General features: G+C 39.2%; 2 protein-coding genes across 19 annotated transcripts; both read right to left on the bottom strand.

Annotated features, from left to right (window-relative positions):
* Positions 1–12095: 12095 nt before the first annotated feature.
* On the bottom strand, positions 12096–56902 carry tnk2b (tyrosine kinase, non-receptor, 2b). Of its 17 annotated transcripts, none has more exons than XM_067475800.1 (20): positions 56669–56902; positions 50735–50975; positions 41926–42165; positions 29804–29981; positions 28115–28185; positions 26168–26431; positions 25924–26076; positions 24621–24784; positions 23139–23258; positions 22641–22767; positions 22342–22488; positions 21941–22035; positions 21115–21309; positions 20933–21024; positions 20400–20522; positions 19686–20116; positions 18318–19532; positions 17288–17383; positions 15986–16116; positions 12096–15741 (listed from the first exon to the last, which is right to left on the bottom strand). In XM_067475800.1, exons 3-20 carry the CDS (start codon positions 42004–42006, stop codon positions 15735–15737), a joined length of 3690 nt encoding a protein of 1229 aa, XP_067331901.1. In that variant the 5' UTR covers positions 42007–42165; positions 50735–50975; positions 56669–56902; the 3' UTR covers positions 12096–15734. The 17 variants fall into 17 exon arrangements, with proteins under 17 accessions (XP_067331901.1, XP_067331896.1, XP_067331903.1 ...); XM_067475795.1 differs by having other exon boundaries at positions 26165–26431; positions 56669–56901; XM_067475802.1 differs by having other exon boundaries at positions 20478–20522; positions 26165–26431; positions 56669–56901.
* A 1864-nt stretch (positions 56903–58766) lies between these two features.
* On the bottom strand, positions 58767–71220 carry tfr1a (transferrin receptor 1a). 2 transcript variants are annotated; one of them, XM_067475815.1, is made up of 19 exons: positions 71060–71151; positions 67299–67348; positions 66125–66222; positions 65678–65909; positions 65397–65580; positions 65072–65297; positions 64855–64977; positions 64381–64464; positions 63938–64077; positions 63687–63838; positions 63482–63601; positions 63199–63284; positions 63032–63095; positions 62620–62687; positions 62417–62484; positions 62172–62262; positions 61836–62057; positions 61595–61750; positions 58767–61196 (listed from the first exon to the last, which is right to left on the bottom strand). In XM_067475815.1, exons 3-19 carry the CDS (start codon positions 66146–66148, stop codon positions 60954–60956), a joined length of 2283 nt encoding a protein of 760 aa, XP_067331916.1. In that variant the 5' UTR covers positions 66149–66222; positions 67299–67348; positions 71060–71151; the 3' UTR covers positions 58767–60953. The 2 variants fall into 2 exon arrangements, with proteins under 2 accessions (XP_067331916.1, XP_067331915.1); XM_067475814.1 differs by lacking the exon at positions 66125–66222 and having other exon boundaries at positions 71060–71220.
* Between the last annotated feature and the right edge of the window lie 869 nt (positions 71221–72089).

Raw genomic sequence — 72089 nt, 5'->3', positions numbered from 1 at the left:
AATATTGAAAACATGAAAAGGATTGAGACTAAGATGGAAACTAGAGTTTTTATTAAATAAATATAGACTGAACTAACAAAATACTAATGACCAAAAATTGACTACAATTGATGTATATTTGAATCAAAAGAATAAAACTAAACTTTAACAAAATCAGATCCCAAAATCCAAAATATTTTCTGCTTTTCTTTTTGCATAATAATGCTTTTTTTCCCCTTGTTTGTACTGTAAAGTAGTTTGGGGTGTTCGTTTAGTTATAGTACTAGTAAGAAAGAGAAAAGGTGTTTTTTCCCCATGAAGTTAGAGTTAATTTGTTAACACTAATTAGCTATAACTCAAATCTGCTCACAACTTTATTTCCTAGTAAAAGCTGCTTTTGTTTACTTATGTGTGAAATCAAAAACGTATTGTTTAAAAAAAGCATCCAAAATTCTGAAGTGTTATGTACAATTATTCTTACTTAAAACTGCATCAATCTAGAGCGGAAACCTGGAAAAAAATTACAATTTTCAGCAAAGAAGAGCAAATAAACACCCACATGTTTCTGTCTAGAAGTCATGTCACATTTACATGCGTATTGTTACCTTAACTGAATGATTGGGTCAGATGTAATGTGCTGCATCATCATAGCTTATCAAGATACTCAGTTGTGCTCACGTTGCCTTTACCTGAGACAGACCATTTTTCTTAAAGCATTGTGAAGTCAGTGTAAAAAAGAAGAGCTAAGAGCAAAACAGGAGGCTTGGGCTGTACTTTTATTTCCTGGGGATCCAGTCTCAGCTGAAAATCGTCAGACTTTGTTCTATGGAGGAAATAATAATAATCCAAAAAACTTTTTTAGTCAGTTGGGGCCTGAATACACAAAGCCCCCTCTCTGTGAGAAAATATGTTATGCTGTGACAGATTATGGAAGGTGTCACCACCATAGTCAACCAGAATGATTCAGACAATAAGCAACATTAGTGCCTTGGTGCTCTCGGGCGATGTGACAAGTACATTCATTGACTATTTTGTCATGTAGGCAAAACTGTAGAAGTTGAGGGCCTTGTCTGCGTCGCCTTTCAAAGGGAGATTGCCAAGCACTTATGATGTCTTTATTTTCACTGAGATCAGCTTCTGGCCTCTAGCTATTTTAGGTTCAAGTGGATAGAAGCTTGTGGACCTGAGAGACCAGAGAGGTGATTTGTCTTGTGTTTGAGGCCTACAGCAGTCCTGTTGTCCTGTCGAAGGTGTTTCTTTCTTGATTTCTTCTTCCCCAGTGATGGTGAGGGTCAAGTGATGGCAGCTGTCAGTGGAAGACTACAGCATGGAATTCTCACTGCGCATTAAATGAGTTTTTTCTTGGTGGAAAGAAATCACAGAGTGTCTGTGCAGGAATGTGTAGCCTCCCTAGTTTGCAGTCTACAAGCTTTTCAATTTCCTCTGGGATCCACATTGGTTTGGCTTGATTGTAATTCCAACAGCACAATCTGAATAATTGCCTGGTCAGAACTGCTTCAGGCAAAATGTACCCTTAATATAGCAAAATACTGAAAAAGAAGATTGAACATTTTGTCCTCACGGGTCGGAAAGGTAACCAGTTTTAGCAGGAATCAGCGAGAATAAAGATTGCAGAGCTGGTATGTCTGGTGTCCAGTTCTGCAATGTGTCCCTCTGATAAGCATCCCATTTCATCATTTTTTTGCCTGGGGGTGAGGTGTAGATGCCAGCTGAAATTATAAGCAGAGAAATTGTCTGGGAGAGGAGACCAGTTTGCAAACTAATGAGTAGTTATTCCCTAATGAAATGTATACAATTGTTTATTGTATACAAATTTTGTCAAGAATTTATTCGTTGTAATGCAGTTTATACTGCCAGATAAAGATTCAGATTCAGATATTACAACAAACAAATGTTTGGAAGATAGACTCTAATTATTGGACATGTGTAAAACTATATCAAGGATAATCAACGAACCGTGTTGATGCGTATTTGAATTTACTCCCCCAAAAAGTATTTGTCTTACATTGTAATTAATTTCGAAGAAAAGTGCAACAGATTTAGAAATGCTAAAAATTGTTGTTGTTTTTTTTACAAAATATTGCCATTTTACTATAAATATGTATGTTCATATAGAATAATAATCATTGTGTTACACACACTATGCCTGTGTTTGTTTGTTTGTGCGTTCAACAACATAGTGGTTTAATAAGGATAACACACTGTTGGTGCATGGAGAGGGGGTGTTGGTTAGATGGCATGGGTGATGAGTGATGAGAGAAAAAAGTGAATCTATGATACTTTAAAGATGAAATAGGCACAGGGAACAAGGGATGAGGGCAGTTGTTCACAACATTTATTACTTGGTACGCACACCTAGACACATGCTTTCAGTTTTCAAACTAATCAACCTGCTCACTTGTCTCCACTGGCAGACAGTGTTGGCAGGAAACACTGGAATACAAATAATGTTTAAATGTTTTAACATCAGTGATCCAGCTTCATTTATAATTCAGGTGTCTGAGCGCTATTCTTTTGTTTTCATATTTCTATGTTACTAATACAGCAGCAGATGCATCAGTCATGCAAAACATAACTGCTTAACTTATTAAGACTCATAAATATTTAAAGACCGTGATTGTATTGTTGTTTAAACATAAGTGCGGTTTGTCATTGTCACTTTTTATTGGTGCTCAATTAATTATAATTAATAATATAATTACTAGCAACTTTAAATATGTACAGTATGAAATCACTTGTTCCATTTCCAAACTCCAGTAATAATATTGTTTATGAAGTGTAAAACATATTTTTTCCCATAAGATCATTTGATACTGTAGCTTTTGCAAACGAGATGTTGATTAATCTTAGTTTTCTGCTTGTTCCTTTACTACTTGGAGATGATTTCTTTCATTGAAGAAATGCACATCTGCATGCAAGTGCATGCTTTTTGAAATAAATAATAGTTGATGCTGCGAATGGTTTCCCATTATTTCAGTGTCAGTGGCACTGAGATTTAGTAATAGTAGATCCATCAATGATTTGACCAGTTGTTTGAGTTTATAGCGATGTTAATTATACAATTTTACTAAGATTAAAATATAAAATATAAGGACTTTAAAGATCATTCACTATGATTTCAGAGGTCAATCAATTACCCCAGTGGACTGTTTCCTGGCTTTAGGCAAATGAACTGGGGTCACACACCTCAGACCAGGTGAACACTGACAGAGCACTATCCATAAGCTCTTTGCTTTAGGTGCATCATCCTAGATGGAGACAGCCCCCCCAGCTCTGCTATTTAGACTTTGTGTTAATGCTTCAGTCATCTCTTACTCGTGGCTTCTTGTACATGTAGAGTATGTTACTTTACCCACCTGAGGCTTTATTGGAATGCTAACGTCTTATATTGTACTTTTCTGTCACATGCTCAGTGTTGCCTTATTATACATTATATGTACATTATATGTACATTATCTTTCACTCCTTCTGCTTATTTCTTCCTAAAATGTTGCAAGGTTCACTTGTTTCTCCCTACTCTGTCATTTCTAAGTAAGTTTTGCTCAAAGTTGGCAAAGAAGGCAATTTACACACACTGTATGTTTATAACCACATACAATCTGGAAGTGCTCCATAGTCTAACAGGGCTTTTAAGCAAAATAATTATAATATTTGCACTGATGGATTACTTTTGATACCCTGTTCCTTACATGAGTATTGATGTTAATAGCTTTTTACCAACGAGTACGTCACAGCTCACAAGTCATGACAGGCAGCCTTTAATGAACCATCGGTTTATCATCAGCTGAACAGGTTGAAAACCTGGAAAAGATGACAGAAATGTGTCAGGCAGACACAAGAAAAAATAATAGCAGTGTTTGCAATTTCCTGGTTTTCTCCATTAACTAAAATGTCATCTGATCTTCACCAAACTCACAAACATTAACAAAACATAATATTTGTAATGTGAAAAAACACAGTTATGGTAAATGGTCTGCACTTATACAGCAATTTTCTACATGTTGGGACTCAAAGTGCTTTACACTGCTTTTCATTCACCCATTCCCACTCACAATCACACACCGATGGGGGAGCTGCTATGCAGCTGGCCAACACTCAACGGGAGCAACTAAGTTGCGGTTCAGTGTTTTGCCCAAGGACAATTCGACACGTGACTGGAGGAGCTGGGGATCGAACCAACAACTGTGGCACTGTACAATGTTCACAAAAAACATTTTAGGAATTCTTTCTGCTTCAGCTCGGGCTCTGTTCCTTCTTCATTGGGCTGAGGCCTGGGTTCTGACTTGACCACTCCTAAAGATCAGCTTTGTGTCTCTGAAGCTATTCAGTTTTATATTTACTCCCATGTTTCTATCATTTTTCTGCTGCATCACCCAACTTCTTTCGAGCTTCAGCTTGCAGTCACCCTGATATTATCTTGTAGGATACATTTTATAAACTTGGGAATTCATTTCACCCTCCCCAGTGGCAAAGCCATCCAGGTCCAGATGGTCTTTACTTCATTTAGCTTTGTGTTGTGACTTTGAAGTGATCTTCTAAGGAAAGTGATCTCTGTAACCCCTTTCAGCTATATGCTGATCAACAACTCTTGATCATATGTGTTTTTTTGTAAGGCATAACTCAGATCAGCTAATGCTGCTTGGGAATAGGACAGTGACACAGTTGGTGGGTTTTTTGTTTAAGTCAAGGTGTTGCTGTTATTTTTTCCATTATCACTTATACATTTTATGGATGTGTTCATTGAAGTCATGATATTTATGACTTTGGTAAAGATCACATTTCATGACCAATTTATGCATAAAACCAGGACATTGCAAACAGTGCTATAAGTTTTTCCTGTATTATGATGATGGATGATTATTATTGTATATTCTTGGAAAGACGCTGCTACTTTATCTTGAGTCCTACCTCACAGGGCAAATGTTCAAAGGTGGATACCACACGGATTGCTGTTTGATCACTCTCTCTTCTCAATATACACCACCTGCTGTGGTCCAGTAATACACATTGTTGCTATGCTAACTGTCAATGATATTTCAAACTGGATGATGAGCCCCAACTTCAGCTCAGCCAATCTTCCACCAGTCCTTGTATTCAGCTCAGCATTAGTTTGAAGCAATGAATCTGGGCATTGTGATTGATGACAAACCAACTTCCAAGGTTGCATTTATCATGCATAATCTCACTTAACTCCACGCAACAGCTTTTGAGTAAGTAAGACTTTTCCATTGTGACTTGAAATGTACCTCATTTGTACATCACTTTGTGTGCCAAATTACTACACTTAAAATACTTGTACCACATTTACTGAAGGTCCGCCTAAGACCAGCTTCTCAGCCATTACCCCTCTTCACTGCCTGTTTTTCATCTCCTTCTATGCCCATGTTCCAATTTCCTCTCTGCTCTTAAAATTCCACCAGTCCCTCATGACCTCCTCCTTTTACAGTTCCCTAGTTTTCAAAAAAGAAATAATGCTAATATATTTTTCTACAGTCCTTCACCCCCCTTTCACCCACACACCCCATTATCACTCCTCTTGCCTACTGTATCTACCCTCTTCCTCTTCTCACCTGTTCTACCTTCACACGAACCTTTGTACTGACAGAAATGACATAGTGGCAAGTAGGGTACTAAAGTGCATTATATTAAGAAGTGGTTCTAATGTTTTGGCCACCCTATTTAAAATAAATACTCCAACACAACTCCACAACCCACTATGACCTCAATAATAAACACATAATAGATTTATCATCCTTTTGACAGTTTCAACCTAAAAACTGAGAAATTATAACACTGTAAAAGTAGAATTCATAGCAGAGCTGCTATACTGGATTGTACTAGATTCTACAGGTGTACCTAATGTTGTACGTAGGTGATCAGTATAGACTGTAAAAACACAATGTGGTACAAATTCAGAAAAGTGTGACCAAACAGGTGATCAGCTTGTGTGTGTGTGTGTGTGTGTGTATATATATATATATATATATATACATACACACACACACACACACACACACACACACACACACACACACACACACACACACACACACACACACACACACACACACACACACACACACACACACACACACACACACACACAGAGAGTATCTAAACTTGTTAAGACACAGCCCACTTTTAAATGTTTGTGGAACAAATACACGTAAACTTATATTTAAGGTCTTTCGGCAACATCCTGTGGTGTCAATACCAAAAAGCTGAGCCTTATCTAACATCCATATTTCATGAATCAAGCAGAAGTGAAAATTAATTTAAACAACAGAGTTTTATTACATTAAATTAATTATTTAATGAAACTTGATTTTTTAAATTTAAGGTATTTAAAATTTTATTGTGTAAAATGTGCTTGATTTAGATTTTTTTTTATCAAATATTATTTTATCCTACTCCCACTTTTTACAGCATAGGGATTGAAATGAAGGAGAAAGGTGTTCTTGACTTCTCAAATCAGGCCTTGAGCATTCAGAAATGGGTTTCTGATGTCCCAAAAGTGGCACCACTATTTTCATTAAAAAATTAGTTGTCTCTAGATTAAATATGCTCCTGTGCCTCCTTTGTCTGTGAAAAATGCTTGATATAATTTGTAATTGCATATAATGGTGCCTAGTGGGAGGAAATCTGGCAGTCGAAATGTGACTGAACATGAAAAAGGTAGAACCAACACAAACACCCTAGCCCCCTTATACTTATGAAATACTGTAAAAGGACATGAAGCCCTCTTGTTTGATTTGCTGTAACACACAGCACTTTGCAGTGCAGATGCTATATAACCATAACATCACACTTCTACTTGCCCCCATTTCAAACATGCACCTGTTCTATAAAATATGTCTTGGTAGGCATGTATATTGGCACGTCTCAGAAATTCAATTACATCCATGAGTGGAAGTCTTGTACATAATATACCAGTATCAGTCAGGCAATCATTTATAAGCTCAATAACAGCCAAGCTCTCCAAAGATGAGCTCTGTGAGTTCACATTCGCACAACATCTCATTGTGCATATATGATTTCATCATGAAATGTTTTGAGGACCTATAGGAGATTAGATTCAGGTAATATTATAGGATGTAAGGGGAAGTTTTGGATACAACACATGAAATAGTTTAGAAAGTGGACACATCAAACATCAGTTCATTAGTAGCTAGAGGTTAAATCATTCTATAATAACCTACAACACAGAGGAACATTGAACATTGTATAGACAAAATGCTTTCTAATTTGTTAAATTCTCTTTCATACTCCTCCTAATTTAACAAAAAGGGAAGGGGATGTGAAAGGCAGCCGAAGCGTTTTTTCTGCTCTATAGCACTTTGTATTTACTTAGCCTCACTCATCATCTTGATTGAAAACCCTTCACTCAGAAATGTGTCACATTACACAGGAAACATATAAAACTGGAAGGAGACGACATTACAGATTATTTTGCTGTGCAGTGCACATTCATTACATTTGGCTGTCTTGCAGTTTAAACGGTTCCATGGTCAGATTTTCTACGTGGCTGCTGCCTAAATGAATGTAATAAACAGGAGTGAGTTTGTTTTAATATTATTGGAATAAAGTATATGTGTTATTGATAAACCATTATCTGATTGTAATGTTGTGGCTGATTGAAATGCAGACTGCTGGGATATAAAACAGAACTCTGCATCACATAACTCTTCTGTTCCCACTCTTGTTCTCCTTTCATTATAGCACCCGAAACAGTAAAGTCATATTTCTGGTTCTCTGTCAGGACGTAAGATACAGCCATATTTTTTGAATAAACTGTATTAGAATTTTCCATGCAGAAATCTGACTGTAGGTTCTGTGTAGACATTCAGATAGCCCACTCTGTGTCACATGACACATCGTGTTGTTGGTTACCAGAACATCTATAGCAAAAGTTTTACTATGGACGTACACTTCATTATTCTGCGAGAAAGTCCTGTGCCCCATCCAACCACCCTAACCTGCTCCTTACAAATGTTTGTGGGTTGAATTACTAGATGACATTGTTATATCTTAAATAGTGAAGCGTACAACAACTATATTGAAAATGTTAATTATTTTTTTTTACTTTTACTACATAGTTGTAGACGTTGTAGACAGCAAAATATTAGTTAAAAGCAATTTAACCCTGAAGATCCTTTTGTGCCATGTAGTTTTTTCCAAGCCATTTTGGCTGTGTTTAATGAATATAGCTCAGATTTGTTAGGGGATATTCATTTTTTAAAACGTTAAAAATTTTCGTGTCAGTTCCTAAATTTTGCCTAAATTGGCTAATCTAAACAAAAACAGACACATATTTCATCCCAACAACAAAAAATGTCCCATTGAAAACCATTTTTAAAAATCTCATTTTTGATCCCACATTTATTTTAACATAAACTAATGGATTCCTCTATGTTAACATTTCATTCTGGACCATTTTGGACCGTTTATTTTAATTTTTTATATTTGTCCACCAGACGGCGCCATTATTTCCTATTCAAAGCATAGAGAAAAAACGATTTTCTGCAAAGGTGCATGCTAATGAAATAATTCATGTGTGTTACAACTGATGTTGCATTGATGTGTTTGTGTGTCCAAATTCATGTTTTCTCTCAGAAAGGCATATTTGGTTTGATTAAAAAAAAGTGGATTTATGCAAACATAATTACTTATGTTTAAATCCCCAAAAAATATATATTTAGGGCTGAAGTAGTTTTAAAAGATTGAGTGATTTTAAGTGGAAAAAATATTAATATCATATTTTTACAGCAGTTTTTGAGAAGGTGACATTTTTTGTAATTGGAATCAAATGTAAAGTGTAAAGGACTTCTTAAGGGTAAAGGAAGCATTATTGTAGCACACTCAGCACTTTCTCCTCAATCCATTCACCAATCCCTTCCGAGCTTTAAATCTTTTGTTCCATTCTTTCTACTTTACAACTTCTCAAATTTCTCTCCTGTGGCTCCTCATTTCTCCTGTCACCCTGTCAATGCTCTGTCTTTCCCTGCTCCTCAGCCGATCCATCTCACACCAAGGGTTTATGCCTGTGCTATGGATATGCAGCCCTGATGTTTCAAGTCAGCAACAGAGAAGATAGTGAGGAAGAGAAAAAGACAAAAATATTTCCTTCCTAAAAAAATGGGGGGGAAAAGCCAAGAGAAATATTGGGATGATGTCTTGTAAATTTAAATGTACACAAACACACACTGAGTAACCTATGATGCCAAAGAGAAAAGATGTTTTTAGACATATTTGCAGATGTATTAAAAGTAAACACGGAGGTGGCTCTTTGTGGTCAAGTGTTCTCTTTGCTTTAATGTGTCTAGAATGTGAGTGGAATCCACCTGTGGCCATTTGAATTGCTTGGACATGGTTTAGAATGGTATAGACCTGTGTATGTAAGAGCCCACAATAAAGACTGCATGCCGGGACAAAAACCAAACCATGCAGACCATGGAGCTCTGTTTAGCCCTCTGCAATAAATTGTGGCAAGGCATAGATCAAATAAAGCATCATAAACCAATTCAAAAGCTCTGGGTGTTCCCAGGAGCACAGTGGTTTCACTAAATGTGAAATGGAAGAATTTTGACACCACTAGGACTCATCCTAAATATGGCCATTCAGCCAAACCCAGTAACCGGCATCTCAATCTGAGAGATGGCCATGAATCCAATGGTCGCTTTAACAAGGCTTTATTTGTCCTCTGCAGAAATAGGAAACATCTGTAGCACTGTGTTAATCAGGCCTCTAAGGTCGAGTGGATAGAGAGAAGCTGCTTTGTGTAAGGTGTAACGCCTTTTACACATGCTTGGAGTTTGTCTGACAGCATTTAAAGGACTCTGAGATCCTCTGGTCTAATGACCAAACAGCTAAACAATGACTTTAAGGCTGCAGCCTAGACGACGCTGCAGTGGTTTCAGGATAAGCCTCTGACTTTTAGTGATCCAGCCAAAGCCTTAAAGACCTAAATCCCACAGAATTCAGGTTCGACTGACAGAGCTTGAGAAAATCTGTCTGAGAGAATAGACTAAATTTTAAAAATCCAGATGTGAGATGTTGGAATACACAAGGGGCTTCTTAAAATAGAAATATAAAATACATTTGTCACAGGGAAATATCAATTTTAGTTTTAATAGGCATCATTTGTAGGCATTTATTTACTTAATTGAATGAGCCAATGAATGTAGTCTGGTGAACGGAAATGTTTAAGAAAAGTGTAGGGATGTGTACCTTTAAGCCACTATGTATATGGTGGAGGATTTCTTTTGCTCACAGCAGACGTGCTTTATTCTGCTCCTCTGCACTTTCTTGGTACTGTAACTCTCTACCTGCTTTTGTTTAGTCTTTTTGGCCCCTTTATTTACCCTCTTCTTTTTGGTGAAAACTACAATTATTTCTCTAGGGATTGCTGGGAGCCCACTGGTGCCCAAAACAACTAGAACAACATTAATAATTTTCTCAGAAGCTGAATGATGATACTATGCAATACAAGATGAATAGAGGGCCCACTGGGTCTCTCATTAGTAGGCAGAAGTTCCCTGGGCCCAGTAATAAAGCAGGATGTGTGTAAATAAAACAAAGTGAATGATGAGGCAGGGAACAAATTACATGTTCAGGTGACAGAGGGTTCAGCTGTTCCTCGGGCTTTGCCATCTGGTGGCCTTTCTCTGCTCAGCCACATTGTTCAGTCTTTTTCTGTAACCATTTTGTATTTGTATTTTATTGACCTGCAAATGTTTTTCATTATTAGCATTCCAGTCATGTCTTTATTATACTACTGAGTCACAGACGTGCTCATTTAGGTCCTGATGTGTCAAAAACAATTTGTGACCTATGAACCATGAATCTCTTGGGGTTCTAGCGGATGATATGAATATACTGTACAATAATACGTTCAGTTGATTTGCGTTGTGACAATCAGTGAAGCATGTGCACGATCTGGGCGTCTTTCTTTCAGACACCAAGGCCTCACACTATCAGTTACTCACAAACATAGGCCAATTCACTTGGGTTGATGTGACATATCACACACACTCACACACACACTAAGGTTGTCCAGGCTGGTAAAGTAAATAACTATAACTAACTCATGATTACTTACCTTCATAAAGTCGGTGTTATATAGTGTAGGTGTGATTTTTATCACCATTTTATCTTCTTTGTTGACATTGTTGTTGTTGAAACCAAATAAATGATCAGTGTAGTATCAATAAGAATTAAAAATAGTAACACATTTTCAAAATTCAATGATAAACATTTTTATAAAACAATGTTATAAAGCTCTTTCACAGTGCTGTTCAGTCTTTCACCATCGGAGGGTCAAATTTTTCATTAATATTGTGAAAAGTTCTGTGCTGAACATTGTGCACAGAACTGAATAAAGTAAACTCTCGTTCACTTTAAGTTCTAGAGGGGCACAATATTCAGCACAGACCTTTGTGCTTGATAACGGCTCGTACTGATGATAGTGAATCCAGAGCAGGTGACAGTTTTGCTTCTGTGGAAACTGGGGATAAACTGCTAATCATTGGTTCAGCCATTCATGTTCTACATAGGGATATTTCTAAAAGCTTTGGTGAATCCTTTTTAGCTGGGGTCAGCATCAAGGTGAAACGTGAATACTTTGGTTTGTTTCCATCTATTATGTGAACAGCTTAACTTGTTAAGGTTCACAGGGATGTTAAGCCTATCCCAGCTGTGACTAGTTGAGATGCAGGGTACATCCTGTTCACGTCGCCCGTCTATCACAGGGCCACATACTGTATAGAACACCGTTCACACCTAAGGGCAATTTGTATGTTATCGTAAACTCCACACAGAAAGGCCACAGCCAACACGTGGAATTGAACTGAGGACCTTCTGTGTGAGGTGGAAGCTCCGACCACTCTGTCATTTTTGAGGTAATAATGTGAGCTGTGCTTTGTGTTGGGCTTATTAGCATAGTGATACAATGAAGTGAATATGTAAATATTATAATGTCCTGTATACTAACACCTCACTGTCCGTTAAGGCTAAATATTGTACCTTCATTTAGCAAAAACTAAATCCCTCCAACAGTAAAAGGTGACAGGAAAAAAGTGATTCATTGAGAGAAGATGTAAAAAATAGTTAATTCTTTAATAAAAAATACATTTAGAAATTTGGCAGCATTAACTTTTGTTGAACATTTTCATCAACCCAGGAACAGAGAAAACCAACTGTACAGTAGGCATTTAACACATTTTGGGGACCAAATAATTACATCTATGGAAGAAATGACCAGTGGGATTAAAGGAAAACAGCGAGGAAAAAAAGATTTTTTATATATATATATATATATATATATATAAGTTTTTGAACAAACAGATTGGAAACACAAAAACAGTTTTCTAACATCTGTGTATCAGGAGATTGTTACTTTGGGTTGATCATAACACCAAGTTTCACTTCAGTCCTTCTAAAACAACTACAGCAGCTTGGTAAAAAGACAAACAACACATGGACAGACTGTGGAGGCAAATCTCAAATCAAGTTTTCCTTATGCACTGATATATAATCAGCTTTGCATCCAATTGCAAAACTGGTCCAGGACCAGTGTTTGAGGTGTCTTTATTATACTCAATGGGAGGAAAGTGACATCACCAAACACATTGTACTGAAAACAGCATTTCCTGTGCATTTATCAATTAGGATACATCATGACAGGGATGAAAGCTCAACAGTATTTTCACATGGTGATGGCACTGATGGATTGAGGAGGGGGGGAGGGTACACATTCTAAATCAGCCCTATTGCACAGAGGAATAGCTTTAACTGAAGATTGTCTTTAAAAATATATTCCATACTTGTTTGTTATACATCTTAATGTACTCAGGTAGTTAGCCGGCCTGTGTGGTGCATATATGTAGGAGTGGGTTGGAGCAAAGCAAGGGTCTAAATGTAGTCACATGCATTTATGTTGTAATGTAAATAGGTGGCTCCCGGTTAGCAGCATAGGGTTTGAGTGCGTTGACCAAAATGGCATTTGCATCAATTAGGTATTGTTTTTCAACACTATGTTCATGTTAGATGATGAGTTTGCAGAATGTCTTAGTTCTTGTCCTTTCACTTAAGTCTTCACCTCCTAAGTGCATTTCAATAAAATGCAGACAAGGCCTACAAGATTGTTATTTTTTTAGTTTTAAACGTTTCCCAGGGCTCTGCTGCGACAGTACTGTCAAAAAATGTATTTCCACATCCAGCGGTGATTTCACCCAGAGCTGACACATCCTAGAAGTTAACCTATAAATAATTGCCCCTAAAGCTGCTGACCTAAATATCACAGTTTTAAGTGATGATTCTGAGAAAGGATCTGAGGCCTAGGTATAAATGTCACTAAGCTGCTGATATTAGCTGCCAGTGAAGACTGGGGACATGAAGAAAGAGTCTTTAGCTGATGTGCAGGACCTCAGTGTGGACAAAGAGAGAAAAAACATGGAAAGACTACATCTGGGGGAAGGACGTTTCCTCTGCATGGGTGTTTTTCTTCCTACCTTGAGTCACTTGGCAATAAATAGGGAAAAGTTTCACTGAGACATTTTAGATTAGTCTAATGCATTAGATAAATTTATATTTTGCTCTTTAATCACTGTAATGGAAGTTAGAGTTCAACAATTGTAAAAAAAAACTTTAGACACTCTCCCTCTGAGCTACCTCAGGACTAGGAGCCATGATTCTGCGATAATCATCAGTGACACCAAATGACAAAAGGAAAACATTGTTTATAATTTCTGGTTTGCTAATCGTGTTTTGGAAGGTGGGATAAGAAGGGACACAGTTATCATCTGTTAAAGATACAGCAGTGAGGATGTTGCCACTCCTTTTATTTGCCCAAGGTAACTATCCTGAATCTGACTGATAGGTTACCTGAAGTGCTGATTCCTGCCTCATTACGGAGCCACAGCACATCAACACTGAGTTTTCAAAGCCAAACATCCTTTCAGCTGTTACGCTTTTTCAAGAGGCAAAAATGTTACGTTGGAGAGAAGCAAATTTGAATTATTTGACAAACATGTTTCCCCTTTTATTTGTTTATGGGTAAATAAGAAAGAAGTTTGTTAATTATTTAATTTGAGCCATTGTCTAAATCTGTCTGTGAAACCAGTCACAGTAGTTACTGCAACTTAAGGGGATTCAGAGACCTCCCTAGTAATGGACACAACAGTTTTTGTTTTTTGGTCCTTTGAGTTAAAAATATATTTAAATAATATACTACAATTTTGTTCAAAAATACATATTGTCTCTTTATAAATGCTATATAATATAATTTAGACCATTTTTAGCTTTGCTTGGATTCTTTTCCCTCCCAACACTGGACTAGTTTGACTGTTAGAACACTGTGCAGCAGCACATCAATATCAACCTCCCTCACTAAAGTATAACATGCACACATTTCCTTTCCCCCACAGGCTTTCAGCATCAGACAGTTTTTATAATCATATACCCACCTTTCTCAACAAGTAAATCACTGAAATAATAGCTTTGTGTTTTGTTGTGCTTGAATGTTGCAGAAGTAAAAGGTTTTTTTAATTAGTCAGGTAAATAATTGTTTAAATCATGATGTAAATCTTACTGCTATTCTACAACGCTTTAACTTTTAATGAGGTGCATATAAATACATACTGCATTTAGGCTCAACTCAAAGTGATGATTAAATAAAACCTCAGTTTTCAGTCAAACTTTACCACTTCATGTACTGTGTGCAGTATATAGGGACACAATACTACAACCTCATGGAAAAGTGCTACTGTACTTTACAACTCATTTTATTTTGGCCTTGATGTTTAAAGGCCGCTAAGCTTCAATAAGTACCTTAAGCTGGTTCTAGTATAAGACTCAAAACCCACGTGCCCTACGCTCCATCTCCCTGATCCGCTCTGCCCAATATTTCAGGTAGTCCACGTTATTAATATTACAATAAATAATTAAGCTTTCAAACTTCTTACTGTATTTAAGCAGAAAGAAATGTAATTCTCTAAATGTTGAGAATGGCTAAATAAAAAGCGAACATCACTGCACTCTTACCAGGCTGCCCAATCAGTCACATGAAGCTTCAACAGCCCCTCTCCACAATAATGTGCGGAATTGGAGCATTTTCATAGTAAAAAGAATTATTGAAAGTGGTTACTGTAGGCTTAACAAAAGAAAATGTTGAAGTTTCTTTGCAGCTGGTCAGCAATGTAACTGTGGCAACAATGATACCAGAAAGGATATGTGACACAATATGGTAGCACCTGCAATCTGTGACGGACCTGTGATGGTGACACATTTCAGACAGACTCAAAGCTCCTAAAAATACAAAGGGAGCCAATTTAGCCTTTTAACAGCTTTGAAAAGACAGTGACATGACTTTACACTGCTTCTCAATCACCCATTCACACTCACAATCACACTCACACACCGATGGGGGAGCTGCAATGCAGCTGGCCAACGCTCACCGGGAGCAACTAAGTTGGGGTTCAGTGTCTTGCTCAATGACACTTAGGCATTTGACTGGAGGAGGTGGAGATTGAACAAGCAAATGGGGCATTAGTGGACGATTGCTCTACCTCCTGCGTCACAGTAGGATGCAGTCACCGGAGTTTGGTATTTTGTGCTAGATTATTGTATTATTAAAATTACAGTCTTCTGAATGGGGATGTCACTAAAGCATAAATACAAAGAAACAGGTTTTACTGAGGATAAAGTTCCAATAACTGCTCAGCAGCTTGAAATGTCTGTCACCGTCTGCAAATATAAAAAAGATTTAAAATGAGAAAAGCTTGAGATGAAATGCTAGATTCTACTAAAAGAATGTGAACGATATTTACACTGACTTACAAGAGACTTAAATGTTTCAGGCACTACATTGTTTAAAATTTAAATATTTATTTTAATTTGTACACTTTTGCTTCTCTGCTGCTAACTGTTGTGTAACTCGCAGTAATATTAAGTTTCTAGTAAGTCGATAGTACAGTACAGTAAAAGTCACCTCTGTCTTGCTGATGATCCATAGTTGTCCAACATCTGAGTACTAGCCACCTCCAGGTTCCATTCGCACATCTCCAGCAGCTGTAGACACTCTGACCTGCTCCCCAGACCCAGACAGAACAACTGCTCCACCTGCAGAGACAAACAGAGATCAAACGTTTCAACAAAGAAGCGAGGAGGTAAGGAGGCTGAGGGAATGACATGGGACAACATGCAGTAGTGGGGATAGAGGGTCAAGAACTATATAGGAAAGAACTTCAGACTTTTTTTATGCATTAAAGTGAGCATGACTGCACCAACAGTAAACCTAATGTAAAATTGCCTTTTTCCAAGTTTAGCGTCTGAACATTTTACATTGAATGCAAAACCACTGGAGTGAAATTTTATTCATTTTTCCAACCTTTTCCACCTCCATTAAAGAGCACTCAAGTGTTCCTCTGTGCTCACAGTCATCTAAACGTCTCTTCCATGCTCCCACAGAGACTTAAGATGGTACTGAATGCTGCCATAGACACATCAGTAAGCGTATATGGTTTGTATTTATAGCTGGCTCATTGCAGCAGAAATTGTCTGATTGTCCCCCTCAAGGATCAACAAACTCTCTCGTCATTTCCTAATACAAAAGCAACTGTAAAAGACTACCTGTTTGTAGTTACTCTGTACCTCTGTTCAAAACAACAATTACACAGAAGGACTTGAAGCCTGGCTCGAGATGCAATGAACTTGATCTCCAAGGACCCTTCTGCAGCACAACAGTGTTTACTATGGAGGACTCCAACATAATTGTCCACCTCCTAGGACCTTTATTTTGATGGACGGGAACCATAAAATGCGCTGCCTTTACCTTACGTGACAACTGTACTGAATACTCCTGAAGTCTTATGTAGCACTAGTGGTGTACATAGCACTTTTTTGCATCTGCCAGGAAACACTAATAATACAGCAGTGTGCATAATCAGTATGTTACCGATTAACAATAGTAGCACTGGCTAGTGTGCTTTTATGGCTTAGAGTTTTAACTACATTGCTTATTATCATATGACTACACAATCAGAATATGAACATAGAAAAAAAACATACTGCAGACAAACTGTATGCATTTTACAGAGTACGCTGGTCTTATTTGTCCCTCTAAAATATGCAAATAATGGCAGACTATATTATTTTATGTCTACTTTTTGGCACACACACATGCATAACATCTGAAATTTTGTCAGACCAAGGTAGTACTCCAAGAGCTTGTTTACGGTTGGCAGGTCTCATACTGTCTGGTTGCAGTGAAAGGGCTAATAAATCTTCTCACCTTAAGGTAATGCACAGCTTTTGGGACATTCCAGTTATGGTTCTGAAGGGCAGCCTGGCACTCCTCTATTGTCACACCATGAACTGCCTCCTGCACCTGAATTACACAACAACAAGAGCGCAAGCCTTTTCAACATCTGACAACACTTTCAATCCCCTGCCTGACTCCTCATTCCTTAACAGAGCCAATGGCACTTCTGACAGATACTGCAGCACCTAGGTCTTTTCCTTAGAGGCAAAGTATCAACATGACTTTAATGTCTAATAAAACTGCTAACAAAACTGACAACATCATGTTACTCTTTTTGCTGATGGTAAGAATCCATGTAGTGAAATTAAATTATTTTATTTGATGAGGTTTCTGACTCACTCCCTTTTCTCTTTTAATAACAACATTAACATTGTCCTGGCTGTAAAAAGACTTTATAGCATTATAGTTTATATAAACTTATCCCACTTTTCTTCTGGCTTATAAAAGCCAGTGAATTACATTGAGCTATTATTCTTCATTTTGTTTTAATAATAATTTGAAATTTGCAAATCATTCACTCCTCCTCTCAGTTTTTTGAAGGAAACACACATTTGCTTGCAATCGTAGACATTTTCCTACTGATTCTTGCCTGAATGGACGCAGCCCATAAAATTACCCTGTGTTGCCCCCTTGTGTTCTCTGTGTGTAAGTATGTTTGCTATTAACTGTAGGGTCATTACTTAATCTGAATAATGAAACCATGTGCTTCCACACTGAAAGTGAACTAAAGATGGATTATCTGTTAAAGCACTGCATCTTATCCAATTACCACAAAGTTATCAAACATTAAGGGAGGACATGAGGTTTTACAGCTGCAGCTATTTGTTCTACTGGTACAGTTTGGCACCCATCATAAGAGAAGAGAGGAAGTGAGCAAGCTTGGGTTTTATTACATTCTAATATAAAATGCCTCTCTACAATTGGTTTAAAGAATATAGTCCTATACAGTCTATTCCAAATGAGAAGTGGCAAAATGCAATACATATTTTTCTGACCTTACCATTTTGACTCTGTCACTTGAGTTCCCTCCACCATCTGTCATAGTGCAGGAGGCAGTGACCACTGGGGCTGTCAACACCTCTGAACAGACGCGGGGGAGACTAACTGATGTCTTCATCCCTGACCGTGGTCCACCCAGACTGCTATTATTGTTGGAGGAGAAATTAGCCTTCAGCTCTCCTGGCTGGGCAAGCCCTTGTCCCTGTGCGTGTCCTTGGATAGACTGGCTGCTGACCACCATGGGTCTGACAGTGGCAGTGTTAACTTGACGCACATGTCTGTCCTCCATGGCGCTGGCAGGAAGGCTCTCTGCTTCCCTGAAGAAGCGGTCGTAGCGGTCAAGGTATGGTGGCCTCTCCGGCAGAAGGTAATAGTGAGTGTTACTGACTTTACGTCCATCACGGACAATGGGAAGGATACAGGGCCCTTTGCTGGCAGGGTCCTTCCCCTGTGTTTGGGCATGAATCACTTTGGGTGCAGCATATTTAGGATCTGAGGCAAAGCTGTGTGTGGTAGGCATTAGTTTACCTGGAGAGGTGGAGAGGTAGGAGCCGAAGCTGTGTGTGGAGGGGCAGGAGGTAAGAGGCATCGGCATTGTGGTGGGGCTGACAGAATAAACTCTCTGCTGGGGAGAGCCTACTATCAGACCCATGGGGCTCGGGGTTCTAGAGCCGGGCTGGGACAAAGGGTCCCTGGGGGGGATCTGAGGTGGTCGGTCCTGGCCCGTGGAGAAAACATCATCTGTGGTGTTAGGTGTTGGAGACATAGAGAGGTCCTTTGACCAACGAGCAGATGTGTAGTCACCCCTTTTAATTGGGCGAGGGGGGATGGGGACACGTGGGGGGATCTGGGGTCTCTCCTCATTGCAGGAGAAGACATTGTGCTGTTGTCCCTCCTGGTTCTGGGGGTTGTAAGGAGTCTGGGGACATGAAACTGAGGTTTGCGGTGGTGAGCCTGACCGAGCAGCACTTCCCATTGGTACATTGAGCCTCCTCATGCACTCTTGCTGGAGCTCTTGGAAGATCTCTGCAGACTGGGAGAAAGAAGTGGACAGGCCCTGGTCCTGCTTGCTGGGGAGAAAGAGGTTGTCCTCCAGGCCTGGTTTGTCTGTACCCCTTGAGACAAGAACTTCACTGCTGCCCCTCTGTCCAGAGGAGAGAACCTCGTCTGGGTTGCGAACATCACTCTGCTGCTCTGAGCTGTTGAAGGAGCTGACCTTTATGGAGTAAGCAGATTTAACATGTTTCTCAAAACTGTCTAAACAAGCTGATACAATCCACCAGGCACCAGCTGTAAGCAGTAAATGAAATAAACATTCCCATTAAATGTTGGCATAGTTTAAAATGAGTTGCATCACCTCCTACCGTACCTCCATATCATCTTCATCTTGGGCTACGTCGTCATAGGCAGGAGGTGGGGGTAATGGTCGTGCATCCCAGTCCACTACTGGTGTGGGGTGAAGAGGACGGGGCAACGATCTAGATGGACTTTGAGGTGGAGTTCCATCCAACAGGTTCTCTGCTTCCAAAGCCAGCTTCGCAAGTGAGGGGATCTGAATTTCGACAACAGGAGATGGGGAGGAGGTGAATGGGGGGAACTCCTCCCCAAAGTCAATGAGGGACACTTCACTGTTGGGATTGTAGCCTGAGCCTGAACTGCGGCTACTTCCCTGTTTGGAAGCAGAGACCCACGCAGCAGGCTTAATTTTTAATCCTTTGATGGAACCCGTTTTCCGCAGTGATCTCTTTAGTTCTGCAGAAGTCTGATCCTCATCACTGTTAACTGGATCATAGCTGGGCTCTGAAGACATAAAAATATATTAATTACTTAGAGGCTTAGGGTGACACAACACAAAGTCTCTGTAAGATCGTTTCACAGCACAAAATACAAGACACACTGCACTCCAGAAAAAGTCTCCAGGTTCAAAGTTAATCCTGTAGTGCATAGCAAGGACACTACACACCTGTTAGAAGACACAGGAGGAGAGATGGAGAAACAATGATCTTAAAAAAGGAAATAAAAGTAGACGATAGACCCACTGCAAAAACTAGCAAAGGAGAAGACAAAAGAAAATGGGATGTACCTTTTAGCAGTGGAGCTAGGAGGGAACAGAGAGGGCAGGAACAATGGGTGAGGAGCTGCTGAGAGAAACCAGACTTACTGTTGATTAACACTGTTGGTTGAGGAGGGCGGGGAGGGGGCTCCTCTAGAAAAATTAAAAATAATTCCGCCACCAAAAGAAAAACAAGGAGGAGGAAAAAATGAAAGCAGCAAAGAGAAAAGTTAGAAAACCTAAGGACACACGCGTTGGAGTGCACTTTAAAGCTTTTCATGCACCTGTTTTAGTGGTAACTAAAATTTAAACGCACTCAGACACTGGTGTGAATGTAAACAACTACCCCGACAACCAAACACAATTCAGGTTTAGGATATGTTGCACTTCTGTCATAGACTGACAGGTCTTTTCATATAAAAATAAACAAGACTGATCAGCAGTGGTGACATTGGTGACCAATAAATTAAAGGATGCATAGCCTATAGTGTTTGCCAATGTAATTGACCTGTGAACTGTGGCATGGCTGTAGCCTTTTATTTTTAAAGAACTCTTCCACTCACTCTTAGCTCTTCCTGGTAGCTGTGTGGGCCGAGCGACTCTGGGGTCTAAGCCCAGAACGTCAGGAGGATCCATTGGATTTCCAAGGTACAAACTGGAGGAAAGATTGAGACAGACTTGCCACTGTAGTCAGTTGGTGACTATTAATTTACAGCAAAACAGAAACAAATGAACTGGCCCCTACTCGTCGATCCTGTCAGGGAAGCCCCAGCAGCGTTGAGGGTTGGAGTCTCCGTGTCCAGTGTGGATGAAGCTGTTCTTCAGCGGGCGACTGATATCATGAGCTGACAATCCCGCTACTGATGTCACCACATTTCTGGGGAACTGTCCAACCTTAAGAGTTCGCTTGTTTTGACCTCGCCACCAGTAGTTCTCTGCCCTGAAACACATAGAATTAATCAGTATGAAGCACTTTTTAACATGAAATGGAATTAGTGGGATATTATGAATAATAGTGTACTATTGAACACAGATTAATAAGCTAAAATCAGGTTTGCAGATATTTTGACTGAGCGTGACAGGTTCCCATATAGTATTAATCTAAAACGTCTTTATAACTATAATTATGTAATCACATCACAATATGACTTATATGAAATGTTAAAAAAATTTAAATCATGAAGCTGAACAGTAAAACTGGCCCGTGGCTACACATATAAAGTACATTAATATTTAGTAATACCAAAAACATTTTACAGCAGATCATTCTCGACAACCTATTAATAATTATTCTACATCTAATTAAGCACTTTTAAAATAACGCACAGGATTCTTCAACTTTATGACACATAAGTTAAAAGCTGCTACATCAGCACTAAAGCGCCTTCAGTCTTTAAAGGCTGCTTTGATTTTTACAAACCACCAGATGTCACTGTACTGTAAAGAATCTCCTGTTTTTGGCTCGACTAGAAAAACAATCCCAAAGCTTCATATTTCACCTGACAATCACTATAAAGGTGGGAAGTAAGTTTATAGAACAACTTTATTATAAAACTCCTAGTAACACGTACCTCCCTTCTATGATGGTGATGACATCATTAACCTGGATCTGAAGTTTGTCAGGCTCATCAAAGTCCTGCAGAGCACGCATGTCTGTCGGCATGGTCTGGTAAAAATCACACACACACACACACACACACACACACACACGTCACCAAAGCTCTCTTAACACAGCAAACGTTTATGGCTTCTTTTGACCACTAGATAGAGCTAAAAGTTAAATTTATGTATCTATAAAGAAACATGTCTTTACACACAATTATTTGTCTTTTGCTTATGTGTGTTTGTATTAAACAGTTAAAAAATAAAGCCAAACCCTATACATATTTAATCTATAGATATATAATGAAATATATTTAGCACCCTAGAAAGACTGTGTCCACCTAAAAGATTAGATTTTTTTTTTTTTTACCTCAAGCAGGAACTCTCGCAAGGCGACAAAAGTAGGTCTGTCGTCTGGTTTCTGAGCCCAACACTGCAGCATGACATTATAGATGTCCTGCGGACAGTCCTCTGGCTTCTGGAGGCGTTCACCTTCTTTATCAATCTTATGCAGGATCTAAGATTTTTTATTATAAAAAGAGGAGCGTAAATGTTGGTATGGGATTTGTTTTACGATAATGCCTGTTATTTTAGCCTCAAGACATTTGCGTTTGTGCACACAGTACATATTGTAGTCCATTCAGTACAATTGTTTGTTTTTGTGTTTACCTGACTCCCATTAAGGCCCAGCCAAGGTTCCTGGCCATGTGTGAACATTTCCCATAGGGTGACTCCAAACATCCACGTGTCTGTAGCATGAGAAAACGTTCTGGTCTTCAGACTCTCTGGGGCACACCTGAAGCAGGACAAATGTTTAAATGTTTAAACAATAGGCCACGGGTAAAGTGCACTTTGGGACCTGAGCCTTTAAGGAGAAGTATGTGTAAAATTATAAAAGCATATGAAGACAGTAGAAGCCAGAGAAATTGTTAACATGTCGCCTGACTGATGGGGAATTTGGCAAAGAACCTCAAAAAGCATTGCAAACTCTATTTTATAAGAATGACCAGCAGGGGTGAACTGCAGTTTGACTGTTTGCATTTCTCTGTGGACACCTTCTGTAACAAAATAAATGAGTTTCACAACCTAACTCCTGACACTCCTATCCCCCTCAGGATCATCCTAAAGTGCAGGTTTAATTGTTTTGTTCTCTTTTTGTCCACTCACCACGCAAAGGGGACCTTGCGATGTTCCTGCATGACGTAGTGCTCATGGTTGTTAGGCAGTGCCCTCATCAGTCCAAAGTCACCAATCTTTACTCTGTGAGCTGAGGCCAGTAGGATGTTCCTGAAGAGAGAGGCTCAAATTTATAACATTTTTATCAAACAAGCACACTAATCATCTTTCCTTTTGAGATTGACTCCCATTTGTCCTCGTTTTACCCACTCTTATATCCCACAACTAGCCACTACACATTTATTGAGTATTGTGAAAAATTAGGATGCATCAAAAACAAACAACAAAAACTATTGTGACCACAGTTATAACATCTGTTAAAGGAGGCCTTCACAGACATTGAACTTGCTTCTTTTGGTCCTAGTTTGGGTAGTACATGTACATGAATGCCATTAAACTTCCCTCTGACTTCTGAACCTTTAGTTCAGATTATGTTATATTGTTGCTCACACTACTGAATAAAGTTTGTAATCATGGTCAACCTGCTTTTCCAGAGCTTCCCCAGATGATATCATCTGAACTCTTAACGATGAAAAACTCATCCAGTTGATGTCAACTGGAGCTAGAAGCTGAGAAATATTTAAATAAAGTGAAGCCAGAGGGAAGTTTAAAAGCATTAATGTACATTTACACCCTAAACTAAAGCCACAAAAAGAGAGTTCAAAAATGGTGAAGTCACCATTTAAGAGAATAAAGAAAAACAATCTTCAATCTGAAATGACCTGAAAAATAAATGGTCAAATCACATAATTTTGAGTTAATTGCAACACAACTAGTAAGTATTAAACAGTAATTTATTTTGTTGCATTGCCTATAGTCAGTCCCTCCAGGAATTTGTGATGCTGCAATCTCAACAATTAACGCAACTCAACGACATCTATGAATTCAGCACAACCTTTGCAAGACAAAGACGCTGTGACAGAGGCTGTTACCAGATCTATTAGATGAAGATGAATTAGCTAAAATAAGTTTAAATAGGAGATGTACTTGCCTGTTTAAATAAGAAGCAAATGGGCAATCGGTGTGTGTTAATTGGTAATAAATTACACAAAAACTGGAAACTATGTTTGCAAATTTCAATTACTCCTACAATTTATTTGCAACAAAATATTTAAAACGGTGCAACATGGATTGCAGCTGTAAAATCGGGATCCATTGCATTAACTGCCAGATGACTCATTGTTACCAGCCAGGTTTTTCTCAAACATCTACATAAAACTTAAGTGAAAGTGACAAATTTTGGCAAGACCAGAACTCAGACCACCCAGAACGGCCAGCCAAGCACTGACTCATTTTGCTTGTGAGCCAAGTCTCTCTGTAATAGCCTGTAAATTTCAGGGTGGAGGAGAAAGAGAAGCAATATAAATACCACTGGGAAAAAAAAGAAATAAGAAAAATAAACCCACTTTAAAAAAACAAAACAGGTCTGGGGCTTTTAGTACGTCTACCTTTAAAAAGCTCTAGGTCACCTACCTGGCTGCCAGATCTCTGTGGATGAATCTCCTCTGCTCCAGGTAGGCCATGCCACATGCCACTTGCACAGCATACTGACACAGAGTGTGGATCAGCACGGGACCCTGTGGACGAATGCATCGCAAACGCTCCAACAGAGAGCCCAGAGGAGCCAGCTCCGTCACCTACAGAACAGAAAGAGAGACAGATAAGAGAGGGTGGCTGAAAAATGGGGGAAAATACCAAAAGCAAAGAGGAATCCATAGTTTACCGTCAGTGAAGTGGATTCTGAAATGAAGAGTCAAGTAAATCTACAGTAAAGTACTATGGCACAGAAAGGTAAGCTACAATCTGGTTCTGAAATCACAGTTTACAGTGAGTAGATGCAGGTTATTGTTGGTTTTACTTCATTTTATGGGATTCATTGAAAACAGTAAAAAATATTTATAAAAACTAATTTAAATTACACAACAACTACAGGTATGGAAAATTACCATCTCCTTGTATGATGAAAAGAGAAAAAAGGTGGGGAGGATAGAATTAAGTAAAATTAAAAGGAGAATCTAATGTCACAAAGAGAAAAGAAAAACGAGAAAGACATGCTGAGGAATGCCAGAGGAAATAACTCAAAGGTAACACAGGGTTGAAAACAACAAGGCCAAATGTCAGCCCTTATTTTAGCCCTCCATGCACTTGGTCCCCATCTTCCCATCTCCGGCCATGACAAAGCCTTTTTAAGCCTATTTAATCCCCATTGAACTAGTACAAATGTTTCTTCTTCAGAACTTAAGTAATTTGTAAATAAATGGATGAAGACTTATACAAACTTTGGCACCAATATAAACTTCATTATTTTTACTATAACTTCTTTTTACACCCTCCGTGACTATTTTTGTTACTTTTGATGATGAAAGAACATGCTGAATGTGCACTATTATTATGTTAGGTTCAGGCCAAGTTCCCATTCCCTTCCAATGAAATGGCATATAAGGCCATGCAAACTCAACCTCAAAACCTAAAATACTGCAATAATAATCCACAATCCACCTTGTAAAAACATCTACATCAATTTTAAATTATCAAGGAGTAAAAAAAAAGTAAAATACTGAAAATTCTATAGGTGTAAATGTTTGCAGCTGCCTTGACAAAACTTCTTTCAAATTAACTTTTATTTCTAATGAAGGAACATTTTTACTAGCTGACTGTGCATTAAATATTAGATGTTCTCTGTTTTACTCTTTTTTCCATATAGGGGAAGCAAACATCCAAGTGTACTGTATAAGTAGCATCTGCCTGTAAGTGTGTGTTTCTGTGTGTCCACTACCATCTTCATTGGGTGTGTGAGTACCACACCGTAGAGGCGAATGAGGTTCTGGTGGTCCAGGGAGTGCATGGCGTTGACCTCACAGATGAAGTCCTCCAGAGCGTCGGGCTGGCTGAGGACATCTGTCTTCAGACATTTCACAGCTACATTCAACTAAATAAAAGGAAAAAAATGTCAAATTACAGTTTAAATGACACTTGTTGTTAAGTTAACTTGCAAACTTAACTGAAGGTCTCCTCACCACCTTCCCTGTAGGTGTTAGCCACTGTCCTCTCTTCACGACACCAAAGGAGCCATCGCCAAGCTTCTCAAAAAGCGTTAGATCCTTCTCTGGGATGAGGCAGGTCAGAGCTTGCTGCCCATGCAGGGGAGCACTGCCAGTAGGCTGTGTGGCAATGATTCCATCCCCCAGGACCATGGGAGGCGTGGGGGAGAGCTTCCGAAAGGAGGAGGCTGGCTGGCCCTGCTGGGCAAAGTCTCCTCCATCTGGGCGCTTACCGCTGAACACCTGCAGTAAAGAGAAATAAAGGGAGAGAAAGGAATTAGGCTGGCTGGGTAGTGGGAGACAGAGGTGGAAATATGATTGGTTGACACTGACCAAAGTCAGCCCTACTCACTGATTCACTACTGCCTACATAATACACTAAGCAGTTTACTCAAAAGTGATCACTTGTGTTTTATTATGAGTAGACTGGTTCCACTTAAAAATCGTCATGAGGTCACTGCCTAGTTGTCAAGGGTAAATCTAACCCAATTTTCTGTAGGTGCAATATCGACCCGACACCGGGTACAATTCTAACCCAGGAATTTAAGCATCAGCTTTGTCAGGTCCCTTTATATGCCTGTAAGACTGTTAAAATGTTTTAAACCAAAATATGAACACACAGAAACTACTGCTTCCATCAGGAAACAGGGATAGAAAGTTACAATAATTGAGATAAATCATTTCCACAAACATAAAATCTACTGTAAGATAAATTAACATTCAACAAGCCAATAATTGAATAGCTCTTTTCTAGAAGAGTAAGTAAATCAATATTTGTCCAGTGAAGTCAATTAATTAAACAAATGTGAACTTGTTATAAGCTGATAAACAAAGGTCAGTGTCCAGAAACAGCATCATCAGTGAAGAAGAGATGTCAATGAATCCCCAGTGCCAAACATATTTGACTACCCAGATATAAACAGTAGCAAGCGGTGTGTGGTTTCACATTCACACTGGACCAGACATGACATAATGCTGCAGACCTCTTAAAAACACCACCTCGCTGTAGTTGCTGTGTGGTAAGTGGGTTTCAAATCGGATGCTTGACATTTACAAGATTCTGACTATAGCAGAGCAGAACAGACACACACACGCACACACACAAAGTGGGCTGAGGTAGCAGATTACGGTAGCTGCGGATGGTGCCAGAGGCGGAAACAGACAGGTGTAATTATAGAAGCACCATCCTCTGCGCACCAGGACTTCCACTGAGAACAGCTAACACCCATTTAGGCACGGAGAATACATGAGGGCTTTTACTTTGTTTAAGTTTGTGCAGCTTTGGTATAAAACACTCATCAGTTTACCTTCAATCCACCTTTTTTAGAAGGTGGATTCATGGGTCTGTCTCTTTAAGGAAGAACCTCATGCTTCATGACATAACTTTTCAGTGAATGCTGCATGCCCTGAATGTGTGTGTCACCAACTCTTGTGACCCAATGTGTCTGTGTCAGTGAGTGTGTGTTCGTGTGAGTGTGAGAGAGAGAGAGAGAATGTGGACGTGCTCATCTTCATGAACATGATCCTGTTCTCTGGAGCCATTTTTTCCCTACGGATGAACATACCTTTTTAAAAGCAGTCACAGACCTCTTTAATGATCACTAAAGGCTGCAGCAGTATAAATCGTTGCTGCTCAGTTAGATTGTACACGTGTACCAGTGTATGTCTACGTTGTCTTGTCTTTCTCACAAAACAATTATGAAACCAATATTTGTTCAGCAATGCCTTGCAAAATGCAGTCATATCATGTCTAGGGGAAACTCTGGTCAAAGTGTTACATTTCTCCCATGTATTGTTCAAAAGTTACTGTGTCCACATAAACATATCCAGTGTGGCAGACAGACAGACTCCACTGTGGTGACATAATGTCAAGCATACCGTGTATCATAATAAATGAGTCCTTTGTGTGTGTGCTGTGCCTGTCACCTTGCTCATCCAGGATTTGCGCTTGCACATGGCTTTCCTCCTTTTCACAGCCTCCCACAGTCGTCTCTGCCCTTTATCAAAAAAATAAAAGATAGAAGAAAAAAATAGAAAAATATAGTGATGATCAGTGGTAAACCATGAAGATACAGGCTGCAGATGGTTGATCCAATTAGACCCATAAGATTGGTTTTGAATTACAGAAATCATCGAACCATGATCCTGCAGTTAGTGGATGACCTGATACAGAAACACCCTCGAACATGCGTTTGCATATTAAAAACACACTACTCTTTAGGGCTGACAATGACAGGAAGTGCAGAGAAAAAGTCCACATATTTTTCCCCAAAAGGACCAGTACCTGTCATTACAATTACTGTACATTATATGAGCAGTTGTAGCTGTTTATAGCACTGGTTCCATTAATTTAGTGTTTCTTATAAATTTCATAAGCCACATTCCTCCACTTCTTTCTCAACTCGTATGTTGGCTGCAGCATTAAGCTCTTCCATATATTCCAAATCTGCCACTGCTTTCATACAATGGGTTAGAAAAAGAGCTAATAAATTGAGCAGTTCACCATCTTCAGCCTTAATTGTTTGCCAACTTAACCTCAGTTTTATTCTGCACCCAGTGTTCGAATCCTTTGATGAACTATCTGTAGCCTGAGGTTGAGTATAAAACCTGTGTTGTTTATCCAGAATTTCAGTAAAATCGTTCTGACACTGATTGTCCCTAAACGAAGCATGTTGACCTTTTGATACTGTAAAATGGCTAACAGCACTTGCTTGGAAATCACAGTGACGAGTCTCCGCCTTTACCAATAACCAACAACCCATAACAGGTTCATCTCTTGCTTCCTCACACTGTACAGCTACATTGGCAACAGTAGCAAAAAATGCATATGTTGTCTGTGCCTACCACAGCTTGAAATTGTCATTGCTGACGTTTGAAACATGTGATGCCACGGAGCCTCCATGTTTCCTTAAGATTTGAATTTGAGTGTTAGCAGCTGCAAAAGCACCGAGTGATAAATGGTGCATGCATGTTTTTTGTGTAGTTCATTGTTATATAGCACTGGTACATATAAAAGATACATATATATGAGCAAAGAACAGAAAATACAAAAAACTAAATAAATAAAACTAGAGGCTTTAGAGCAGTGAGCTTAGTGGATGATAGGGAGGAGTGAATTTATGAGCAGGCAAAGTGGGTGTAATTAGTCTTAAGCAGCTCTGAAGCTGGGGCCCTGGGGGTTTTAGTAAATGATGCTGCCATCCCCTTCACACACACAGACAAAAGACTTGGCACTTTAGTGTTCTCTCCTATTGTGTCTAATTACCAGTGTAACTTTAGGAGGATATAAGGGGTATTATAGATGGAGAATGTGCTCCTATTATGTTAAGGGTGAGCCAAATGACACACTGCCATTACAGCTGACAAAAATAGTGCTTCAGCCATATACGTCACCGATGTGAAATGTCTCTGTGGTGTATAATGAAAGAGATGTTTATGAGGCAGACAGTACTACAGCATTAGGAAAAATCAGGTAGCTTTGAAACTCTCAAGGTTTACGGAATGTCATGTGAGTTAACTGAATTTGACCTGTTTATGACTATATATTAAAGTTAAAAAAATTTCTTTAGAGCCACAAAACATATACAAGCACCCACACACACCCACACATCTCACCAGGTCGACCCATGCCGATCTTCTCCAGGTCTTCATTCTTGACATAGTCGAAGTGTGACAGGCGTGTGACATTAAGGTCATCACGGATCCTCAGGAAATACTGCTGCAGCTGCACTTCCATCAGCAGCTCTAGCAGCCAGTCGGTCCCTTCCTCACACTGCATGCTACTGCCCAGTTTCTGCAACATACGCACACACACACAAAATTCAGGAAACTGAGATTAAATCAACATTCAAAGCATTTAGTCCAAAATCTGCAAAATACAATTACTAGGCAACAAACATGCCATTCTTTTCCGTTGAAGGAACAGAGGAGGAAAGGGAGCCCGGGGGCTTTGTATGCTTTCCAGTAATTATTTAGCATAGTGAAATACCTGCTTATGAGCTCATACATTTCGGAGTTCAGATACCTACTATGAACTGCTCATAAATGAGCCATGAACTGCACACTGGCTTTACTTTATAGGTCCCAGGTAGGGATCAATTCCTTTACTTTCTGGTATAAACACATTACCAGAGCCATCATTTATCTAATTTTAAATATTCAAAGATATGTGGGGGATGATTTAAATAGTGTAGCAACAATATACTACAGCGCTCTATACAACAGTCATAGTTACACCATGAATTTTCTACGCCAAATACAAAATAACCTATTAAATCTATCCCGCTGAAAGTAACAAAAAAAGCAGCTTTAATGCCAGTGAGCTTCTTTTGTTAGTCAAAATGATGCAATTTAATTTAGTAAAAGCATGAAAGACCAATGAAGACAACCTTTTACAGGCGCTCATCTTCTTTGTTTTACACTTTCTCACAGTCACAGTGGGGATCTACAATCATAAATCCACCGAAGCATACAAAAAAAAAAAAAAGACAAACATTCCTAATCTAAAGAGACTGACAGTGAGACCTTAAGGGTGAATGCTCTGGGGTGCAGGGGTCACTCTACTGAGTAGTATTACACTGTGTGAGTGACGAATTTCCTGTGCTGGCTGAGACAAGGTTACAAGGTCCAACGGAAAGTGTCAGAGGGGTCACTGCTTCCTCTCTGTCATTTAAACTTCTTAATAGGCTTGGTTAAAAGGTCACTTCCTATTGCTTTATGACTGTGTCCTGAGGTGATCTGACATATCTCGCTTTCTCTCTCTCTCTCTCACACACACACGCAACATTGGGCCTTTAAGATCATAAAACCGCAAGCGATGCAACCTATAAACACTGAAAATACGTATCAACTTTGGCTTGTCAGAGTGAGTCGTCATGCAAGCTCTGACTGTAGCCAACCTGCTTGGAGCGCTCAACCCCTAATGGCTCTGCCAGATGTCCATATCCTGATATAAGGTAAATACAAAGCACATAAAAGCGGGTCAGCTGATATGTCTTTAGCAACATCCACACATACAACTTTGGCTCTTCTAATCAGTCCGTGGCATTATCCACTTTGCTATAAAAAGTTTTGATTCGCTTGGATGGAAAAATCCTCGTTTGATGGAACCAGAAATAATAGGTGCTACTAGAAAGTAAACAACTCAGGTTAGTTCAGAAAAAGAGCCTCTAAAAGCAAGGATTAATTGCTCAGTGGAGAGAGATACAGTATAAACTGAGTGCCTATAGTGCCAGGAGTGCTTTAGGATTATCAACAGCCACTGTCATTTGAATCCATCTCCATATTTTGCATTTTGCTGCATCATGCCTGACCCTAAGTCTGAGAAAGGTGATACAATGGTGGCATTAGAAAGTCCTGTATATGCTAAGCTGTTCCAAAGGCTCTCTCACCTCTGACAACATGCAAATACTGTTTAAAGGAGTTTAAAGAAAACTTTTTTCTCTGACAACATTTACACAAACCAACCCTTTTTTTTTTTTGCATTCATGGAAAAAAGAAAACTTGTTTAAAGACTAGTTTGTTCCTACGGGGACATGCACTGTTAATTACTTTTGTCCTTATCCTAAAAATGGCAGTTTAAAACCTGATCATCCCTGGCAGTCAACGTGCATGTGTTATTTTACTAAACTGTGCCAAAGACGCAAGTCAGCTTCCTCTCATATCTTTTTCCATGACCGTGTCACATCTGTGGCATGATGGCTCGAAATCAAGGTGCGTCCTTTACAGCCTTTTAGACAGGTGCTGCATGAAAACAAGGTGTTATACATCACCTGATAGAGTTGTTTAAGACGAGTAGTGCCAAATATCTATGAAATTAGATGAAGACAAATGTGAGCTGTACATAACACATCTTTTGTATCTTGTAGGATGAAGAAATAGATGTAGACTTTGGATGTGTTAGCAGCTGAAATGGTTACGTATCAGTTAAAGTCAGACATAACAGCAGAAGTCTAATATAAGGGAACTAAATAGTCTCATTTGCGTGAGTTTGTATGTGCAGACAATGTTTAAAGCAACACAAAATGGTACAAAATAAAAATTCTTTTATGTATTGTTTTAGGATTTAAAATGAAAAAATAATCAGAAAAAAAACAAGTACAAAACAGAGAGGGGAAAGAAGGGATGTAGGAATTTAGATGCAGACAAACAACCCAATTCCCCTGCTGGGAAATGCCTCTGGCCTGAACTCATTCCTCATGGTGGTGAAGAAATGCGGATACACACATCTCCTGGCCAAAGCCATGTCCTGTACAGATCTGTTCTGCTCTAACATCCTGCTGCAACAACAACAACCCTCCCATAGGACGCTGTCAGACCAGCTGCAGAGTACACACACACACACACACACACACACACACACACACACACACACACACACCTCCAGCATAGCATATTCAGTTATACTGTATAAACTATGTATTCCAATATTTAAGAAACCACATGATCGTGACTACAGTTTCAACAAGTCTTGTCATATTACCAAACCATAAAATCTGAATGGAGGACACACCAGACAGACACTAGACTTACTCGATATACATGGAAGTGTGCCAGGAAGGGGAATGACTTTTTCAGCTTGTCAAAGCGTCGCATCTTCAAATCCCTGGTCTGGATGACTGTAGGTGCAAAAAATGTGCACAAACACTTAAATGGCCAGAGGTGGCTACTCGTCTTTTAAACCATTACCAGAGCCACAGTCCTCCCAGTTGGACAGCCCAAACGTCTGAGGGAAGTTTGATAAAACTGCACGCTTTTTGGATCCAGACCTGCAGCTCCAAATCCGAGAGGGGCAAGAAAAACGTCCAACAATCCTATGCAGAACAATACAACATTCCATGGCGGGGCAATCCTTCTGTACGCCCCTTCTTTAGCTTCAGCTCCCTAAGGAAGGCAAAGAGGCAAGTGTGCAGGAGAGAACTGAAAGCAGTTTAATAATATGTGAGGAGAGACTGTAGACTGATTAGAAGCGACTGCTTGTAGCAGAAAAAGCCTCCCAGCTCTGCCCTCTGCCTAGTCCAGCCATGTGTCCTCCTCAGACAGTAATAAGCATCCAAACTTGCAGAACTTCACAAATAACTTCACTCCACCTCCTTCCTCTCACTCCTCTCTCTCTCTCTCTCTCACATAGACTGCCTCTCTCTGTCTTTGCGCGTGCAGCTACTGTCTGTTTGCTTTTCCATCTTTCCATCGAGCGTGGGGCTAAAAATAGGAGCGACTTCTCCCCGATTCAGTTGCTTGCCAGTCGGGCAGGCAGCAGAGACGCGCAAGCCAGAATGAGTGAGTGTCTCTGGTTTCACATTTTAGGGTGCAACAAGATGTGGTCTGGGTGGTTTCAGACACCAACCATGTGAGTCTGTTTACAGCCAGCTTACAGGCCTTTGCTGCATGTTGAGTATTTATATTCTCTTTCCTCTGACTATAGCCGTGCTCTTGAGGTCTCTTCCCCTGCATGTACCCCATTTTCCCCTGCCAACCTCCTCTTGCAGCCCTTTTTTCTGCTGTACTCCTCACCCCATCTTTTTGTCCTCCTCCCTCCCTCAGTCAGACGGTCCGTGCAGTGCAGAGCAGTGCTTGGCGCAGAGGACAGAGGCTTCATATTATTCGGCCCAGAGGAGCATTTGATCCACGGCCAAAAGGTCACATTCAACTGCAGGATGGAGAGCTAGTTTCCTGTGATGCAACCCCCCAAACACACACACCCCCACACAAAACCACGCTCCTCATTCTGCCGCCTGGATATGTTAAAATTCCACCGTTGAGAAATTTCACTTTTCCCTTTTGAACTTGAGCAAATTAGTTAAAGTCCTCAAAAAGATTTAGCATCCATTATTTTTATTAAATATTATATTTAAATATTTATTATACTAAATAATATTTATAAATATTAAATTGTTAATCATAATACCCATTAGTGACATTAGTTGTCAGGTGTAGAAAGAAACACAGCTGTAGATCTTAAATCATATGTAGTTTGCATAATAAATACGCTGCATGTTGTAAAGGAAGCAGTGGCTTTGCATGCAAATCTCTATGACACAAGAACAGCATGTACAGCATCTACTGTTTTAACAACTCCACATCAACATATGTCTGTCAGTGTGTGACTAAGTCACAGAGATGAAAACCAATTGTTCTAACAAGACCTGCCCAGACCACCTAACTGCAGTCGCCGCCTCCACTCCCTGTCCATCTCAGATATGTCTGTCTTTTACCACTGTAGCATAAAACTTCTGCCCTCGCCCTTCTTCTCCCAATTCTTTACTGCTTTATTAATCCCAGCCCTCTCCCCTCCCTCCGTTCCTCCCAAGGGTCTGGCCAATCCATTGCATTTTCTTCTTTATTTGGTGCTGCCTTTTATTTCCTGCCTCTAATCCCCCAAAAATGTTATCTCTCTCCCTCTCTGCTGACTAAAAACAAATCATTAAGAGCCGCTTTCCCAACCCCTTCAAGCAGCAAAGCCACTTTCTTTTTGTTTCTTACCAGAAACTATTCGGCTTTTTGTTTTTTTATTTCACAGGTTTTTGCACTGCTTGTTGCTCTTGCATTTCACTTATCTTTTTGCTGAGTTTTTCAATCCCCCTGTCTGCTTTTAATTAGAATTTTTTCTGTTTGCTAGAGGAAGGAAGGGAGGTAAGGAGACAGTGAAGTCATGGCGGCAGAGGAAACGATAACAACAACGACAAAATGAGAGTAACAAAGACTCTGACTTTGATTAAGGGCAGGAGAATAGGCATTTCTAGAGAGCATGTGGTGTCATGACTGTTTCTGGATTTGTTGGAGTATTATTTTGTGTCTATATGCCTCCATTCATACCAAGACTGGCAGTCTTACTTTGTCTTACTGGCAGTCTTACCCTTCCTCCTTTCTTCTCCCCAGTGTATGTGCAAACACAGTCTGGAAACACAACTCCCTAAAGTGAATTTGCATGAAAATTCCCACCATCCCACCAAAGTCCACACCATCTCTGCAGAGAAGTCTTTTCAACAGTAAGTTGGTTAATGTGCCATGAGAAGGAACGGGCCAAGTAAATTCAGCTTTATTGCTATGACATATAAAATACGTTGTTTGCCCAAGTGCAGGAACAGTTATGTAATCTATGTGACTGCGAAACAGATGACAAAGTACCACAAGTTCTTTACAAACTAACAAGGAGCTAAATTTCAAAATTAAAAATGAAAAGTAAGTGAGGATAAGGGCATCAGACAGAGGAAGAACAGACACTAAATTGCACAGGGTGCATGTGTGTATGTGTGTGTATGCCGACTCAGTGACTCACTGACATCGTAAGTACAGGGGCAAGGCCAAAATGGTGGCCAGGGGCATTACTGGCTACCCCCAAAATCTGATTGGCCACTCCTTGTGCCACCCCCTGCCATAGGGACAAGGTGATCGGTACCTGCTATTGGAGATTCAGCACAAGAAAAACTGAGCACATCTGAAGCTGAATTTAATCACTATCAGTTTAAATAGATTAAAATTGTATTATTATGTACATTTAAGATGCTGTGTCACAATTAGTGTCAACCAGGCAGGATTTTTAACCTCTCTGTAACTGTATTATTTTTGGTATAGGACTATTTTTGGAGATAAAAAAAAAAAAAAGTACATTTCTTACATATATGATGTTACGGACAATGAACAAACACTTTATAAACATACTAGGAGCCAATTAGTAGACAATTTCTTATTTCCATAAAGATTTTTAAATCTTTAAAACCTTTATAATGATTTCCCAAATGTGCCACCCTATTTTGAGCATGTGCCCCAGGTTGGCCAACCTAATAAAAAAAAAAAACCTAATCTCTAGATCTGCCCCTGCTTCTGCAGCAGAACCTAATGAAGCTGGGCAAGGGAACATTTTAATAATCATTTCAGACAAACAGATCATGGGGAGGAAAAAGGTAGAATATGTGGCAGTGCGTTGGTGTACACTGTATATAGAGTATGAGAGTTGAGAGTTAAACTGATGCTTGGCAGTTTTAAAACAGTGGAAAGAATGTGCCATCAGCTGCCTCCTGACCAAGGAGATTAGGCCAAGAAGATTAATGTTCAGTAAATCAAGCTGCAGATATCGTGAGTTACCACTAAGTGGCACTAAATCTTACCTTAAATATGATGAGGGATCATGTATTAGTTATGTTGTAATGATATTGAACTTCATATTTAAAAAAGATAAAATGGATTAGATAAGTCAGTTCAACAGGGCAACATGAACTCTTCTTTAGCTCTGATTTATGTGGATTCTGTTAATATTTTTATTTAGGCACTATGCAGTGGGTAAGCTATTAGTGATAACACAATCTTTCCAGTCTGCAATTAAACTACCTCTGTACGTCCAGACATACATGCACTTAGGTGTGCACGTAACAGTGTACTTACTCAAATCCTTTACCATAATTCTGTAAGTTGGGATGTTCATAGTTGCCCTTTCCCAGTTAAACAGTGGCACATATTTGCATGTATTATACTTTATTTATGTTGGCATCTTCTTGGCTGCCTTAGTTTTACTGTCTGTTACCTGTGTCCTGACATGGAAGAGCAAAAGCACGATCCACATATACACTTCAGCAGAGTAGCTCAAAACCAAAGTCATAACATCTCGAAATCAAATAATAGTCTCTGTACAATTGATGGTAATGTTATCCCATTAACACTTAATATAATGCCTGGCTGTTTTCCCTTTCATTACTGTGCACACAGAGAAGACCGTATTTACATGTATCCTGCTAATGATCAGGAGTATTCTAGTTTTGTGTTGCACATTAAAACACACATGAAATAAGACAGATCGATCATTTCATGCCAGTTTTAGCCTGCCTTCCTGTAGCATTTAGAATAAACTTTACAGAGAAAGGTTACGTAGCCTTAAATGGCTCAGGGCCTTTTTAAAATAAAGACTTATATGTTTACACGCTTGTGAATAATCTCAGGTCCTGTAATTCACAGGTACCTTTGCACTTATAAGAATGTTGGAGATTCAGCCTTTTCCATTTATAAACCTCATTTGTGGAATAGCCTACCAGCAGGTATTTTGTCTTATTATATTTTAACATTTTAATTGTATAAATTAAAACAAAGACACACCTGCATGTAGACGACCACAAACACGTATACTGTTATTTAGACAACCCCAATTCCACAAAATTGGAAAGATGTGTAAAATGTAAATAAAAACAAAATGCAATGATTTGCAAATAAGATAAACAGCATATCAGATGTTAAAAATGAGACATTTTACAATTTCATGGAAACTATTAGCTCATGTTGAATGTGATGGCAGCAACATATTTTTAAAAAGTTGGAACAGGGTGATGTTTACCATTGTGTATTATCCACTCTTCTTTTAACAACTGTCTGTAAATGTTTGGGAAGTGAGGAGACCAGCTGATGAAGTTTAGGAGAGAAATATTCCATTCTTGTCTGACAGTCATGGGCCTTTGTTGCTGGATTTTTTTGTATTATGATGCACCAAATGTTTTCTATTGGTGAAAGGTCTGGATTGCAGGGATGCCAGTTCAGCATCCGGACTCGTCTCCTGTGAAGCCATGCTGTTGTGATGGATGCAGTATGTGGTTTAGCGTTGTCTTGCTGAAATGTGCAACGCCTTTACTGAAAGATGTCTGGTTGGGAGCATGTGTTGCTCTAAAACCTCTATTTAAGTTTCAGCATTGATGGTGCCATCTGACCACAGAGGAGTTTTCCATTTTGCCTCAGACCATTTTAAATGAGCTTGGAACAGAGAACACGGTGGCATTTCTGGATCATTTTCACATATGTTTTTTTCTTTGCCTGATACAACTTCAACTTACATTGGTGGATTGTACAATAAATTTGTTCATTGATTGTACAATAACTGTGTTCATTGATTCCTGGAAGTGTTCCCGGGCCCATTCAGTCCAGTGGAGAATCATGCCTGTTTTTGATACGGTGCCACCTGAGGGTCCAAAGATCACACTCCTCTAGTTTTGATCTTCAGCATTGTACCTTCCACCCAGAGATTCCTCCTGATTCACCGAATTTTTTGGGATGATACCATATGGTGTAGATGGAGGGATCTTCAAAGTCTTCACAATTTTACTTTAATGAACATATTTCTAAAATTGTTCCACACTTTTTTGGCACAGTTAAATAGATTGGCAGAGATATCTCTGCCAATCTTCACACTTGATAGGCTCTGCCTCTCTGAAATGCTCCTTTTATACAAAGTCATGTTACTAACCTGTTGCCATTTAACCTAATTAGTTGTCAAATGCTCCTCCGTTTGTTTTTCATTTGTGGCAATTACTTTTCCAGCCTTTTGTTGCCACTTTCCACCTTTTTTGAAATGTGTTGGTGCCATCAAATTCACAAGAGCTAAATATTTCAGAAATGGTAAGATTTCCCAGTTGTTTATGTTCTTTTGTGAATAAAATATGGTTTGATAAGATTTGCACATCATTGCATTCTGTTTTTATTTACATCTTCCACGCTTTTTTTTTGGAATTAGGGTTGTAAATGCCTTATTCTGAGTATGGTCAAAGCAATACTTAAAATGTACATGTTCTCACTGTTCATGACTATCAATGTGTGATTTGCAGCTCAGCTCAAAATGTATTTAAAGTGGTTTGTTTTTCATAGATGTTGAAATTTGTGTACATAAAACTATTACAGTGCAGTGCTTGACATGCCTGGTCCCTCACTTTCAATGCGGCAGCTAGTACAGGCCTGTTCAACTCACACAAACAGTATGAGTCACTGGCTGTACAACTGAAATATAAAAAGATGCTAATACTGTAAACACCCAAGTAAATGTCTGGCTGTGTAGACCGTATCAGCATTAATTGTCTTCGAATTAGTGACTCGCTGTTCAATAAGATTATGAAGAACAAAGCACTGTGTGCGGTCCGCATTAGTTCTGCAACACACATGCACACACACATTAAGCCTCATTCTGTAATTCGATGCTCACTGTACACACACACACACACGCACGCACGCACGAGCTCACATCGGCACATTCACACTGACGTACAGTGTTTGGAATTAAGATAGCTTAGTGGATACAGGTGGACATGCTGCCAATGCATTTCTAAAATAAGTCAATCTTTTGGTGGCAAAACAGCAATCTGTGGTTTGGTGACGGATGCCAAAAACTGGCAGAGCAGAGTGAAGGAGTAATAGAGCAAACATGATTAAGCCCTCCTACAACTCTGCAAGCAAAACACACACACACTCACTCTGTCTCTCTCTCTGAAGGAGGCCTGCATGCACAGACAGAGATGCGTCATTCCTGATCTCACAGATAGTAACCCTCTGCCAAAGTCTGGCTTTTAAGTTATCCTTAAATCCCTTCGCCCAACACCTCATCATTCACAGAGTCAGGAGAGGAGAGGCGCTGTGTGGTGGTGGGCGTCAACGTGAAGAAGAACTGACTGCGGGAATAAAAGGAGCTCTGGATAGAAACAAGCTGCTTCCAGGCCAACCCAGGAGATGTGTGTCGCCTTTTGTCGACAAAGGTTGTTTTGGTACTTTGGCCTAATATGCATAATGCCTGGAAACATACCCATCCTAAGCCATCCCCTCTCTGATCCCCTAAAGCTGGTTAAAGAGGGGAAAGGAGGGCGTTAGTGAAAAATGTCAGTCATATGTTGTCAGTGACATGCAGACAGTCAACAGAGTATAATCGAAAACACTAGCACAACACTTGTGGCTATAAGATTAATAGAGAACATTTATTCGTATGTCTACTACTGAAAAAGAAACAAAAACAGTACATATGCTGAACTACATCAAGGCAGCAAGAGTGAGAACTACATGTGTTTTAAAGATGGGCATAATGTTGATCTCCAATAATAATTTGCATATGAATGTCAAGGCACTTTGTTACCAGAACAAGACAGTTAATCTTTCTCTCAGAGTTTGTGAAGGAAAAAAGGAGGCTGCATAATGTGTGTTAGGGTTGTGTGCGTTTAGTCCAGAAAACCTCTGTATTGAGCACAAAGGTGCAGATGTCGAAAGAGACTGATCCGATTCAGCCGCCAGCAACGAGGACAGCTGAGTCCACTATCTAAACCCTGCTGTGGTGGCATTCAGACTTTTAACGCGCACAATTCAACATTCATAAACTGCAACTGTTGCACACAGCAACACTTTCCCCTCCAACCACTGTATTTTCTGTACCCATTCATTATTGGCAGGGTCATAGAGAGTCTATCGCAGCACATGCTGGAGCAGTGCCAGGAGGCCTTTTGGAATTTTGATTTTGGTACAAAACAAACCGTAAAAATATTTTCCAACAAAAAAATTTGTTCAGTATCAAAAATATGGCATGAAACCCAGAAAAAAAAAAAATCTAATCTTCACCAACGTTATCATTCTTATCATTTTGCAGCTCACACAATTCACACACGACCAGCCAGTCATCCACACAGTCATTATATTGATGTACTGGCTGATTATGTCTACAGTAATATAAAAACACAATCTTGATACAAATCCCTTTCATTTGTTTTACATTTAAATTGTGACCCAGTCACATAGTGAGTGAGACATTTCACAGCCGAAATAACTTGGACAAACGTTGCGGTAGGGACACAGTTTTAAAATGACTTAGAATCTACAGCATGTACCTTTATAATGAAATCTCTTGTTACTTAGCAGCTGATATATACATACATAATTTATTTTCAAAATGCTAATATTGGAGGAAATCTTATTGGTTTAGCTTTTCCATTGTTACACACACTTTGACAATGGCGGCCATGCAAACAAGAAGGGGGACCCTGCACAATCTGCTGTTTTAATGGGGCAAAATGTGCACAGTTCCAATCCAGCTGGAATGTGGAAAATGTAACTCTTCTCTCTGTCTGCATTCTGGCAGTGGGCTATCAAATGAAGACTTTAAAGAGATGAGAGAAAAGGATAAAGATGGGATTACTAAGCGGTACACACTAAAAGAAGCCCACAGCTGTCAGAACGTCACAGGTTTTGCAGAAGGATGTGGAGGTTTGAGGACTACGGTGTCGCGGAGCTCATTCAGCAGCACTTTATCAGTCCTCATGGGTTTGTATTCACAACTCAGCACACACAGGGGCTGGCCTAGTGTGTGTTGGCGAGGAGAGTTGTGCGTGGGGCTGGTTCTGTGTGACACATTAATGAGGGGCCATCTATGCTTTTTCACTGCATCCTGAAATTTTTAGTTGGCACTTTGTCTTTGTGAGAAAAGCACCAGTGTTACGTTAAACATTCACAATGGCCACTGTGACATGCCGACGTGTTTTCTGTGAAAACGGCAGGACTTATTTCAACTGATTATTCAGAGAATAACATACTGAGTATAATAGCGTACTGACCTGGTTTCCACTCGGTCATATTCTAACCTAGTTCATCACTAATACTATGCAAACTGACCTTAAAAATGTACTGAAATGTCACTAAGAAAAGGTGATGGCACCAGAAAAATCACCTGCCTGTAAACATAAACCAAAATGTACTTTTCATTTTTGGGTTAATGATGGAAACATGCATGGAAAAACACTAGAAAAGTGCATCCCTATACTGTAGCTCACATTGGTGTCACAATAGACAACAGCCTACCTCGGAAACCAAATATTACCTCAGCCCTCTTTGACACGGTCCAAAATACCTGAATACTTATTTTTGCGCTCACTGTTTATCTGTTTAAAGGCTCCACATTTGTCTGCAGTGGTGTGACAGGATGACTACTACTGTATAATCAAGGAAACTGTTAGGTCTACCTCTTCGTCATCATACGGCACACATTGATAGTCGGGCTCTGACGTCTCCTGCAACCTCTGGTATTCTGCTGTCTCCCCCATCGTGAGGCTCCCGCACTCGGCCAGTTCCTGCTCAGGATTTCTTGTCCTCAAAAATCCTTAAATGGCCACAGCCCCAGTCAGTGTGTAACCCACACACTCAGTTGGTCAGTCAGTGCGCTTCGAGGTCTGTGCTGTCGTTAGGAAGACGAGTACAGCATCCTGCATGTCAGTGACATTACAGTATTGCATTATTTCCAGTATCTTAGCACAATAATGTATTTCTATTCATTTAACTATGGTGTCACTGTATACAACCTCCACCGTCTGCATTATTTATGTTGAGTCAGCATTTGTTAAAAAACGGCTAGGCAGTCAGTCACATTTTCCCACAGAGGTAACAGGCTTATTCTTCAGGGAAAAAATCTGCATTTTTTTGTTTTTTTTAAAAAGGGATACATTTGTGTCAGTGGCTTGAAGCATCCAAGCAGGTAAAATAATTATTCCATTAATGATTATTGTTCATAAAGACAAGGAAATCCCTTCTGTTGGTCGTCTGTTGAACTGCTGCAGTTACGATGGAGCGCAGGGATGATGCAGCCAAGGTGTGGCAATGGAGGTGACAAACCGGCAGGCTCCATTTCTGTTGGCTCATCTCACACCACGGTAATGAACTCTCCCCTCAATCTCGCTCCATCTCCGCTCTCGCTCTCCCCCCCTCTTTCTCTCAGATCGCTCTTGTTCAGCCTTAGTGCTTACGCATGCATTGCATATCCAGCGATGCCTGGCTCTCCTTTTCTATTTTGGTGCCCCAGGCATTGCTCCAGTCAGCTCACCTCTTCTCACTCACCGCCAGGAGTGAAATATCACAACAGCGAAGGGCAGATATCATTCAGGAAATGCTTTTCATTTTGTCAATGCCTAATCCTACACTGTTTGTTTTTCCCCTCCTCTCCTACTTTCAGTCCGTCACCCTCTAACCCACTTTACACACCCCGTCACCAGATTTTTTTTTTTTTTTCCATTTTAGCCCGGCTCAATGATTTGGTGAGTGGTCGCCTCCTCTATTACCGTGGCAACATCAACCCATCCCACCCACTCCCCACTCTCCTGTGGTTTTTAGTCACAGCCGTCCAGTCAGCGGTGGTCCTAACAACAGCAGCCAATGCCAGCTCGGCAGGCTGACAGGAGAGGGAGGGGGAGGTGAGAGAAGGGCGAGAGGCGGGGGAGCCCTAATGAGGAGAGTTAATCTCCCCTCTGAGAAGGAGAAAAACACGACCATGCTGCTTTGCAGGTGCATGTCAAAAGCACCTCTCCATTATTCAGGCCATCTGGATCCTCGCTAAGTAGACATCTGGATGCAGGGAAAATAGAATAAAAGAACAATGTGTGCGTGTGTGCATGCGTGTGTAAGAGACAGATAGACAGACAAAGACATGACTTCAAGGTCTGTACGAAGTTGCAGTCACAGTGATGCCACAGAGTGAATGACAGCAGGGCACAGTGCTCACTGACTCACTGATGCATTTTCTTCTCTACATCTCCTCTTGTTTGTGCCTTTCCTCCTGATCCCCACCATTTCTTTCCTCTCTCTCTCTCTCTAGCTCAGAGTTCATTCCAGTCCCGTCCAGGCCGGTTATTCACAGCCCACTAAGCAATATTCATTTTTTGTGCTCATTCCTATGCCTCTCCTTTGCTCTGTTGCTGAATCTGATTCAGTGGAGGCCATCTGTCACACGAGAATGTAACGCAATATGACATGACACATTTACACAAAAACACAAAGACTGTGCTTGTATGCAAACAAGGCAGACACCTGCATTTCTGCAATTTCCACCGTTTATACAGTATCTACTTTGTAGGTTTTCACAATCATACAAAGCAACCAGCAGTCTCCTGTAAGACAAACTACCTTTGTGAAGGTGTTTAAGAACTGGTTTGGACATTGAGCATAGCCACACAAACCAACAACACCACCAGTATACAGTACACTATTTAACACTACACTTACAGACACAAGATTTACAAGACGAGGACAAAGGTTACAAAGAGCAACACAGCAGAAAGATGAGTGCTAGGGAGAGACATGTTTTCCGATTGAGGCCATGACAAATGGAGCAGAGCTGTGCTCCAGTGTCATGTGGGGCCACGGCTGCTCAAAGCCTCTCTGTGATGACAGTAACATCCTACATTGGGACCGATGCGATCATGTTTTTTTGGTACATATTTCTACTGCATTGTGAATTTAAGCCCGATCGCCTTTTCTAAAATCATGGAGCAATTTTTCAGTAAAAAAATGTTTTCTCTAAATATGAGAACAATATGGAGTAACGTATGTCAACATGTTCCTGACTCAGGGAGATTCCTTCTTTTGTACATCTTACAAACATCCTTGCATTAAGATCTGTTTGGGTCACCTCATGGTTCTAAAGACTCCTCCTGCTGATAAACTAATAAACCATTTAGCAACAGCTTTTTCAACCAATTCATATTATTTAGTTTTACTTTTTTCATACACAATACATCTTTTAGTTTCATGTCTTATTTGGTGCTTTGTGTCCTTTTTCACAACCAATGTAATATAATATAATAATGACCATAATTGTGTTTATTTTTATCATTAAAACAATTTTGATTACTTCGAACCCTGTCTGTCTTCCTAACAAGCCATATTTGATAAACTCTCCTCCAAAAACCTGAAAAACCCCTTTTACAACCAAATGCTGGGGCTGCAACCTTTCACCTCTGAATGTTGGTCAGCCATCTTGCATCAGAGGTAAGGTAAAGCTGAGCCTGTTAAAACATGTACCGTAAACGCCTTCTCTGTTCCTGTGATGAAGCCCAAGCAGAAGCAGAGCAGACAGGCTGTGGGTGTAGCAGCACAGTGTTCCCAGCCCAAACATCGACACAGGCTGTTAAAGCACTCCCTTTAACAGACCCTTTGTAGTCCTTAAAGACTAAAAAGACTGCGACTCCTGGCTCCCTCCTGTGTCTTTACGACTGTTGGTGGGTAGACCACCGGCTCTGGGGACAGCAGTAAGCTATTCAACAGAAGCTGGATGAAATCCCTTATGTCTACTCGGATGTGGAGCTCACAGGGTGGAAATATAATCAGGGTCGTAAGCGGACAGAGGTGGTGTTGGTGTTCTTCCTGTGTGTGTGCGTGTGTGTGCATGCATGCGCTGCAGAAACTATGACCATTCCTTTGGAACTTCAAATAGCAATATATTAATGTATATCTTGACCAATGGGTAAGGGTTAAAAACATCCATCAGACGATCTGTAGTTAATTTACTTTCTACATTTTTTCAATAACAGATTAATCATTTTCAATATGTCCATAATGATGTCTTGAGATTGATGTCTAAATATAACCTGTCACTTTTGATGGACAGTATATTTTTTCATATTACAGACCAATTTGCTTAAAGTAAATAGTCAATGGATAATTTCTAAACTAAAAAAGACAAAAAGTTAATGAATAAGAAACACTGTTTATATACAGTGTATTACACACACACACACACACACACACACACACACAGTTCAGAATTGCACTTGGAGAGTTTTGGATCTTATAACAAGTACAGGGAATAAGTCAAAATAAATGATATAGCTAACAGGTAACCGATAATCAGATTTACATTTCTACATTTTAAATTCACAATGATTTACACTACAGAAATAAAAGAAAATTTTACTTAAAAAAAAAATAAAAATCAATCAATCACATTAATAAAAAACTGATAATGCTGAGATTTTGTTACTGACAACACTGGGTTTTACACTCCCCATGCTGCATAACGCATTTTTCATTTGATTTGGTAAATGGCTCTTTCACACTACACTGTACTACACTTTACCTGGTAGTCATCAAATCCAGCCCAACACAAAAACCATCATCATCAGAGTTATTGTCTCTTTATAGAAAACCCTTTCACCTGAACTCTGAGAGCTCGTTACATGTCAGCACTATATCAAGTCTTGTCAACCCAATCTGTACATCCACTAATTATATGCATTCTTTAAAATTATTTGGAAAAATTTATTGATAAAAGGAAAACTACTAATTCTAAATATAACTGAGAGGTTAAACCAAACTGATGTTTTGAAGTTATATGAAAAGTTTATTGAAATATAGTGGAATAAATAAATATAATAAATATGGTACAGACCTGCTTTTGCTGGGACTCAACCTAAATCCACTTCACAATTAATTTGGATCCGCAACACCAAGTACATTTTAGCTATGTAAGAGAAATATTTCTAAACTCCCTATTTATGGTCATAGATCAAATTTGTTGACTTTAAGAGATGACTTCACTTCAGTAATGGTAAAAAAAAAAACGGCACACATGCCACTAGATGAGTCACTACTCTACAATACAAGAAGAGTCATTAAGACTGACCCACAGCTCTACTGTTTCACTGAGGCCAGTGTTCCTGAGAAAATGTTGATTTTGTAAATGAGTCAGTGGCCTGTGAGGAAGCTGATGTACCTGTGGTTAGGGTGTGGGCTGTGAAGAAATGCTTCGGTCGTATTTTCAGCATTTCTCTGCCTTCAACTTAAACAATCAACAGTGAGAAGAACAGCTGACTTTTGATTTACGTGCTTTCATTGAAGTCTATATCTTTTCTTTCCCAAATCCTTTCCACATGCTGGAAAACCTCAATATGGTTTTCAAGTACTGACTTGACATTGCTGTTTTCTTGTTTCTAGACAATACAATGAATCAGAAAGTGGTTAAACACACACAAAAAAACTTTTCGTCACTGTTGAAGTTTTGCTAGTGGGTTTATGGCATTTGTAACATGAATAAGAAAAGCACCAGCCAGCTCTTTTAAAGGTTTAGTTTGTGATTGAAAATTTTAGCAATTGTGCCTTTCACATTTATTTGGGCCACACTTCTCTTGGCCCAGAGGTCAACACACCAAGCATGAACCACAACGAATCTGATATGAACCATTTTTTGCATGCCATTCCTCGCTGCTCTCTCCTCATTTCTGATCATCTCTCTGCTGGTATAAGTATTTAAAAAGGGCCCCCATGGTTTAGGCAGAAGTCAGCAATTAGCGCCAGTTTTCCCCAGCGAAGATGCAGACTGCAGGCACAAATTCGTTTTTGATCATCCCCCAAAAAAAAAAGTAAAAAAAAAAAAAAAAAAAAAAACGAACATTTTGCTTTGGCTGGGGACACATATTTTCAGTTAAGGACCACATTTGTCCTAAATGCCACTATTTGCCTACCACTGGCTCGGGGGCTAAAATACTGATCATGAACAGCAACATTCCTAGTTAATTTCCAGCTGGTAACCATTGTCTCCATCTCTTCCTGCCTCATTTTCTGATCCCCAAAATGCTAGACAACAGCTTGGTTTCCAGTAAGATGGACAACTAAAACAAGATGGAGATCATTTTCTATGTTACTGAGAAGCAGCATTGGATTTGTATTTTTTCCTCAAGGCTACATTATGCTGTCCAGTGTCAACATAATATGGTAACATACCCGATCCAAAAATCGCACATAAACAGCTACACATTTAATATAAATAATCTATTAATCTATTCTTCAATAATAAGGAAATGTAACTGACTGCCCTGGAAAAAGATGGTGAGCAGACATATTCTCCTACTGCATGTGGATTAATAGTACTGTAAAGTATCACTGCAGTAAAGAAATCCATGTACAGCTTTGAAGCCATAAGCCCAAAACTGTAAACTTAAAAACTGTGTTGTTAAATGATGCCAGGATCCTGGAATTAGAGTTGGGCACAATTCAAACCTCTTAATGACTTCCATTTACTGTCAAACATGAAATGTGTCAGCCTGAGTTGTCAGGAGAAACATTATCCTTAGCAAATCCCCCCTTATCACCCCTTTTCGCAGAAAGATTTCCACTTCGATGAATCTAAGAGGAACAGGCACGCTCAACAAATCTACTGTGGACAGAAGTGTGTGTGAGAGAGATGAAGGGACAAAGAGAAAATACATGTGTGTTGGTCCAAATGTGACACAGCGAGAGATAAATAGAGCTCTATGTTATATAATCCTCAGCTCTCATGCTGTCTTTGTACAGTGTTGAAGGGCGTGCGAGTGTGTGGTGTTGGCTTTCCTCTGTCCCTGCATGCTAAACAGCTGGGATTTAAGGGAACGATCTAAAGCTTGGCGGGGCAACACTGAGCTGTGTAGGGTGGCAGGGGACATTATTAGAGGACAGAAGGAGGGGATGAGGGTCTCACTTAATCTGTGTGCGGGTTGGTGCCAAGGTCGCAGGTGATGAGGTATGCAAATCATCAGAAACTAAAGCTCTCAATGTGCCACTGCCATCTGAATCACGCCAAGGGCTGGCTGTGTGTATGTGTGGTGACATTGAAGTGACACTGAACATACTAACTCATTCACACTCGCAGCTCGCGTGCAAACCCTGCTGTCCCAAAATCACGAACCAATTTTAAAATGCATGTTACCATCCGCAGCTGGGTGATATCAACTGTCAGAGCATTGTTATTGGGATCATAGGAATAGTTCGCGATTTGTCAGTTTATTAGGTGCCCCCGGTTAAAACTAATACGGCAGTCCTGCCATAAATTATTCCTTTCATGAAGTTAACAGAGGTGTTGATTCACCTGTATGGTCATGGTTGGAAGATGCATTTTGTGGTGCTGTTGATTTGTAATTATATTATAATAAGTTCAAATGCAGCCACAAACTACATCTTCCAAAATGACCATACAGTTGAATCAATACATTTTAAAACACAGTGAACAAAACTTGAACATTCTAAACTTCAACAAAAAAGGATTTATTGCAGAACTGTTCTCTAGGTGTTTGCTATTATAATGTATCCCTCTGACCACATGGGGGCAGCCTGAGGCAGTTTGCAGACAGTAGCTTTAAATGTAGTTTTTAGGTAGGTGTACAGTAGCTATCATTCAATTGTATTTCTTTAAAGAAGCAATAACAGAAAAGAAACAGTTGATGAATTCATAATTTCATTTCTATATAGTCTGATGAACTAACAGCACAGAACAAACTGTTCACATATAAGATTCTATCAAACACACACCACAGCCAGCATTTGAAATCATATTGGAAACACAATAAACTGATGACAGATTAGATGCTAAGAATTCTGTCAAATTAGATTATTCCATTACCAATAGGAAGAATAATTGCAACTGGTCAGATAAGATGTTTATCTTTTAATGGAAAATCAGAATGTGAATTTAAACTATTTAATCACAAGACGATCTAGGATCAGTGCACTACCTAAAGAAAAACAAGAGCTAATGGTGAAAGGAGGTGTGCGACAACTGATGAGTAAGCAGAGCAGAGCAGCAGGGGGGTATGGAGCAACAGCCGGAGGCAAGTCCAGGGTTAAAATAACACTGTTCTCTCTCTCACACTCACACACACTCTACCAGAGGCACCCTTTCCTCCAAGTTCTCCTCTGTCAGTCTGGGCCCCTGAGGCCCTCCAAGTATTCAGAGACACTCTCCACAAAAAGCACACACAACTTGCTGCTGCTATTCTGGGAACTTCCTCTCTGATGCACCTTTCCCTTGTAGTTAATTCTCTGCATCCTCATACTGTCTCTCTCTCTCTGTCCACCTTTCCCAACTTCACCTGTTATTGAAATCCTAAATAACAACTAACTGAACCACTAGTTTTATTGAGATCATGGCCATAATGGCAAAAATGTTCCTGCCCTGGTATCCTAATGTAAAACTACTTTTGTTACAAGTCCTACATTTCTTATTTCAAACACATAAAGGTGTGCTCAAAGTACACAAAAATAATTCTATTATTATAGTATTTATTTAGTTTATAAGCAGAATGTAGTGTAGTTGATTGTAGCATACATGCAAAAGAGTACTCACAAATAAGTTATATACCTCAAGCTAGTCCTTCATATACCATTTTTATCATACTACTTACCAAACTCTTTATTCAAACTGTAAAACTTACAATCAAATGTTTAAAATAGACAACATTCATTCATCGGTGTGCTGTCTCACAAAACAAAAGCATATGCTAAGTGTCAGCAAGTGCACCCACTCCCACAACGTCATGCTGGCACAATGCACAACCATTACACACACACACACACACACACACACACACACACACACACACACACAGTCCCTCTTCACTCCATCTCACACTCGATTATTCTTCCTCTTTGTACTTAGGCTTGCAGACACCTGTTTGGGAGTGTCTGGCTGGCCTGCATCCTGTGTGTGGGTCTGTTTAGGCCTGAGGAACAGGAACGGGGTTTCTATTAAATCCACCAGTTTGACTTTCACTTCCTCCTCCTACTCTACATCATTAGCTAAGAATTTTTACATGGTGACTGTGTCCTGCAAAAAGAAAACAAAAAATCACTAACAAAACTGGTGCTCTTTGGACACACAACCATGAACTGGGTGAAACAGGAAATGATACACCACATCCATCCTCTGTTTTTCAGTTTGTCTCTAGAAGTAAACATTCTTTCTGGTATTCTATCTTTACCTCACACACTTGAAAATCACCCCTTGTAAATGCTTCTCTGCATTTTAAAAGGTGAATAGTTCCCATTCAGACATACATTTGGAAGTTTGTGGACCGTACTGCTCTTAGCAAAGCAGAGTCACTATTTGGCATGATCTTATGTCTGCAAAGCTCTCAGACAAAATAAAATACGGACAGGGCACCAACACATTTAACTCAGAAGTGAAACATAAAGTACGCTTGCCTAAGACACCGGATGCACACAATAATGCGCAGAAAATGCACACAATCATCTTACCTGCAATATTTGAGCCAAAGAAACCTGTTTTTTTTTTCCTGAAGTTCACTGTGACACTGCAGATCGTCCTCTCAGGTTAAGGACAGAAAGTCAACCACATGTAGACATGGTCCTCTGTCCATTGAGATAAGATTTCGCCCAGCTACAACTCCATGGCACTGCAAGGACAGCAAATGCTCAAATGATTTCATCTCGATCCATTGGTAAACACAAACCCAGGAGTGTGTGTTGCAGGAACTGTCTGAAAAACCAACAAAGCAAAAAAAAGTATTGTCACATTATAGTCTGATGCAGAATTGCAATATTGTTGCCTTACATAAAGCATCATAGACAGTCCTGGGGCAACAACCCTGAATATTGAGAGCTTGCCTTAGCACTTGTAGTTGCAGATCTGTTGTATTTTCTGTAAAGATGATATTATCACACAGAGAAACTCTTAAAAGCACTGTGTCTCCGCTTCCTTGGGTTACTGAAAGTGAGCAGCACCCACGTGTCTTTGTGCACACGCAGAGAGATCTAATATTGTGATGAGAGGAGGAGTCAATGCCATGGCCATGGAGAGGTTTAGAGGGTTTCAAGAGCACTGTCATGGAGGCCCCCCTGAGACACACACATTATTTGTTCTTTTGGACATGACAGCAGTTCTTACTAGAAAACAAAACTGAAAGGTGAAACAGGATCAGAAGATCAATACATCAAGCTTTGTCTACTGAGAGACACAAAAGCAACTTCACTGATTCGGATTTTGCTTAAAAGAGTCCAATCAGCAAAAGCAGTGTCCAATTAAGTGATCTCAGAACCACGCTGTCTGCAGCCATCATAAACCCACTCAAACAGTACACACGACCAAATAGAGCGCTGGCAAACACCTGCACTGAGTTAACCACAAAAATTAGTAACTCTTATAACATTACCATTGCAAAACTGAAAAGTGTTGTGGTGATAGTTATGATGACTGTACTACCATCATTTCAGATCAAATTTAAAATCTGACTGACACAATTTGATAGGAATCCCAGTTTCGTGGAAACAGTTTAAAGTTCAGTAAGTGCAAATCTACGTATGGCACTTTGGCCTCCTCAATCAATAACCTATAATAAGGTACTACCGGAAGCGGCTTCAGGTTTTTGATATGAATAAACTTGATATTTTTCCAAGCCAGGTCTGGGGGATGGGGAAGGAATGCCTCAGGGCCCCTGAGCAGGAGAGGGCAATATGAATGAATCAATGCAATTCATACAGACACATGAGGACACAGTCCACCCACCACCTCGTAAAGTAGCTGACTGGAGGCTACAGTGTCAGAGGAGAAGCTCACAACAGGGAGACACACCAAGCTATTCTTCCTCCCTGCATACACTCCACAAAAGAATCCATTGTGTGTGTGTGTGTGTGTGTGTGTGTGTGTAAGCAGACGTATGTAACTGTGACACAAACTTGTGGGACAGTAACACAGACTTGTCATATACAAGCTGAAAGGCATAAATTATAAAGAAACACACAAACACACACAGCATTCTGTCAACTTTGAAGTGACAAACATCCCAGGGACATAATTTATCGACGTGCACCATTCATCCATTAGTAGCGGAAGCCACATGGTTTTTCTCCTGATAACAATCTGCAACATGCCAGAGGATTGCATCACACATCCTCAGCAGATTTTACATTTCTGTTATGCAACACTGTCAGAGGAGGGAACAGGGAGGAGAGGGTAGTTTATGGCTGCTGCCCCCACCCTGGCACATAAAAGGCACACAAACACCACCCAGTCACTAGAGCATAAGAAAGACCAAAAAAAAAGCTACGTGCACAAAACCAAGCACAGAGGTAACACTAAATGCACAAGGCACAGCAACTACCAGCATAAACAGCGTTTTACTAATTTAATTTACTAATAAGAATGAATGTGTTCCATTGACTCCATGTGTTAAGGCTTTACTATGGCAATAATTTGTACCATGAATGACATTTATGACCACATGTCTTAAAAACTATTGAAATTTTAATTTTTATTTGTATTTAGTGCCAATTATCAGTTTCTGAGCATGCAGATGCTAACATTAAGGTTAAAGCACATCCTCACTCGGCCACAAACATGGCTGTAGAACCTTGTTTTATGCATTATTTTCTTTCTTCTGTTGAATCCATAAAGAAATGTTTGTGCACATTAATTACAGTACGATCAGTGTGGGTTATTGGACGGGTGCTCCAAGGTTATTGTTGGCTAATGGCTGCCTGCAGCTATAAATGTACTCTTATAATATAGGTACAATAATAAATACAATGTCTTCAAATGTAATATTTTTTTGATCAATAAACAGCTCAACTGATGACCAGTTTTTAATGGTTACTGGTGTTCAAAAAACCAAACAAAACAAAACTCATGAGGCTGAATAGAACGTCTACATCTATTATTGTTTCCACTGCAGAGTCACTGCTGATTCATGAACTCCACGGCCAACAGAAAAGCCTTTCATTCATGCTGATTCCCCCAAATGATGAAGTCAACATGCACACTGCTCACCAAAAGGAGTGTTTTGAATTCCATTATATAGGTTTACCAGGACCTCGTAAACAGTGCCAAAAGGTCTCCATGACACTCATGCCACTACTAACCGTGGATCCAGTTTTATCAACAAGTGCTGTATAAGAACATATATCAGCTACTAAGACACCAGCTCAACCACAGAATAAAACTACAACCAAAGGCTAAAAAAAGTGGAAAGAAACTGTATAAGAAAGAATTTAATCAAACGGTTGCAAATCCTGAATGACACTGATCATAATCATACATGATCATGCTAAACTATGCAGTTAATAAAAGACACCTCTCTTCCAGGAAAACATCTTGGCATTGACCATCTCAATTATCTTCTCCCCGACCGTCAATCTTAATTACTTAGTTGCAGTATAAAATAAAGCTTGAATTGCTCTGAGTCATCAAGTCATCATTTTAACCGTACAGGAAAGTGGTGCAACACTCAAACATGCTGCAGCATCCTATTCAAACATAATTTTCAAAGACTCAATTACTACACTATTTTTTAGCAAGAAGCATTTTGCATCCATTTTGATACATACAGCATTACACCTATAACTACATAGATCACGTACAGCTATTTCTTTTCTGCCACTGTGGCATGATTACTTGAAGAACAGAATTTACCTACCAGTTGTGTCAGCATTCTTTAAATGTGAAGCTAAATCTTTAAAGCTTACTATCAATTCAGCCTAAAATTGAATATTGAACAATAATAATTTAAAACTTCACATTTTCCATATACTACGTCAGTATAAAAGTAGTTTTAAACAAGATAGTAATACAAAATAAAATACAAAAAAGTCTGATCCGATTACGGGGAGCAAAGCTTTCACATCAGTCTTAATCAAAGGTCCTATTGTTTCACTTGTGATAAAACCTTAAATTATGCTACAAATTGGGCTATTGCCGAGTAATGACACTGACTGAATATGAAAATGTGATAAAGAAAAAGTGTTATGAGTAAAACTGCTTTGCAAATTCAAAATATTTAACAAACAAAACAGGTTCAATACGTATGTGTCCATGTCTCGAGCGTGCAGGTAAACCTGATTAAAAAATACATAATCTACTGTTGACCCCTTATATGAATCATAAGGTAAGTAAAAATGTCTCATGTGTATTTGTCCCAAAAGCAGTCTTCAGTTAGTAGAGTATGACTGGATGTTTTGCATTATGCCACAGGACTTCCACCCTCATCCTACTGGTTTAGTAACTAACAGAATGTTGTGCAAGTATAGGAGCTAAATTCTTCCAAAGAATACAATACAAATCAAAACAGCTGAGATAAAACAAACTTGTTTCTAAAAGAGGTGGGCTATCATTTTAACATAAGTCGATGCTTGAATTAGAATCATTGTAAAAACAGTCACGATCCATTGAAAGCCGTTTGTTCATATCCACCGTAAATGACCCTGATTTATATTCACAAGCTACTGCCTGTAAAAAGTGGAAGATGTTTTAGCCAAATCTATCATTATGTGAAGGGTCAGGGCTTGGGTAAGATATATATACACAAACTCATACTCTCTTCTACTGACTGAACAGCAGTATATATCTTTCTACACAACTCTTAGACCCCCAAGTTAGGACTCATCTGGGAATATATTGAACTATGTATATTCATATTTCCAAATCATTACAACCATAATTGTGGTTAAGAATTTATTGTCTCACTCAAAGTCGGTACTTTACAGAAGCATGATTCCAGTCAGTTGCATCCTGAACTTTTATTATATCCAATAATCTTCTAACTGAATATTTATGTTCTGTTTTACAGTTGATATTTGAGGAAAATGCCCAAACTTTCTGATTAGAGCTGCTTAGTTTACAATGACAGTAAACTATTTCACTACTGATCAGACAAGTGACACTATGAGAAGTTGTTGACTAAATAAATTGTAATTTAATTAATACCTACAGTCCTAGCTGATTGCTATATTGTGTTAGACTTAGCCTTAACCTCACTTAGCCTAGATTTATCATGCAAACATTAAATGTTTTAGCTTGCAGTGGCCAGCATTTGTACAAAACTTGCCTGGACTTTACCCCATAACAGGACAGAGTTGATTTTACAGTCAAACACCAGCAACCATTACAATACAAATAAAATAATGTGTTATGTGCAAATGGCTTACGTAATGTTACACATAAAACTAGAGCACTCCTCATAGATCTACAGATAATGATTATTACGGCAAGCTCGGCGTGTGTGTGTGTGTGTGTGTGTGTGTGTGTGTGTGTGTGTGTGTGTGTGTGTGTGTGTGTGTGATAGCACAGAAAAGGATAAAGAGTTTCTCTTTTGAGGAACATAAAATAGAGTACCAGCAGCTGCTACCAATCCTAGTGCTTGTTGTAACTCATGAGGATGAGTATGTGAGTGTCTGTTTTGTGGGATTTAGGGAGGTTGGGCCCAGCTGAGCTTAAATTTGCAGACCGGAGAGCTTTGTTCTGCTGCCCTCAGGCCTAGTATCTCACACCAGGTGTGTCTGTCAGGTGTGTGTGTGTGTGTAAGTGAGAAAGAGAGAGATTAAAGATATGGAGCCATGCAGAATAATAAAATATAAAATGATATGCTGATCTTATTAAATTTACAACAACTAAAAAAAACTCAGAATATGCATTTATTCTTGTGGTCTCTTTAATGGTCAAGTGTGATGAAAACTCAAAAAAAAATACATAAGTAGCTTGGATGCATAAGCTACTTATGCTAGTCGTATTTATACCGTTCGCAAAAGGAGAAACAGGCAAAGTACTTTGACATGTCAGGTTTTGCAGCTAAAGTTATATGTGACATTTTTTTCATTTCACAGCATTTTGAAGAATAGTAGTAAAAGCACAGGTGTGACTAAGAGAAGCAACACTGGTGGAGCCAGCAATGCCAGGACCTTAAAACCAAAGCAGCTAATTGGTATTCAGCCATTAATATTTTTTTATATTTGCATCCTATTTTGTTTGTTTTAGTGGGCCAGGTTAAAAAGTCTTCCCTGAGGAAAAAAACATTTAAAAAAAAAAAACTTTGAAATGACTAAAACTCAAAATATTGAAACCTGGGGGACCTGCTGGTCAGGGGACCCTGAGACACGTGTACTGTGCTTCGCAACTACTTCACGCCAAGGTTCTACGGCTAGTGTGAGCTCCATCAGTGCCTACGGTTGTTTAACAAAGCGCTGTGGCTGTGCTTAACAAGAGGCAGTGACAGCAGCTCTCACCTGTTGGCTCCTTCCCGCCATGCACCTCATCAACTAGCATAGCACTGTGCCCCTGTGACAGGTGGTTATCCCACATATTGATAGTTGGAGTCTTAACTTTAGCATGCAGAGCCAACATTTTGGCACAGAAACGACTGGATGCAGCGTGTTCATATTCCTCTTTACTGTGAGTGCGCCTACCTGTCGCTCGCAGCTCCCGTCACCTGCTGTCACCTCCTGTTCCGGTACGTTTGGCCGCTTTCAATTAACCGGCTACAAGTTCACATCTCTGACCCCTTCAGGGCTTCGATCGCGACGTGAGTGAAGATGAAACTGAATCGAAGTGGCACCAGTGTCTGCTGAATGGTACTTGCACTGCAGTACTGCCCGAAAACACACTCGTAGTTTGAGCACTTAGGCTGCTGGCGTCAGGGGCTTTGTGCAACACAAAGATCGTCTGTGGAACTCAGGATGGATCACTCTATTCGAAGAAAACAAACTGGACTTAGCTGCAAACGAAGTTACTAAATATCGGATTTTTATATTATTAATAATAGTAGTAGTATTAGAAGTTGTTGTTAAAAAAGAGGAGGGGGGGCATGCAGAAAAGATAATTGTACAGCTAAAATAGAAAACCAAATGTAGTTTTTTTATGTAAACCTAAGTATATACATTTAATTATATTTTAACCCATAAGTAACTATAGTAAGTATTGTAAACAACTATAGTTTAAAGTAAAACTACCGGATGTTATTCTTGTGTTTATGTACATCACTGGTCACATAACTGAGATGATTTTTTTATCTGTCTTATTCTTGTTATAGGCTAATGACATATTTTTGCTGGTAGGATTTGCACAACTCTTAGTTTTTTCTTCATCAGTTTCATTTTAACTTGGAAAACGTTTTTTGAATCCTCAAGTTTGTTTGTTGTAGCGTGAATCAGCAGTGAAGTGACAAGTCTTAGTTTGTCTTTCATCTCTGATGGACATTCAGACTGTCAGCCCACTCTTAAAGAAACATACCACAATTTAGCAAAATTGCCAAACTTGACCACAGCCTCTACAGACAGAATTTAGTGCTTTTGTTTCTATAATACATATAAATACATGCAATTTAAAATATGAAGTTGCTGTCTAACCCAACTTTCCAATTAGAGCAGATTAGTAAAGTTATCATTGGTACTCTTTTTGGGGCGGCTGTAGCTCAGTTGGTAGGGCAGTCGTCCACGGACCACAGGGTCAGTGCCTCAATCCCCAGTCCTGGCTATATGTTGAAGTGTCTCTAGGCGAGACACTGTACCCCCAGCAGCCCATTCCCAGCTGTGCAGTGCTGGTCCAAGCCTGGTAGAAATTGGGGAGGGTTGGGTCAGGAAGGGCATCCCATGTAAAAACTGTGCCAAATCAACACAATGATCCACAGTGGTGACCCTGAACTCACAGGATAAGCCGAGAAGACAAAAGCCTAGATGTCGGTCTATCATCAGTTTATTAAAGAATGTAATATGAGAAATAACTCCCCTCAAACAGACCCCCCCCCCAAGGCTTTTGACAAGTAAATGTTTGGTTTCCTTTAATGACTACCTCCTAGTTATACAAACTATTACTTCAGGAATTACCCAATTAAAACCATGGGAAAGGTTAATCTTGAATTAAAACATACGTTTTACTTTGTCTCCATCATCTGATCAAACGATGTCACGACATCTGTCTCCTGGGAATGTCATGCACTTAAGGTGCGAGGTCCAGTGGTGTAAGAAATACTCCGGTAATGTAAGTAAAATATTAATGCAGGAGTTTAAAAATACTCAGTTACAAGTAAAATGATTGCATTTAAGAGGTTGCTTAAACTATTCTATGTAGAATGTATTATCTGTGTTCTGCACTTCAGTGTTACTGTTGGTAACAATAAATCTTCATTGCTTCAAACTGCTAGGTAGCTTGTGACTTTGCACTAGCAATTAACAGTGTTGATTATATTCATATTTTAAACAATTAACACGGTCCTTTATTTGTTGCTGTAGTATAAGTAGCATAAAAACAAAGTACAAATACCTCAAAATTGTACTTCAGTGTAGGACTTTAACTGGTGATAAAGCAGATACATATGTAAATCATCAATTTAACCATGATTCTTCTAGAGGAAGACCAAAGAGGAGATTTATGGATGTAGTGAGAGAGGACATGAAGTTAGTTGGTGTGAGAGAAGAGGATGCAGAGGACAGAGTTAAATAGAGGCACATGATTCGCTGTGGCGACCCCTGAAAGGGAACAACCGAAAGGGAAAGAATTTAATCATGATTCTGCAGTTGTAAAGTGATTGTTTATTGCAGCATAAACAAAGAAAACATGTATACAGTTGGGGGGTTGGAGGGTAACATTGTTATTGTAACAATTTCCACATTTGTTTTTTTATTTTTAAATACTGGTTGTCACCATTTTGAAAGCCCTCTGAATAGAAACCAATTTTGCACGTTATCCTAATGAAGACAGCAAATTTGATCAATTCCTTTCCATACAGCGGTTAGCGGCTGCCAATAATAGAAATCAAACCTCCAACATGGCTCCTGATAGTTTGACTGTTTAAGCTGATCTGTGAAACTATGAATGTATGAGAGATGGCTAAATTATTAAGTTGCTATTGAACTAAAACAGATCAAGATTTATATGGAGGCATTACACTGACTGGTTTTTAACAACAAATTTAATAAAAAGGATAAATGACTTATTAGCTGAAGAGGACCACATCAACTACTGCAACAGTCACTGACGTTTTTAAATCCATTTACATTTGTCTTGTCACTGTTCATTCTGTAACTTTAAATGTGATGCAACGTAACAGACCTTTACACAAGTAATTTGATTCTAGCAGACAATAGGAATTAAGTCAACTAAACAAAAAGAGCCAAATACACACCATCTCAAAACTGTCATGTATATGTATATAGAAACTCAGTTCTACAACTGCAGCAACGAAACAAAAAGGCACAAGGGAATCTCAAAGATTGAATGAACACAGAATGCACTTTCAAAAAGAAACTCACTGCTCTAACCTCAGTAGACCCAAACATTTACATCTATCCCAAAACATAACTGGAGAGAAAAAAAAAAACAAAAACAAAAAAAAACTTGCTAGTAATACATGAGAAAGCATTTGATCACACTTTAAAATTACTAGCTTTCAGATGAGAGCAGAAGCTACAGGTTGTATTGTGTGTGGGAGGAAACACAAAAGGGATCTATTGATGTAAAAGTGTATTATTGAGCAATGTAATGTTTATGTACACACATTATGGGAAACACTGTTCCCGATAATTAAAAAAAAATTCCACCCTACAGTGAAATATGGAGGACACTGCCTCCGATACAAATACACACTGGTAGGCAAAAACTACCTTCTGTTTCACATTGTGGAAGACACTGCTCCCGATAATGCTGTCTGGATTAGAAGTGTACATGTACCAAGGGACCACACATTCAGGTGCTCTGAATACTGCCAGCCATTTCATGTGATGTGGTCTTGCTAAATCCTAGCCCAGTGTCAGTTAAAAAAAAATGTAAATAAATTGAGAGCTGACCAGTACCTAATTGTTGAGTTTTATTGCTGGCCATCAGTACACATGTACACTTCTATTAGCAGATGCTGCTTTTGTCATTTCGACAGTATAACTGTCATAATTATGGAAGGCACTGCTCCCGATAATTACATTTTATAAAAGGCAATAAAAAACTATTTATAGTGAACCCTGCCACTGATAAATAAATAATAAATAGACTTATGGTTTCTCTTTCAGTGCCACATTGTTAGAGATCCCAACCCTTGGTTTTGGAAAGGCATTTGCTTCCATGTCAGACAATTAAATTTCCATCCCCATAATTGTTGCATGTTACAACTTTTCTAAGTGTCTAAATGATCTTTAGTCCATTCTGCAATGTCTGAACCCCCGATAAATAAATTTGCAGATTTCAGCACAGTATGAAATTAAAACCACTAACATAAACCAGCTCAGCTTACAGCAGCAGTGAAAATACTAGTAGTTTTGAATAGTAACTATGGTAAACAATTCAGTCTGCTGTTTGTGTCATTATGAGCTGGAAAACAAGTGTCTGATACTGAGCTGAAAGTAGCATCACTTACACTACCTTCCTCTTCATTGAGTACCACTAAACATGTAGTTATGGAACATAACGTTAGCATTTGATTGTTGGCATTAGCACCAAAGCACTCAGTGCATTAAGAATCACATTTGATCATTACCATTTAATTTTATGAAGACTTTTTAGGAAAAAGGATGATGTGACAGCTTATCTTTGAAATGTTAAATTATTGAACACGGGTGATTATACAATGTTGGTATCAATTTAGAAACATTTTACTTTACAATTTTTTGAATTGGGTCAATTTCTAAAGCTGTGCACCTGCAACAGTAAAAGCCTATTGGTTTTCAAACTGCCACCTGTTTAGGGAGGCCAAACAGAAGGAGGAATTCAAATTTCATTATCCAAAGACCAGATATCCCCTGCCAGTGAGTTGGCACAGCCTTGAATGGTCCAGGTTGCAAGAGCAAACTGGGTTTGGAAGAGGGCGAAGTCTGCTTCAGGCTTGTTAGACCTCAGGGCATCTAAGTGGTCTAACAGACCTTGAAGTGTGTGGGAGCCAGAGCCAAACAGGATGTGACGGAAAGGACTCTCTCTGGGAGACACGTAGGGTGACAGGAAGTTCCTTTCCACCTGCAGAAACAAGGATAAGTGATGTGACAGCAAGCTGTGAAGCCCACAGATTACCAAGTAACCGTACAGATACTGTACATTTAAGCTACACATTTGACCAAATATGTCTAGATATTAGTTTCATCTCCGTAGCTAGCTTACCCCAATCCCCCACTATGTCTCAAATTGGGTCATCGGTCTGGTAAAGAGAAGCTAGTGTACACTCATGTTTACAAGAGAGTTTAATAAAAACAGCTGTGGCCAACATGACAGGAGTCTGACAGGAGTGAGAGTGAATGAAAAGAGTAATGCTGCGAGATAGACAGCTTAATATTGATCCCAAACTCAATAACCTTTAAAAGCTTTTTTTAAATGTAGAGTGCACATCTTAATTATAGGCCTAACTGTAGAAATCTTACAGTCATGATGCGGTCATTGATGACACGGCACATCTCAACGTCCTCCAGGTTGCTGTTCAGGATGACTGATGCCATGCCGCGAGAGGCGCGGCTGTAAGAGCCAGAAGCTGACATCAACCACTTCATTGTTAGGTTCTTGGGAAATTGAGGGTTCGTCTGGAAGCACACATTGCATTCAGAGTTTAATTTGTGTCCTGAATTTATACAAGCTCAGTTTGCAAAATCAAAATTGGGCACTCACATTCTGCAGATTCTTGAATCTCAAATTGATCTGAGCCAAATGAGTACGTATGACCTTATCATACTTTGCCAGGTCCATCTGCAACAGATGATCGTGGACCAGGCGCAACACTATTTGACCTGCAAACTGGGCTGCTATTTGAGTCAGTTGAGAAACTTTGTTGCCTGTCACCTGGGTCAGCTTGTCCAGGGTGTCCAGTGTTGTCCCAAAGTATGGGTAGTCCTAAAGCAGAAAATAATTGAGTGCAAGTTATAAGAGCTACATTTCAAGCTACAAGGAAAAGGCTGTGTGGGGTAATGGGCATCGGTTCAAAAAGATTTAACTTTTACTACTTACAGAATTATCAGAGAATCTAAATGAGATTGAGGGAATTCCAGAAAAAGTGAGGAAAGGATACGCAGCATTATCCAACTTTAAAGGCTCCAACCTAGAAAATTAGAAATCATCAAATCAAATAATGAACTTTTCCAAACATGAGGTAGTCCATATGTTTTAGTTATGTAAATTATAGACAAAACTTTAGGTGTCGTGGAGGTTTATAGACACCGACGTTGTGAACACAACATCCTGGTCGGACTTACACATTTGATTCCCAGTTGTTGTCTGTTAATCGAGAAAAGATGGAAGCACCAGTGTTTAGGTTGCTGACCTGCGGAGGAAACAACCATGTATGTACAATGACTTCTGAATTGGTATTTTGAATTATTATGAAGTATAAACAATACAGCAAGCTTGTATTCAATGTCTGTGTGTATCTGTTGAAGTACCCTTGCTGAGGATTTACCTCTTTCATTGTGCTTCTAACCAGGCTGTGCATTAATGGACTTGCTGCTACTTTAAATCCTGCCGAACCTAGAGAAGACAACAGATTTTATTTAATATAAAAATGATTTATAGCTCCTAAACACTCCACTGTGTTCAGACATCTAGTTTGTCAGGTTTCGTTGTTTGATATGGAGCATGCACTTTTCAAATGAACAGCTGCCTGTTCAGTTCAAATATGACACAGCAGTAAGTGTGAATCAAAACAGCAAAGTTTCAGGACTTGAGGTAAACACTGAGGTGAAAACTAAGCCAAGAGTCCATAAAACTAAAGAAAACTGTATTTAGGCAATTCTACGACCTTATCAACACAAGCAAACCCTTTAGCAATATATCTACTGACATTGTGAATGTCCAACCGTGACAATAAATACCTGTTACAATTCCATCCAAGTTGACATACGAAAAGGCTTTCAAGCTCAAAGATGACAGATATCCCTAATAAAAAAAAATAATTGTATTTATTTTTATACATACGCAACATTATTTGATAAAAGCAGCTCATCAAGAAAATCTATTTCATCCTTTATGCAGTTCTCACCTCCAACCACTCGGTGGCACCAATGCTCCCATATTCACCAGCACTCCAGCTAGCAAAAATAATGCTCCTCCTTGGCTTGAATCCATCTGTCAAAGGGGATAATGAACATAAGTTAATAATAGCAGAGTCTTCAATTGGCAGAAAGCAAAAGATTAATTTAGGTTGTCTGTGACATTTATTAAGATCTGATACAGATATTAAGTGTACATCCAATCTATGTATACTAACCATCTTACACAATTATACATTCAAATCTTAACATCAACAATAGCTAGAGTCGTACCATTTTTCACCATATCTGAGATGGCGCGTGCCAAATTAACAAGGACACTGGTACCAACAGTTGAAGCAGCAAATCCTGGACCCCATGCATCCCTCTGGGCACCAATAACCATATACCGATCTTTAAAATATAAATAGAAAATTATGACAGTGAAAAGACAAGTTGCATTTAATTAGACTGACTTTCTCAGAGTATCTCATTGTACCTGCATCCACAAAGCCCTTTATGACACCGAAGACATTGTTTATCTTTTTCTCAGTAAGGACGTTATTAACCTCCACAGTAATATTGTCATTGATGTCTCCCAGTCTGCCAAAACTGCCCCATGAGTCAAGCATAGCCTGTCCATTCAGCTTCCTGTGGGACACAGTTAAACATTAAGGCTACGTAAGAAATTACAGAGAAAATTACAGTGCAAGATATTTGATTCCAGTAGACAAAGCATTTGAGCCATACCCCAGAATTTTGGTAGCTGTACTTTTTGAGATAGTCTGGGCCAAGATTGTTGGCAGGCCTGAAGACTGAACAGGAGGGAACTGGGTGTGATTGAAGGAGGGAAAGCCTGGGGTGTAGGGATCCCCCAAACCCATGTGGACCTAAAAAAATAAAAAAATAAAAAAATAAGTGTGTGTAATGTGTAGAAATTATTTTGGTATTGTAATTGTAACCCCCCTTAAGGCTTACTTATGTTTACATTACATGCATTTGTGTCCTCAAAAATAACCTACAAAGCACGTGTTTTAATTATTAAATGCAAATGTGTTTATTTACATTTACTTATAACCCCAAACAGCCTTAGAATATTAACTACCTTACAGTTTATTCATCTGATACTAGTACACTGAACAAACTTGATGTTTACACATTAAACATTATGTTCCTCAACTGTCCACACTTACGTGTCCAAAGAGTGGGGTCATTTCTTCATTCGAGTCTGGGTAGATCAACACAGCAGCAGCATTCTTTTTGGCTGCATTTGCTACCTGCAAATGAAATAAGGTAATAAGGTTACTTGTTACACTCGGCAAAAAAAAAAAAAAAAGGTTGGTAATTGTTCATATTTTACATCAATTTCAACTCCAATTCTTAGCAAAACTCAGTCTGCCCCCAAAAATAAAAATAAAATAAAACACTTCAAGTCCATCTTTATAGCATAAATGTTTCTATAATCATCCATAAACCATTAACTGTGACTGGAATGCTTCTATTTCCAAGCATTAATATGAATTCTTAAGGACATTCCTAACAAAAGCAATAACCAATACTGAAATATGCAAAGTTAGGAGCTGAAGTGCAGTGTCTTATTGAATCCCCTCTTGAAAATGTGATACGCAACTTTAATCATTAAGAGGCACACTTACAAAACCACTCACCTTCTCAGCAAAGCTAATCCTACCAGCTCTGACCAGCACAACCCTGCCTTTTAGCTCGATGTTCCTCTCAGTTAGCGCAGTGAGGTCAAACTCCCGCCCATAATGTGCATAAACCACTGCACCCTATTAAGAAAAAAAAAAAAAGGAAAAAAAAGAGGGGGGGTTAGAAATTTGTTTTCATGTTATTTTTTTTTATTTCTACTTGTGTGTAGATTACCGTTACTGTCCCTGTGGCACTGTAGGACAGGAAACCATCTGCACTGTAATCCTCACTTTGGAAAAAAATTCTGTTGGGTTTTCCTGAAGTTGGGGGGTCTTGAACCTTAATAAAGTGCTCGTCAGTCCAGGTGGTCATGGCAAATTCTTTAAATTTCCTAAGAACTTTATTCGCCAGACTTTCATCACCACTAGAACCTGCTTGATGGCCAGCGCTTCCGAACTCACTATGGGGGGAAGAAGTACAATTTTAAAAGACATTTTCAAAGAATAGTCCTTTCACTGTTTAGCTGATTCTACAGGCAGTGTGCAGTGTTCCTGATTACCTGAAGGTAGAGTCAAAAGTCTTGACTTTAATTTTTTCAGCAAGGAGCCTTTTTACATCATCCCAGTCCATGAGGGGTGCTGCACCCATCTCATGGACAACAGTGTTTTCCAAAGGCAGGACAGAGGCTGAACTGATAGGAACAGAGTCTTTCTTCCGATGAACCAAGTAGCCAATCAAGTACCCTAAATGAAGCAGTGGTTTAAAGGAGGACCAGAAGAACCAGAAACTAACAGTTACAATAAGACTTGCATTTTATTTCTGAGTTATACTCCCTCTTACCAATGATAAAGATGAGGAAGATTGTGGCCCCAATGAAGCAGAGGTTCTTGGGTGTACGTCCAGACTTTTGAGCCACACGGGGTTTGCAGGTGTGATTGAGGTGTTCTCCTACTCCATTTCCCTCAACTTCCTCATCCGCGTCAGATGATAGCTTCATCTCTACCTGGGTGTTGTCTCCTTCCATGTTCTGGGTCAAGTTGAAACGTGTGTAGGAGTGTGGCTCCCCATTAAACTGAAATAAAAGGAAAATGCAGGGTTTAAGAAAAAAAATTATCTGGACAGTTACAAATTAGTGTAGTTCACAATATTTTATTTGACATAATGATCAATTCCACATTCATGTTTACACCATTTAGATAGAGGGCTCATGGTTCTAAAATTCATCATAAGAGTACTTTAAAAGACACTGGCTAGTTAGCCATGTGCAAAACCATTTTGTTTTGTTACTTTAAACTCATCAGAAGCAGGCATAGGAGACAACAGGAGTCCATCCTTTCCTTCTGGTGGGGAGTGTGTATGTCAGCAATTTCTTTGCCATCTATTTCCTGTAATTTTTGTTATAGTAAAAGCAAAATACAGGACAAGATAAAATGTGTATTATAGGTATGAACAAGAAAAATAAATCCTTTGTTTTTAAATACACCTTTCAAGATAAAGGTTATAAATTGTAGTTAATAATTTTAATATGTTAAACACTTTGTTAGAACCTATTTGATTAGAATAAGACTAAAAAAAAATGCTGTCGAAAAATTGCATCCACCTCTTTTGTGACACACCAGTTTCTCCTGGCGTGTCTTTTACTTGTAAAAATTGTTAATTGTCTAACATTTTAACAAAGTTACTAACCAAGCCATCAAGCAAAGTAATAAATGTAAATGCCTTGCATGCACTGCTTTGGTATTTGGGTTAGCCCATTAATTCATGTAAATTATTTGCAATCTGGGTGGAGATCCCAGAACTTCTAGATGCCCATCAGAATTGACATTTGCAGCGATGTTTTAAGCAGCTACAGTTGGATTTAATGTTTTTTGTCGTGAATGCATTCTTTGTGGAAAACTGCACACCTGGTAGTTTTCAGACCTGTGATTGATTTTTGGCAGACACTAAATTTTCACCATGCCACAGAGCATACCGTTTATATTCCGACTTGTGGTTTTGTTTCTTTTTGAATCAACACAATGAATTAACTCCCAAAAGAGTTTAGTTTCATTTCACTTTTGTGAGTTTACCTCTGCTTCTAACTTGCAAGACTTTAGGTAAAAAGTGCATAAACTCCAGCCAAATATTATTTTTAAACCTGGTGACTCAAAATTGCCAATCTTTTGGTTATTAAAATTGCATTTTTAAATATTTTTTAAAACAATATGTAGTTAAAGGAATTCAAAAGAAGATCCAAACATAATACTTTAATTTCAAGTGAGTACATAACATTTCCTGGGTTCCCCAAGCAAACAATTACTTAGCATAGTTTGGTTGAAGTGTTTGTAACCATGGGAAAAACTAAAATGATGGGTATTTCTAATAAGTAATTTCAGAGCTGGTAATATCCTATTAAGGGATCCTTTTTAAAGCAAACACTTGTTTAGAGGATTTAGGTTGTAATGCTAGTTAAAATACTTACAATTTTAGATATTGTTGACCTTGCCTGATCCATTTCTGCCTCACGTGGTTCTAAAAAGAAGCAAACAATACAATCAGACTTAAACACTGCAGAATTGATAGTTGAAACTGTACAGTCCACAAAAAAAAGTTTTGAACACCAAACACCTTAACACAAGGTAGAATGTTTGAGGAGTTCAGTTCCTTTGTTTGAACAAGTTGTATCTGTTATGGTTTCATTACTGGGAATAACAGGGTATCCAAAGAACACATCCCACCTTTTGTTTGAATATCTGTGGGGTTTCTTTTGCCATTGATTAGAAAGAAGGCTCTGTATCTAAGCACAAAAGAGCAGTGTCCTGCACAGGTCAGCACAGACTATGCCTCCATACCCAGGAGAAAAAAGCTTTCCAATAGGTTAAGTTTAAATCACCAGCCAAACAAAACAACTCAACTTAACGGAAAAACAAGACGTGAAATGCAAGCTTTGAGTATATTTTCTTTATAATCCACTGCTTTGTAGTACAGAGATGTGCACTTTATCATCCTTACAGGGGTCACTCAAAATGCCACAGAGTGGCCACAGACATTTTTTTTAATTCAGTCTTCAGAGTCTGGGTCATGTTGGTCAAAATAAATGTATGTTAGCAATGTCAGTAAGGAAAAGAAAAAAAGGCAACCAGTACCTCCTGAGCCACGCACACTTCCTACAAAATCTGAGTTCTTTTTTTCTAGCCTGGAAATACAAAACTACAGCTCTTCTACTAAAATGACGACACACTCTGGAAAAACATGGTCCTCATTCACAAAAATTTCAATGGTGGGAAGATCTGCAGTATTTCTGCTCAAAGTAAATAAAAATAAAAACCCACATAAGGTTGTTAGAGACAGCACAAGGTCAAACTAGGTCTGCAACAATGCATGCACGACAGCAACAGAGTGACTGGATATATTTTGCTGACTGTTGCAATCATGTTCATTCATAAGCCAAATAAAATATGGTAAGAATATGCATTTCCAAGAACACCTAACAGCATTTTTTATATCAAGCAATCATGCACCCAGTTCTGTCAAGCAGATGCAATTATCTGTCTGAGTGCTCTCACCCACACACAGCTAGGCAAATTTTCAATCTCAAGTAGGAGGAAATTGTAAACTGGACATTGTATGAGGAGAGCTTGTGTGCACAAATCCTAAGGGGACACAAACCCACAGGCAGAGACAGCTCTGTGCCAATTACCGGAGCCAAAGCCTTTCTGAACTCCCAACAGCAAAGGTAAAAAGTCTAACCTTGTACTCAAAGTGTATTTCAGAGTAAAATGAGGGCACAGACATGATGGAACCTTGCCACACCATAGCAGAGTAGCTGGAAAACACTGGCTATTCTAGGCATTGTGAATTACAGCTAACTTTAGAGCATGACCTGTCCTCAGACACTCAGGACTGGCTATTGAAACAGCACTATACAAGTTCTGAAGGACATTACCAAGTTTGGCAGTTTATGAATAATATTGATAATGGTATCAGGTCATGCTTTGATGCTTTGTAACGCCAATTGCTATGTAAAAGGTGGGGAGAGCCAGGTCTATAATCTTACATACCAAACATACCAGGCCTTAGCTGAGCTAATAACTTAATCAGATTACCTAACCCTGTAGTTCAGATTTATATTACCAAAATAAAATAATGCACATGTACAGCCAAAACACTAAACAAACCATCCAACTACAAAGTGATAGCATGTGCTTTAAGTCCTTGATTAGGTCCACTTCCTGAACCTAGATTAAGAGTCACAACATTTATCTTCCTTTAATTTTTTTCTTAAAGGCACATGTATGGAACAGATAGAGCAAATTTGAGTCACACCCTTAAGGGGATGACACATGCAACTGTGAATTGGAATTCATACTGCATAAAGGACAGCATGGTCTGGTCAACTTCAACACATGCATTAAAGGTCATTTATAAAAATAAAACAAACTGATCGAAATGCATAAACTTCAGAAAGCAAAACGCATGAAAGGTGCTGCAAAAGAACAGGTGTTAGTTCAAGTTCAAGGGCTCCACAGGCCTGCTGACAATTACCAGTGTGTGTGAACAGTGAATTAATCTCTAGTTTCCAGAGCCCAATATATTGCAAAACTTCCTCATAAGTCACTTTGGAAAGAAACGACACCCATTGTTTCAATAAATAAATTACTGAGGCTATAGCAAGAAGCGCTCTTCTAACATTACAAACCTACTGCGAACTCAGTTGAAAGCCACAGAAGTGGGTGAAAAATCATATAAAACAAAAAATAAAAAAAATGAAAATTACTGAATCAGTTAGTCACCCTTTGTTATAGAATAAAACCAACAAGGACACCATTATCAAAGTCACATGCACTTATTCTAAAATGCTGAGACAATCATTCACCTATTTTCATTTACAAAACAAGTTACACCTTAACATTATTACCAGTTACTGCAACAATAAATACTTTTGCCATAGGCATACTAACAGTTATTATGGTGATGAGCCCTCAGTACACACATACTTACTATACTATAGAGCTGTTTGTCTATACTCCTAAACAAACTGCTCAGCAAGTCATGCAATTTGTCATCATGTCATGAAATGATTTGTAGTTTTACCTTTTAGTCAAAGGATGTGACCTCTTTATTTTAGGTACAATAATAACTAATTACTGATAAGATATTTTGCTTCCTGTTACAGTAAGACCTGAGGAGAAATACCTGCAAGTTTTCCCTAGAAAAGTAAATTAAAATACCTGACAATCAGTTTAAAACCCTTGCCAAGCAGAACTTCAACTGAAACTGCATGTTGAAGTAAAAAGGGAGGTAGAGAAAAATGAGAGGGGTTAGGGGCACAAAGCATGTGAGAGTCACACTGTTGAAAAACTCCAAGTAGCTCATGGGAAAGTGAGCCCGCAGTCAAACAGAGAAGCAGACAATTTATTTGGCTTGTACAAGATTTTTTATGCCCAAGGCAAATGCAATTAGGGTTAATAATCTTTGACATCTTAGGAGAAAGACAAGTTAGAACCAACAGTCAAGGTGTGTCAAATTCATTTGCTGCCAGTCTGAACATGAAGATCTCAATGTCATTACCAATTGTCGTTCCCATCCTCTGTTATGAGACTAGAAAATCTGAGTGATATTTTGGCTTTGCCTTCACTTAAACGTGGGAAAGTTGGGGTTGATTACTTAAAACCGGTTATTGTTGAGCCTGAAGGTCACACCTCCAGATATTGATGCAACGTGTAATCTTATGTGTGCAGCAGTGTCAAGGTCAGAAAACAGATATTGTAATGTTACCCCCGACCGGGCAGCGCCAAGAAGCTTGCAGTACTGCGACAGTGGCACAGCTCCCTAGGCTGCAGACTGGCTCAACGTGACTAGCGGCGTTCCGCGTAATGGCGCCGTTGTTGCATTAGCAACACGACAAACGACGCTACCGGCAGTTAACGTTACAAAAGTGAGGAGGAAACGTGGTTCCAACTGACAGTTGGCGTAACCTCTGCACGCTGTCTGGATGACCTGCTACAGCAAGCCATTCGCCCTAGTACAAAAATATAATTATTTAAAGCAGTAGCGTTAAACATTCGATATAATTCCATTATTAACATGCGCTCCAAATAAAAACGGGGGCTTATGTTCTTTCACAAAGAAGTGGCAAAATCGGAAGTTAAACAGTAAAATAAGATTCAACACTGCTCCAGTTCCGTTTGGATTATTATGGCTAGCTGTCATTTAGCTGTGTGTTACAGATAAAACTCTCACCTTCACGTTAACACAGTTTAGCCCACCTAGCTTCTCCTGAGACAGGCTTTAACACGCGGCTCCGCTCCTTCCTGCTTCCTTGACTATGTGCTGTAGTTCTGCCGGTGAAACTGGGCTGCCCTTGGCCACCACGCTGTTATACGGAGGACACGAACACGTCACGTCACTTCCTTACTCCCGCCTCCCATTCGTCTGTACATTTATTTAAGATGTGGTTAGGGTCTAAGAAACAGCAGACGCGCCTGGTTAGGGTGGATGTAATGTTCAGGTTAATATAAAGTGAAACGCATACCTGCAGGAAAACAGTTTTACCTTTTCCAAGAATCTAATTCTGGGTTTGGCATCTAAGGCTAACTCGCGCCAATTGGCGAACGTCATGGCGGCTTCCTGCGTAACGATTGTTTGAAGGTGAACTCCACGTGCCATGACAAGAGCTGTGTTTAAACCGACCCACATATCCACAGATAGTCAGGCTAAAACCCAATCAAACTAAATATGCATCATGTAACCACCTCTAATGAAATTGGCTGGCCTGATCAGAAATAATTTATCTGAATAAAATCACTATTAAAATACACAACAGGAACATCTTAGGAATGTAAACTCTTGATCTGATCATTTCTCTGTTGTCAGAATAAATGTATTCCTTGGTGCAACAATAATGAATTAAGAATTGTCATTCTAGATCATTTGTAAAGGTCCTCTTGCACTTCGTTTAAAAATGCAGGAGCATTTTGTGCCTCTGAAATGACAGCTTTATCACAAACCAGATATTTTTGCTGGTCCCTCTTGGTCTGGCCTGCACTTGTTATTCAATGCAATTCTACCTGAGAGAGGGAAAAAAGTATATTACATTTCTAATCAGCTAAATGTTTTGCAGTGGTGATGTGTGTGGGTCTGTGTCTATAATTAGAGACAGAAGCATTGAACATCTGAGCATCAGATGACTTTTTAGGATGTTTTTTAGATTGGTAAATGGTTAATCATCTGCAATTTTATTTTATTTTTTTAGCTTTTCTACCTTACTGGA

This window comes from Channa argus, chromosome 14, assembly GCF_033026475.1.
Source record: "Channa argus isolate prfri chromosome 14, Channa argus male v1.0, whole genome shotgun sequence".
Taxonomy (NCBI): Eukaryota; Metazoa; Chordata; class Actinopteri; order Anabantiformes; family Channidae; genus Channa; species Channa argus.
Note: the sequence above shows the minus strand (reverse complement) of the source record. Positions and strands in the feature narration are given on the sequence as shown.

Bases quoted from the DNA above. Each gene is read 5' to 3' on its own strand.
- tnk2b (XM_067475795.1), bottom strand. From the start codon at position 42,006: ATGGGGGAGACAGCAGAATACCAGAGGTTGCAGGAGACGTCAGAGCCC. The intron at 28,186-29,803 runs GTGAGATGTGTG...TTTTTGATAAAG, and splicing joins GATCGGCATGGGTCGACCTG to GGCAGAGACGACTGTGGGAG. The intron at 21,025-21,114 runs GTAGGGGCCAGT...TCTTTCCTCCAG, and splicing joins TTCCCTGACAGGATCGACGA to TTTGTACCTTGGAAATCCAA.
- tfr1a (XM_067475814.1), bottom strand. From the start codon at position 67,331: ATGGATCAGGCAAGGTCAACAATATCTAAAATT. The intron at 65,581-65,677 runs GTAAGAGGGAGT...TGCTTCATTTAG, and splicing joins CTTCCTCATCTTTATCATTG to GGTACTTGATTGGCTACTTG. The intron at 62,485-62,619 runs GTAAATCCTCAG...TTTCCTCCGCAG, and splicing joins TTAGAAGCACAATGAAAGAG to GTCAGCAACCTAAACACTGG.